The 72,089-nt window shown below is 44.7% G+C and overlaps 1 protein-coding gene and 1 pseudogene across 2 annotated transcripts; both read right to left on the bottom strand.

Moving 5' to 3' along the window:
* Window positions 1-18,898: 18,898 nt before the first annotated feature.
* Window positions 18,899-41,580, bottom strand: epc1a (enhancer of polycomb 1a). Of its 2 annotated transcripts, XM_076158037.1 has the most exons (15): window positions 41,282-41,580; window positions 40,458-40,590; window positions 31,479-31,638; window positions 29,940-30,085; window positions 29,207-29,413; window positions 28,946-29,094; window positions 27,504-27,657; window positions 26,513-26,680; window positions 26,330-26,419; window positions 25,956-26,104; window positions 24,575-24,990; window positions 22,042-22,163; window positions 21,606-21,747; window positions 21,085-21,505; window positions 18,899-20,511 (listed from the first exon to the last, which is right to left on the bottom strand). In XM_076158037.1, exons 3-15 carry the CDS (start codon window positions 31,576-31,578, stop codon window positions 20,439-20,441), a joined length of 2,337 nt encoding a protein of 778 aa, XP_076014152.1. In that variant the 5' UTR covers window positions 31,579-31,638; window positions 40,458-40,590; window positions 41,282-41,580; the 3' UTR covers window positions 18,899-20,438. The 2 variants fall into 2 exon arrangements, with proteins under 2 accessions (XP_076014152.1, XP_076014151.1); XM_076158036.1 differs by lacking the exons at window positions 40,458-40,590; window positions 41,282-41,580 and adding an exon at window positions 36,917-37,383.
* Window positions 41,581-43,139: 1,559 nt separating this feature from the next.
* Window positions 43,140-51,657, bottom strand: LOC143006989 (integrin beta-1-like; annotated as a pseudogene).
* Window positions 51,658-72,089: the final 20,432 nt, after the last annotated feature.

Raw genomic sequence — 72,089 nt, 5'->3', positions numbered from 1 at the left:
ACGGAGGGCTGCATAGGTGGCCTTAAACACGAGCCACTAAAGCATTATCCTAGCAATTTACCAAGTGCACCGATCCCTTAGAGGAGAGCTGCCATTAACAGACACATCCAGTCGAGGTCACAGGCCCTAGGGTTATTCGGCCAGGGGACCAGCTGGGGGAAGCGGGGTAGAAGTCTGGAGGTAAGGGAGTCAGTGGCTAGGTGAGTCTCCTCGCCTCTAGCTTAATTTAATCACAAGTTAATAAAATACTACCAAGGTAATACCCAGTAGAGCTGATGATTCGGACCCTTTAAACTGAGAGCTGGACCTCCTGTTTCTAGGAGAAATGCGATTCGAACACACCTTAATTTTGAGGCATATATTAGTAATCGAATCATTCTTCAACTTGAGGTTTTTGACTTTGATGAGCTGCATGACTTTGACTTGTGGCTTCTCACAGGATGGATCAGTTCAGTGCTTAATTCTTTGCGTACTACCTTGGGGTTTGAAGAGGAGGAGGTGGTTTGGTTTTGAGTAATAAAGCACAGGCTCTGCCTCTGGCTCGTCTCTACATTCATCCTAGAGTACAGCGACCTTCCCCTCAGCCTCAGCAGCCTTCATCCTCAAATCCTTTGCATTCCAAAACAACAATACGGCGCCGACAGATTCAGGAGTGAACGGACATTGTTTGTTTATTCGATTCTGAGTGAGCGGCAATCAGACGAGTCCAAACGAGGCACATTAACCTGCCAGCGACCTCAAGCTGAGTCGATTACAACCGTGAGAGGAGAGAAAGTGATGCACCTGATTAACGACACAGTGACACGGCTTGTCTCTACAGCTGTGGTGCATGTGGTGCTGGTTTGATCAGTAGATTAGCAGAGACTGTACGTGGTCAGCACACTGTAACAGTAAATAAGAGCTGTGACAACATCAGAAAGGGTCAAAGATAATAAGCACTGTGACAGCGATGAATGATGCAAGACTAAACAATTCCAGGCTGAAGTGGGAGCTTGATTAGATTACAGAAAGAGAGTTACATCAAAGCTTCATCCTGACATTCCGGCTTTCATTCTCCCCTTTACTTATAAACCACTGGTATATAATTTACATCCTGGTATCGGACCCACGTACTGACAAACATGAATCAACATCTGCAATCTTGCCAGAGGGAGAAGATCGTTTTCACACCTAAACAGACTTTCCAGAAGCATTGGGATGAGTGTGGATGTGGCCTCGCGCTGTTCTTCCACTGCAGGCTCCATCTTGCAGGGTAGCGTGTCTGTGTGTGTGTGTCTGTGTGTGTCTTCTGCATGGGGCTCGACCTCATGATCTCTTCCTGTGTTTACTTAACTTAACTGGCCAGATAAAAATCACAATGTCACGGTAAATATTCAGCGAAATAAGTTCAAATAAGCACTTCATCCCTTCACCCTTCATAAGCGCTTTAACCAAATATTCACACTGTCACAGACAATAAAGCCTCACAAGTCTTTCCACCTCATTGCCAACGCGTCTCCTCCTCATTTCAAACACTCTCCCTGCGTCCTCATCAAGCCAAAATCTGACCACCGCTGTCATAACATAAACCAGCACATTCTGACCCCAAACTGGCTCTTGAGTTGGAGCGTTTCCAAACACTGGCCTGGGGGCTGACTGAGTGTTCGTGTGACTCATCATGTCTCGGGTCAGACCTTGTCAGAGTCAGCTGGAGGGGATTGCCGGTGTGAGAACAATGCTGGTCAGAATGTCCTCGCATGCACTGTACAATGAGAATGTTCCTTCCTGTTGAGGGTTGCCACGGCAACACACGCGACAACACAAACGTGCCAGTAAAGGTCATACAAAAAGTTTTGTCCCACATCAAGCATTGTTCATGGAGCATCATGTGAGCAACAAGAAGAGTAGAAAGAATGAGCCTGAACTTCTCGCTGAGCTTGAACACACAAGAAGAGCTCAGAGAAGAGATGCCTTCAAACTCATCCAACATGGGAGGAGACCTAGAACATTGTACAGTCTTGGGATCCCTCAAGAAGACCAGGAGGACGTGATCAGGGAGAGGAACATTTGGGCTACATCCCTTAGGATGCTTGTGGAAAATCTGCTATAACTTCCTGCAGTAGATGGTTCTTTGGGTTCCTTGTATAGTTTCTCTAGTTAAGTGTGGGTGTGGCCTAGTTTAGAGTCGTATATCACCCAGCGTTGGGGGTCTGGTATCACATACAACTCCATTGTGTAATACTGTTAGTCCTTACAGTTCCTCTTCGGGGTGGAGCATCAAAACAAGCAGGAAAACAGGAACAGCTGTGTCAGATGAGGTCAGTGGAAGATAACAGTCAACTCCATGTTGATGGAAAATGGCGTCTCTGATGGAGTTTTCCACCAGAGGAGTAAAGCAGGATATCCACTACCTGTTGCTATGGGGGCTTTCCACTGTTGCTACGACACAAACGGCCAAATATGTTTTCAACCCTGAAGTTAGTGAGCGAGCGAGCGAGCGAGTGTGTGAGCGATGTATTTATGTGTGTGTGTGTGACAGTGGTGGTGGGTTAGTATTCCAATCATGATATAATTATACAGTAAGTAAAGATAATATGGGTACACACTCGATTACAAGTAGAGAAAAACAAATTGGGAAAACTCAACTGCAGGGATCAAACAGTTGAACATTTAAAAGGAGTTTGTGAAAAGGGTCGTGGGAAAGCTGTAAACATTTAAAACCAGAAGAGGCTCGACCCAGAACAAAGACTAAACATGTCAAAGTGCCTCCCACCGACTGAACATTCGTCAGCCAGTTCCCGCTCTCCCACACACACACACACACACACACACACACACGTCTGACCCATTGTTTCAAGATTAAGTTTCATTACTGTCCATAGGAGCGCACAACCAAGTTGGTGATGTCACTACCTGAAAGCAAACCTGAAGTCTAAACCCCTCAGTGGAAGTAGTTTAATACAGAGATTGCAATATCTGTTAAAGTGATGCAAGTCTTAAAATTCAAACCACAGAGAAAAGAGACGAGACGATAAAACTGCAAGGTTCGGTCTTTCACAATATCAGCGTGTACGAATAAGTGAGTCCATATGCATCCACTTATTAATCCAGGCCATCATGTCATGCTGAGTCAGCTCGTTGCACGTGTTACAGCAACTGCGCAAGGGGAATACAACTTTCAGCGGAAGCAAGAAGCCTCAAGATCACCAGCTCGGAAAGATGCTGAGTAAGCGATACAGCGGGAAATGAAAGATAATTCTTTAACTGAAAATGTGGAGACACGGACAAAATATACTATCGTCTCTGAAGACCTGCACGGGCGAGGACCTCACAGCATGCCGACACAATGATGTGGAGTCTCTGCGCGACTTTGTCTGGCTTACATATTTGTGGAAAGTGTGAGCTGCCACGGAGCGAGCAGCAGCGCCGCGCCAAGCCACATGATAAGAGCCTCCCGCCAGAGGACAGAGACGCCAGCCAAACGCAGCCCGTCCACGCTGGAACCAAGATTATACACTTGTGCCACCGGCTCAATGTGTCCAACGTGTCCTCTAGTGGGATTGTTTAATCGTTAATGACAACACATATGTATAAGCTAAGGCTACTTCACTGCCCAAACAGAGATTCAATTCAATTCTGCTGAGCGAGAGACAAAGTATATCAAGAACAACATGCTGACCTGTTTCAAAATAGAAGAGAAGCCAGTGTGGAAAGTGGGCTGAACTGCACGTTCAAAAAGTTAAACTTTAATAAATAGGTGATAAACTCCAAATAAAAAACACCTTGTCTCAGGAATACTCAAAAAACGATTGTCAGTGCCACGAGTGTGGACAGAAAGAAGCACCTCACTGCATTAGAATCAGGGAAAGGAGAAGACTCTTGTGGGTGCTGTCTGAAACTGAGCCCAAAAACTGCAGGGTGACAGGAATCGCAAATCATTAAGAGCAAATTGGCAATGTCCGTCTGTCCATCCCTTATCCCAGATGCTTTCTAGCCTTCCTTGGCCTGATAGGATATATAATCCCTCCAGGATATATACTGGGTCCACTCCTTGGCTTCCCTCCCAGCTGTACATGCCAAGAATACCTCGCCAAGAAGGTGCTGTGGATGCATCGTGATCAGATAACCCAAACACCGTTCTACTCCAAGTTCCTCACCCTTAAATGTGTTTGTCCTTATATCCTGAAAATGCGACATAGTGGAGATTTCATAGGACACTAACGAGGCATGAGTTTGATCCTTATGGTGTTATAGATGTTACGCAGAGAGAGAAAAACCCTAAGTGGTGTGAAATTGTGCTTAAAGTACCGAGCTGTGAGCGGCACAGAGACGTCCAAACAAACACTGGGGTGAAGCCTGGTGAGCCTCATTAGGTTCCCACTCTAACGTGCCACCACAGACAAGAAGCTGTTGAAACGACTCATATGTGTGTCAACAACGACGAAGCGGTGCAATTCAGGCAGGAGGATTAAATGGAATCAGACGAAGAGTGTGTTGGCCAAGAGACTAGCGAGGGGGTTAGGGGGGGTCCCGATACTCCTGGGTGGCTCTCAACACGCTCTCTGCAGACAGCACAACACAACAGGAAAGCGCTTCCAAATGGGGCAGAGGCGATAGAGCTGTAAACACACACTGGACACATGACGACTTAAAGTGGTACAGCTGTAACTATTGAGGGCACGGCAACAGAGCAGAATGATCAATGCGTCTCTAATCATGCATTTCACAGCACACTGGCTCTGATTCATCTTTAATCGTTTGTTAAGGTTATGATTTTTTGGTAACCTGGCTACTTCTGTTCACACCGCCCGGGGGAGATGGAGCATCTGGACCATCTTAGCGTCGCTATCGGCGATTCCCACGTCCTGCAGATGTGCTAATAAATTTCTCCCCACATTAGCAGCGACGCTCGCCGAGAGAGAATAACGCAGGAAATTTGAGTGTGAGTCACAGCCCGGAGGGACGGAGATGCAGATGAATGAGGGGAGGAAGATGGGCAATGAGGAGAGAGGGAAATGATCGGTAGCGTTTGTAAGAGCTATAAAAATATATCTAAAGGGAACAAGAGAGGAAGTGGAGGAAGGGAAAGAGGTCAGCAGCAAAGGTGAAGAGGACGCAGAGTACTGGGACTGATGAGATACATGCATGAGTTGATGAGGAAGGGAGGAGGGGAGGGGTGAGAGAGGGAGAGTCCCGACAGTCGCAGGAGACAAAACAGGGGAAATAGGGATTATGAGTCACTGGCGGAGGAATGAGGGACAAGAGGAGGCCAAGAGCTGAAACACAAAACATAATCACACAGGTCACGAAGAAGAAGACAAGGAAGAGGAGCTGAGGAGGAAAATGTAACACAAGATACATGATATAAAGTGGTGGCAGCTTCGAAATAGACGGGAAGAGAACGAGGGTGAGACATGAAGAAGTGGCACTGGAAGGACACGTCGAGAGATTCTCGAGTGTAAACATGCCAGGAAAAGTTGATACTCCTGAGGTTTAAACTTTACTGACACAGCAACGGCAACAACATTAATGAAGTGATCTGTACTGTCGACTTTATGAGTAAAAGTACCAGCGGCTCCTCTCTGTGTCCTTGGTCAGACAGAGACATAATGGTTTTGGTTTATGTGAAAAGCCATTAATTAGTATTCATCATTGATTATTTAATAAGTTGTTGAACAAAATAGTTCATCAAATGTTTTACAGTTTTAGTCATTCTACGTGTGAATCATTGTCTCCCTCTAGTGGTTCAGAAAACACACACACACACACACACAGACACACACACACTGCATGGACCCACTACAGAGATGAATCAGGGTGTGTGTGTGTGTGTATAAGGACTTTTTTTTAATTAGGCACCCTGACACCAACAGTGATGGTGCATTCAGGTGTCCATCCTTAATCTGTTCGGTTCAATATTTCAAAGTTTATCCTCTGAACAGCCCGACAGACCAGTTCCTGAATTGTCACGCTGAGAAAAAATCAACACATGAATCATTTAGATGCAGACTGCAACTGTACTCATGAAAATGTTGTGATACAGAGTGAAAGATATGTCAGAGGTTTACAGACGGGACTTAAAATCTAACAATATGAAGCAAATTTCAGGGAAAAAAGGATGTACAGTGAAATATATACTGTATGTACACGGGAAGAAAAGAAGAAAAGCTTGGACATTGAGGTCTTTATATGGAGTTTGAAATAGATAAAATGTATATGAATATTTACAAGGTGATAAAATGCAACATGTTGTGCAGTTACATGTAAGATAAATATGATACAGTACATAGAAGTATGTGTATTGCAGAGTTTATTACTTGCTTTAAATTTGGTTTGTGAATCATGCAGTTATTATTAATGTGAGTGTGTGTTCTCCTTCATTTTACCCACAATATGCTATCGTAATGAGCACAACAGTCCGTCTGAGTGAGCCTGGAGGATTACATTGAAGTGTAATGCCAAAATTGCCCATTCGGTGGCGCTCCAAAACCGTGATATCACAGGATAATGTTAGAGACAAACCCCAGAGGACGTGTGAAATTTATCTCCTGGCCAAATCATAAAAGTGTGAATATTTTGGGGGTTTAGTCTCAGAAACTGGAGTAAAAATGAAGTTGGATTATAATTCTACTGTCAATGGCCCATAAATGACACAGGAACATTCATGTCCTAGTTGGAAATGTATAGTGGCATGATATGAAGGTGTCACCAGAGGTCATTCTCAAGCCGAGCGATTAGTCTTTAGGCCGAGACTGCAGTGGGCATAAGGTGGCTCAAGATTAGTCACGTTAAGTAGTTTGTTACAGATTCCCAGGGGCAGAACTGCTCCGTTGGCAGAAATAATCTCCTTGGCTGATGAGGTAAACATGGGGGCGGTGCAGCTACACGAGACGGGACGGCCAAGTGAAGAAGACCAGGAGTAATGTCAGCTATCTATGCCTGATCTGCAGGTCAATTAATGTGATTGAACTGTAAAATAAAAGCAGTCGACAGGGTTAAAGGTCATAGGTGAACATATTTGTATCTATCTTAACTTCTAAGTTCATGTAGAGGAGCTTTAAGAGGCTTTAACACGTGTTCATGGCTTCATAAGGGTCCGTTCAAAGACCAACAGACCCGGAAGAGAACTGCAAACACCTACTCGGTGAAAACATACAAACAACTACAGTGAGGACCTTTTCCAGCTACATTTTGAGACTGCTTTTGATGTTGAAACGCATTCAGCTGTGTTGGGCCGAAGATGTTTAGACGAGAGAACAAAGATGAGGAGCTGACGGAGCTCCACCGCAGAGCCTCCTCGGGCCATGAATAGGAAGTTAGATGAATGGGATTTGGAGGGACAACAAGCTGAAGGAGGGGGATTAGGTGCATGAGAGCTACACCAGCTGGCTGAGTCCTCCTCCCCATTAACCGAGGTGTGTGGGTGTGTGTGTGTGTGTACAAGGTATGTTCTTCCGTTTATACTGGGAACTCATAACCATTGGACGAAATTAAGCAGGTTTCTGGTTTCACGATTATCTCTTTCATTTGCGTTAATATGGGTGAAATCCTCTCAACCTCCTGATGGATTTCCATGTTTTGCTCTAAAACGTGTGAGATTAAATCCCGTTAGAATGCGTGCAGAGCATCTATTCCTAGAAGGAGCCTAAAATCGGCGTGGGTGGTGTCGTGGCTGCGGGGGGATCGAAACTCGCCAAGTGAGGTGGGCGTAAAAGCGAGCGAGGCACACTTTCTGTCTCCGCAAATAGATTTACACCTCTAAACTCCCAAGGCGATGTACAATTTAGGCTGTACTACACCAATGGATTTCCGAGGCCGACGCCAATTTCGATATTTGACAGTGCAGAAAATTTGATAATGGCACGTCAGCTGATATTAGTGGCAATATTTGTGAAGGAAGATTGGATTGTTTTGAAGAGAATAAACTTAATTTGACCTTAATGATGATAAAGTGAAAGCCAGTGAAACGTTTAGGTCTATGGAGGTGACTGCATATCTGCCAGTGTTAGAGCACAAATGTGAGTAAATTGTATAAATGAAGTAAATAGGATCTCAACACTCACACTGTAATCAGATTATGATATAAATATATATAATTATGACCGGAATCTGGCTTGCATCAATTTATTGCGATTTCATCAAACGCATTCATTTTGAAAGAAGGGAGAGGAAACAACGATTTATTAGATTAATCAGAGTTAAGTTCTATGCACTGAATGCTTCCTCCATTGGTCCTGTACTATATGGACACATTTGCAGTAACCATAGTAACACAATGCTTTATAGATTATTGCTTATCCGGAATGAGCTGTGTGTTTTTGTGGGTTATTTTGTATTTTGGACCTCTTTGCTAACCTCTGTTTCCTTGTAATACTTATGGTGATACAGCCAAGGTGATGCAATCCTTCTCTCACACTCTCACACACTCTCACACTCTCACACTCACACACACACACACACACACACACACACACACACACACACACACACACACACACACACACACACTTCCCAGAATTGGAACCAGGCTCACACATGCTGCCCACAAGCATTTTTCTGCAAAGTAATTTTCAAACTAAACCATTGTTTCTGTTAGTAAAACACGGCGGCGGGCGGCTGCCAGACTGCCATCGATCTGCCCAGACTAATATTTTGGAACGAGAACTGGACTTGGAAGAAGATTCAGGCTGCTTTGATATCAGAGTCTTCTTCGTCTGCCTCTACCTCAGTTTGGTGATAAAAAACCCAAAGCAGGATTATTGATCGGCCCTTTGTGCTTTAAACAAACAAACAAAAATCAATGGAAAGGAGGTGAAGAAGAAAATGAATTGTCGGCGGCCAATCAGAGGCAAGATCAGCCTCCGCGTGAACACGATTACAGAGCAGATAACGGGCTTGTTTATTTTGGTTAAAAAAAAGCAAATGTTAAAATGTTTAAGTTACTATCTCAGTCGTTTACCCTAATATGTCACATTGCCTGTCCTCCCTCCACCATCCACACCTTTGGAGCCGGGTTGGGCAGGTTGCCCAGGCTCAGGCTGGGGAGTGACGGATTACATGTAATTGGGATTATGTGATCAGATTGTGAAGTAGATTGTGGTTGCAGGTTACATTTCCATGAGGTCTGACTCAATCCTGTTCACATGACTGCATTTCACATCACACACAGTGATTTATTTTTATGTTATCTATATGTATGTGTGTATCTCTGTACGTTTATACATAAATTGTGGTTTCGGTTGAGTGAGGTTTTTGTTGATTATTTGTGGCTAGATTAATGTTTTAGATGAAAGCTAAAATAATGAAATTAATGTTTGAATTACAAAGTCGTTAATATTCTCATTATGTAATAATACTTCCACTTCCAAGTTCCTTCATAAAGATTTTTACTTACAATATTTTTTATCCTGATACTTTGAATATCTGACTTCTTCTCCTACTGCTGCGGTTGTTTTTGTGTTTCCAACCCAGTACTCGTCACATAATGTTAAAGGGTTGATGCGTATAGGTTTCTGGAGGTTGTTGCTGGTGAGGTTTGTTTTATGAATGGAAGTCTGCATCTCAGTGGTCAGAGGAGGAAGAGCTACCTGGCAGAATATGTTGACGGCATCAGTAAAAGACCTTCTTTGTGATGTACCATCACACACGCATTCACGCACACTCACGCACACTCACGCACACTCACGCACACACCAACAGACCCCTCCCTCCCTTTAACATTCCCTGTGAGGAGTCCTGTTGCTGGGTGCTGAGGAGGAAGAGGAGGAGGGGGAGGTGGACAGGCAGGTGCTGCTGCGGAACAGTGGACCACTTGTGGCTCCTTTGAGCATCTCTCTCGCCACTCACCCTTCACCCTTCACGCCTCCCTCTTCCCTTCCCCCAACCTTCCTCACAAACAGGTGTGAGTGTGATTCCACTCCTCCTCATCATCTCTTTTTCTTCCTCACAGTACCAGCAGAATGTATGGCTGCAAATGTCTAAATTCTGATTTTCCTCTCGTATGACATCATGGGGTCTGATTTGTTTGCTTTATTTTCTGGGTGTCAGATCACAAGGTGAGCAGCCTAAGTGTGACTCAGGCTATATTTGAATACAGAAATGAGAATTTGCTAGTGTTGCCATGCCAATTACACAACGCACACAGCCCGGTATTCCTGTGCAGTCTGGCTGGGTTTAAGGGATGAAGACGAGAAACAACAACGCAAAGGAATTACAATATTCTGTAGAAAAAAAGGGGAAAGAAGACGCTGGTCCAAACTTGGTCACTGGTGTTGTTTTTCTTGTACATTGTATCATTCTGGAGATATTTGCCATCCACTTAGCAGGCCTGTAGTCTGGACAATGGACCCTTATGGAGCCTATGAATATGTTGAAAAGCCTACTGATGAAGTTATCTATATTTAATATGGTCACCATTGCCTCAGAAAGTGTTTTCCTCTGACCTTTGACCCTGAAATATCTGTATGTTGTCATTAATATCTATCACGGTTACTGCATAACAGACAATTACTGCTATAACATAAACCTGTAGACAGTATATGTACGTGCAGCATTACTTTAAGCTTTTAGAGTGAGATACCTGCTGTGCAGACGAGTCTCTCAGAGCCGTGACAGCTCCGTCATGCCTAATGAGCTCTGAAAGAGGCCCTGAAACTATTAAAAAGTCATCAAACTCCCATTCAGGTCACAATGGTTGAACAGCTAATTGTTTGGTGCTCTGTCTCATCACAGACGGCTGATGCAGCAAATACAAAACCACTGTAAATGATTTTAGGGAGTGGAGCCTGCGAGCGATAATCAACCTCCAGAGTCTAAAGTCACGTTTTTAATTTGACATGTACTTTAATCTGGCTTCAAAAAAACAGAAGCGCTAATTTTTCAAACCAATTCTCTAAAGTTATTGATTCTAGAAAATCACGGGAACGAAAAAAACCCACCTAACTGATTGTGATTGTTTTTTTCAATGAGCCAAAAAAGTAAACTTACAAAGATGACATTGAACAATCAATACAACTTTTTTTGAAATACTGACCGATGTGAAGAAAGCAGATGATTACATGTTACAATAGATGTTGTAATTGTGTTTCCATGACGAGCATCTCAATAAGCAGGACTACAGTCTGATTGCTCTCGCCTCCTGTATCTTTTCATGCACAAACATGAACTCCCTGACCATCTACAACTGACATACAACAATCGATAAATCAATCCATCATCCAAAATCACTCAATCAATCCGCTTTGGAAAACACCCCAGTAGATGTTACGAGTCAACGGGCTACTGTGACATTACATTCAGGCCATAATGAAGGATAAGTCAGCCAGGATGCTATCTGTCTGCTATCAGTTATCAATCCGCCAATCAGAAGTGACCGGAATTGCATTTCCCCATGGTGAACACTTGTGATGACTCACATATGAAGGCCATGTGTTATTCAAGAGCACAAACGTGGCTCGTGCAGGAATCAAACGCCCTCTCATGTACAGCCGCTGAGCACAATCTATTTCTCATTCCGTTCTCATTGTTGACACTCTGTCATTGCGGGGCCTTCGCTGCCTAGCAACAATATCTGGGCAGACGTTTTTCCAATCTTCTGTTGTGAGAAGCTCCGCCCCTTTCTGTCCCTGGAGGAATGATTGAAAGGTCACTTCACAGCTCCACTCATCAGGCAACCCAGAGTCTTTTCTGTAAACTCTGAAGTGTGTGTGGTGAATGTGTGTGTTATGTGGGGGTGGGGATGGGGATGGGGACTATGGAGCACAAAATGCTGGCTGATGAGTGGGAACACAGGGAGCATTTTGCTCTCTAAAGACTCTGTGATCGACCCGGCAGAGAGGTGGCTGTCTGCTGGATCGATCCGACGTCCCTCATCACAAACTGAGTGTGGCCCTCGATGAACCCAACGATTGTTGTTTCTGCATGAGGTCAGAGGCCGCGCACAATCGTTATTCACAGACTAAAAGGAAAATTCTTTCTTTTGCTAACTGGTCGGTACATACACACATACATACGCAGCTATTTTCTGTATTATTATATACACTGTCTATATTATTAACACTTTGAGCTTGACATCCCTGTTTTTGGTGATTTTTTATAGATGTTACTGATTTGAGCAGGAAAATTATCAAAATTATCATTAAAGGGACTTCCGGGTTCCCTGAAATACTGTAGCAAAGGAAGGGGATGGGAAGGGCAAATGTGTCCTTCTTTACCCAGGGAAAGATAAATCCCCATGTACAGTAGACCATCAAACTCCATTTACCCAGAAAAAGAGCTTCACAGGCCGCATGAACGCTGAGGAAGAGCTGGAGGTCTACCCTACTCTGGACCAGGCTGCTCGAAACCACCAGGTCACATATACACAAACACTGACATCACTGTATTACTGCGTGACTATGCAAAAAAGTTTGTATTATATGCAACGCTGACGGAGCACAATGAGCAACGACAAACTGCAGACAGAGCATAAGGAGCATTTTTCTGTCACTCTCCTACTTGATTGATGAGATACAGGGCGGAGTCCAACAGCTTTACAAAAGGCCTCATTTTTAGACCCCCATAATTAGCCTCTATACTTATACTCAACAAATCTATTTTGCATCCGTAAACATCGTATAAGTCATAAATAAATGGGTGATTAATTCTTAATTAGTGTTTCAGAGAGTAGGGAGAGTTTTATTGAGTTTATGGGGGAAAAACATCCATTATCACACATTTTCATGGTCCTGTTTTAGCTGAGACATTACAATGAACTTTACGGAGTGTGAAGAATGCACAAACAGTCTTCAACCGTTGGCTATATTATATTCATTATAATAACAATTACCCCACTGTTATATTATAAAAACGGGTAACGGAAATTATGCATTTTAATAAATAGGGCTCTTTTAACAGCTTCTGTGTACATACTTTTGCAGCTGTAGCTCTACAAAAATTTATTTTTTTAATATTTCCATTTTTGTTTGCATTTTAGGTTAAAAGAAATCAGGTTAAAATAATTTAATTTGGGGTAATTTTAGCTTTTTCAAAAGTCAAAACAGTTTGAATTTGACACAAAGGGTTAACATGATGGTTGTGAGGACATTACACTTTCATTTCCAAAGAGAAAAGGAACAATATGGGTTGTTTGCACTACGCTACTCAGTTCAGTGAGCTGAAGAGAAGAAATGCATTGGTCAGCTTTGGGCCCATCCAACAGAATTGAGTTAGGTTACAGTCATGTTCAGATTCAGAACTCTATGCTCCGTGTTGGGTCGGTCATGAATTCATCAGTCTACATTCACCGATCTGCATATCATCAAATATAGCACTTGTCCTGTGCATGATGAATATAAATGATTGAATAATGAATATGAAATGGTCCAGCAGTGCATCTTAAACATGATATGACGGCGGTCATTTTAGACTTACACTTACACTCTCGTACATACAAAACATGCATTTTATCCAAAATACCACTTTCATGTTGCCATGGCTCCCTCGTTGATTTCCATGTGGAACTGGTCACTACAAATCAACTCCTACCAGCAATGAGCACAGAGAGGGAGGCTGACCATGAAGGCTCCAGCAGCACTTCTGAAATAGGAACATTATTTTTCAGCCCAAAGTCTTCACCGGGGTCATCAGGGTTTCCATTCAATTAAATGTAACTCAATAAAACTTAATTATCCAGTGTGGGTGATAAATGTGACAGCTAGTGGCGCTTGCACACACAAACAAACACACACACACAAACATGAGTATGTAGAGAATAGAAATACTACAAAAATACAAAAAAGTATGCCAATTTATTAGGGAAAGAGAATACAATCTGAATAAAACACATCATTTCCAAAAGATATGCCATCTCCAAAAACAATTGACACTAAAATTCTAGTAGTACATACAAATTAATTTGAGAAACAATTTTCAACAGTCAATGACCAATGATTGAGATATGAAACTAGAGTAAATAAGTAACCTATCAGTTCTTTCCATGTGCGTGTGTTGTATAAAATTCAGAAAAAATATGATGAACGCTTGTTTGATGACGATGTGTCTGTGTGGTTTGAAAGCGTTTTGGCTGCATTTGAGGCCACTTTAGCCCCTGTTTCTCTCTTCCTGTCAAGAGTCCTCTATTGCTGCCCTGATCAATGCAGTTTCACGTTATTACTGGACCGGGGAGCAAGAACACGGCTACAGGCCAATCTCCAAGGCCAAGTCCCCTGGATGCATAATGAAAGACAACTAAGGAACAGTCTCTCATTTACATTCCTTACACTCACCTTCAATAATACATCTGCGTTAGTGGAGTGGCGGCGCTCAGTGGGGCGATGGGATTTCTCTGATCTCATGTCAGAATATTTTAATGTGTGTCATCAAAGTGGCAGCTCATTTCTGGCACAGCTCAGCACTAAGTACGCCGGGAAAAAAGAAGTAATATTAGCATACTGCCTCCTTGGTTATATGCAAGAACCTATTCAGACAAGACTTTATTGGCTCACAGGCAGGCTGACTACTGCAGTGATTGTGTGCCTTTGTGCGACTGACATGAAATAGAGAGTGCGGCACAGGCTGTGGACGCACACGCTTCTGTGTGAGTGTGTGTGAGGTCCTCTCCTCAAATTCACACACACAACAGTAACTGTGACAACTCTCTTATCGGGTCTATATTTCTCAGGACTTGCCAGAAATAGCCTTAAATAGAATATTGACTGTTCACTTATCCAAAATAAATGGAGAGTGTAAACTCAAAGAACTTTCACCCCACGATGCAGTCAAAAGGTTTAAAGAATAGCCTGACATTTGGGGAGAGAAACACTCGCTTGGCATCTCACTGAGAGTCAGATGAGAGGGTCGATATCAGTTTAACATCTGTGCCATGACGACACACAGACTGTACATGGACCACAGTTTAGCAGTTTACTGGGCAACATCAAAAGCAAACACACACAACATATGACAACTGACTGCTGTTGTCACATTGGTTGGGTCAAGGGTCAGCCAGGGGTCATAGGCCAAACAAACACTTAATTTGATACGCCTGTACAGGCCAATATCATCCATTGACACTGTGGCAAATGCTACTGTAACAGATACCTTTTACCTGGCGGGTTAGTGATGTACTAAGACAGAAAGATAGTTCTTTAAAGCAGTATTTACATTTGGAAAACACGAAAACATACATCAACTGCCGGTAACTTCCTTCGGGATAATAAACTTTCATCTTATCTTATCTTAATGCAAAAGGAAACAAACAAACAACACAGCAGAAACAAACACAACAAACACGAATAAATACGGCAGCAACACTTACCTCTCTTATCTATGACGTAGGTGTGCTTCAGGAGTTAGCAGTTAGCTGACCCGAACATCCAAAAATAGTGTTTCACTGGGCGGTTTTGCTGGTTATAAATAAAAACAAACATTATGTAAAAGATGCTTAAAAGTTTTAATCTAGTGTTAATGTGCTTATTACCGGCAACAATTGTGTGTTTGTTTGTTAGTTCCGCTCCGTGCTAACATTAGCTGCTCCGGAACCAAATTATGATCAAGTCAAATGGTGGCGCTCCATTTGTTACGTTCCATTTAGCAGCGACCGCGTGAGCCTGCACTGTTAATAAAGAGGTCCTGACCCTGACACACCTAAAGGGAATGCGGCCCCTATTGACGTCAGTATAGGCACCTGTGATCGTCGCAAAAGGTTGTCTTGACATTTATTATAACATTGTAAGGATTAAGATGATAAAAATGATCAAGATTCGATAATAAATGAATCAAATAGCTTATCAATTAATTTATACCAATGAGTAACATTTTAAAAAAAAATGAATTGAATACCTTTAAAGCGAGTCAGACACATTTTCCCCATCTGCTAGCCAGGGGGTGCTAAAGAGCTAGTTTTGATCTTAAGAACGATATAAGGGTTGATTGAAGTTCTGACCCTGACCCATACGAAAGAGCAGTGAGGCGGAGTAAGTAACCAGGTAATATAACTAATATTTGTCCAATGAAGACAGATTTAAACCTTATATAAAAATTAGGTCTTGTTCTCTTAGCTTAAATCCACAGAAAATTGACTACTGAGACTAAGATACTGGGACTGTCTGAGAAGAGAACAGAGGGTGACGCCACCTCACCTCTCAGTGAAATAAGAGTTTCTCTCTTTTCTCTTTAACTGTTGTGAGACAAATTGCTCTGTATTTGTGCTTTGGCTCCCCTGCCCCGCTCTTTATTGTGCCCAAGCCTGTGACTCATTCGCTTCAACCGTATTGCACAGCCTGCAGAGAGAAGTATTGATGCCAGTTCTAGAGAAAACAAAAGTTTCAACAGTGACAAAACACAGCAACATGGCAACTCTGTGTAAGCCCCCTTGTTTTTCGGACATGCTGTAGAGTTGCAGGTGAAAGTGTGACAAAACCTTTTGTATCTGACTTTGGAGAGTTTGAATGAAATTATGCAAATACAAACCGGAGAGAACACAAAAACAATATCTCAGATTGAATCATGAATTTCTTACTCCTACTCCTTTCTGAAACTTTTGAGATGTCCAATATGCATTAATATTGTCAGATATTTCCAAGCGTGTAGGAGGAGCTGCGTGCCCTGTATGGTCGGCTGCAAATAGACCCATGGAATGCAGATCAATAAAAGCCAAAACGTGAAAGCGTAAAAGCCATTACAGCGCCACCACCAGGCCGACTGGTACCAAAATTTAATGGGCTCGTTCGTCACGTCCAACCTGCCCACCAAGTTTATTGGAATCCATTAATCGGTTGTTGAGAAATCCTGCTACAGCACAAATAGACTAAATGTAGACCTGTCAGCTTGTTCTGACCTGTGATTCGGCGCACTTTCAATTTCCTGTTGATAAACCTTTCATGAACTGAAAGCGGGTTCTCCTTACACAGAAACACTCATGTCTGTCAGCACCGTCTGACCTGCTCCTCCAGCCTCACACCTGTCGTTTGGGTTTAAGGGGCTTGTCCAATCTGGAGCCCCACGAGGACATCTGATCCAGTGGTGGCCAACAGCTGCGCCTTGTTTTCAACACTGTGACGCCCGAGACACTTTAAGGTTTCCCTTCTTTCCCTATGCAAGACTGTACTGCCTGTGTTTCCATCCAAGTGTTTCACCACATTTCATTTAATTGAGCAATTTAAACAAGATTAAAAACTTTTGTTGCGCCTTCTGTCTTACATTTGTGAAACAGTTTTGATTTGTTATGTCAAAATGTACATAAAAACTAATGGTAATGTATTTTAGAATAGAAATCCATGGAAAAGAAGAGGTTTCAGGGTCAAAGGTCAAAGAAAAACACTTTCTGAGGCAACAGTGAATATACTTGTGTATCTAACTATAGATCGTGTTCTTTTGTTTCAAGTTTGGCAGCATTTGAAGAGCCGAAACGATCAATTCCAGCTCCTTAAACTTTGAACTAGCCCACAATGAAGGCAAAGATTGTGGCATCTTTTGTTTGGGTGTTATTTCTTCTACTTTTAGTTCATATTCTTACTCATAACAAATCCAATGCACAGATTTTCATGCATCTGTGCACCATTATTTGTTTCAACACGAGGTCCAAATATCATTGTTCCCATCTGGTCAAACTAACTCAAGGAGTAAACATTCGAGTCCGAGTACACGTACACTCAGCCAACATGGTGAGAACGTGACCTAAGAGGACAAATTACTCAACAGTGGAAAAAACAAAACCTGGCCTGCCGTCTGGTCTGCAAAAAGAGGAATGCGAACCAGCACGAACACCATGCTTCCATCTGAGGGCGGAGGAGGAAGAAGTGAATTAAATGGAAAAGGTGCAGAATATGAGCTGAGGTTTCCTCCCCCGGATGATTCTATCTCACCGGGACGCAAACAGAATTCTATTTAACAGCCGGAATCGCCGTCTGCACCAACTCTTTGTCACTATAGTAATACGAAGCATGCCACAGGTTTAACACACAGCCCAAAGATTCAGCTTGACCAGATGTCGTCTGCTGAGTGATTTTGTTATATCATGAATAATATTTAGCTGAACAATGGCAACGTGTGTTTGTGTGTTTCATAACAACACAAAACTGTAGTTGGACAATTTCTAAGTAAACACATTTAAAAAATATCTTCTAAAGAATAAAAAAACCTGTTAGACTCTTGTAGACTTTGTAGGAGCCGGATTGAGTTTATGGTTAAAGTGGAGACTGCAGAATAAAAGTCATCTTTGAGGATCTATGACCTCTATAGGATTAATCAAATCGTTTGTGTTCAGGGCTTAATGTGATTTACGGCAATAGTAGTTTTAAGTGTGAAATCAAGAGAAGTTTCATTTGTCTTAAACTTTAACCTTTGGTCAAAATGTCCCGAGTTTGATGTAGACCAAACTTCGAAACCTAAATGAAAATGTGTTTGTTTCCACACATTTATAAATTAATGTCTAAAGCATACAAAACATAAAGCTTACATAACATAAATGTGTCTTCTTCATATAATTGGTAAACCACAAGGACGTTTGAGTCAATATGTGGAACACAGATGACCCGAGACAGCGCTACTATGGTTAACAGGCATCCAAACGAGGGATTGGCCTAACCCAGTGGTTTTCAAACTTCTTCTTTCGCGCCCCCCTTTTATAGATCAGGCGTGTTGTCCATGACGTTCCCGGCGCCCGCGCGCGCAAAACTGGTATAAACGATATAAAACAGTACGGGACTGCTGATCGGTCTGACGGGGGGCGCTCTGGATGCTCATTCTCCTGCAGCGACAGTATCACCGCATCCATTTTCCGCGAACGGTACTTATTCATATTGCTCTTTTTCTGGTCCTGGAGTAGCTCTGCGCCCCCCCCTAAGGGTTGCGCCCCCCACTTCGAGAACCACTGGCCTAACCCCACACAGTCGGCTGAGTAAACACACAAACGCACACAGGAAACACACTTGAAGCGATGCACATTTAATGCCCTGGGCTTTATTGTCTTATTTTAGTGAGAGTTCGGTCACATTTTTTTAGTCTTTTCAGCCTCCAGGTGGGACAAGTAAACCTCAAGGATAAATCCTGCCATTGGACTGGGCATTCAGATTCAGACAAAGAGCAGAAGCACTACTAAGTAATGCTGCCTTTGTGCCTAACTCTTCACAGAAGAGAGTACAAATAATTCCCCAAAGGAAGGCACCCAATACTTGTGGTTTTTGGCCTTGCAGCCGTCTGGAGATTCTTTTTTCAAAGAAAAATGAACGTAAAGAAAAAAAGGGGGCGAGGGAGGAGAAAACTGCAGCCCCCCCCCCCCCCCAACAAACCCCCCAATTAGCATTTTTTGTTATTAAAACTGGAATGATGAAACACGTACAGCGATTACTGCCATTCACCTCCCTTATCACCTATGCATGAACAAGTAACAAATTAACAAATTAATGAAGTCGTCAATAAACGAGAAGCTTACAATCAAGTTCACCACAAGAAAAAATACAAAAATAACTCAACTTTTCTTTTACAAAAAACATTTGTTAAAAAAATAATAAAGGGGCCTCCGTTTTGCATGAAAATGGAGGAGAACCCCATCAAAACAAAAAAATACAAAAGCAGCATCGATATTTATCAAAAACCAACAACAAAACCAAAAACGTCACAAAAACATAGTGCTTTAATCAGAAGCAGCAAAGGCTTCTGGGAAGAGACTTCATCCCTGTTTTGTTACTTGTGTTTGGGACAATGGAAATGGAAGATCGCAGGAACCGCAGCCGCCCCCCTTCCTCATCCTCCTCTTCATCCTCCAGCTCCCCCTGGGTTCTCCTGGTTTCCTCCAATTCTGTCTGCGTGTCACCGCTCATCTCCAAACGATCCACAGAGAGAAGCACAGGGACCCGAGCAAACTAAACACAACCAAAACTTACAAAATAAAATTAAAATAAAAAATAGGGGGGGGAACCTGCTTTGTGTTCACAATATACAAAAATACCCAGGAGTCCATAGTTACCTAACATTTACTACAGCACAGGAACCAACAAAGGTACAGTGTACAAATAAAAACAAACCAAAAACAAAGAAAAACTGTAAACACAGCACAATAAATAGATAAAACCAGCAGGCTCCGCACCATGCACAGGATGTGATAAAACTCTTCTATACAACTCACACATCTCTCACACTCGCCACAAGTTACTCGGCTTATTTTTTTTCCTTTAAGTTTGACTCCCAAGTGCAAAACATCACAAATGGACAGTTCTGTATTCAAGTCATATATACAAGAGGGATATTACAAATATGTAGTTACTGTACAGATAATATTCATAATTTACAGGTGTCCATCTTTACTTTTAACAGTAACAAAAAAGGTTTAAAAAGTATGAGAGATGAGAATTGCAAACTGAGCGCCCGTGGTCGGCGTGGACGCTCGCCCTTCTGTCAGTCTGCATCAGAGTCCTGCTGTCCCTTTGCATTCCCGATGCTACGATGCACAGCACCTGAAGAGCGACTCCAACGCGCCGCTACTACGTCACCTCCATGGCCACCGTGTTGTCTGCTATACTGTTCAGTGCTGGCTTATCTTGGTCGTGATTTTCCCTGGGGAGGAGAGGAAAGGAAACTTGAAACTCGCCGCACACGCTCCCCAGTTTCTCCAGGTTTTTGTAAACACAATTACTTAGGACTCAATTTGTCAAAACATCTTGCACACAAGTTATTTTGTCCCTGACCTCAGTTCCCCACACGGTTCATTCCTGTGATAGCACTTAGAATCTTCCAGCAATTGCTCAACCAGATGAAGCTTCATAAAACAAACAGCCTGACATCACTGTGTTCACGACTCAAAGAAAAGCAAAAAAAAACCCAACACAGCTGCCTAAACCAAGAGCTGAAACACATTAAATCAGACACTGAGATTTGCATCCTGGGGGCACGCAAGCGGCAAAAGCCAACATATGCGTACATGCATACAAATGAAACCTCCAGAGCTCAAAGGAACGAGGATCTGGAGTGTGGTTGGTACGTTTTCAATGCCCACATTCTCTGCTAGAAGCCCCTGAATGAGACATGCAGTGATGTAACTGCAGATGACACGTGTGACACAGAGTAGGGAGGCAGGCAGTTGCTTTCTAGTCACATGTAGTTCAGTGTGTCTTTAGAGGCAAGTCTCACCTTGAGCCCATGTCCATGGATGACGCTCCGGAGACCTTAGGCATCTGAATATTGGTGGCGGCGGACAGCTTTAAGGCAGAGGGTGGCACGTTGCCGAGGGTCCGGGGGATGTGGCGTCCGGCCAGGCTGGCGGCCGACGGCACGCTCAGACAGATGTTGTTCCCGATGAGGACCTGAGTGGTGGCGGGGGCGGCATTGGCGGGGCTGCACCCCAGGAGCCCCAGCGCTGCTGCTGCGTGCGCCGCGGTAGGGGTGGAGGAGAGCGAGGTGGGGGCGGAGTTGGTGGCGGCCGGGGAGGGAGCAGCGGAGTTGGAGGAGGGCTGGAGGAAGGTGGGGGTGGCGGGGGTGGTAGTGTGTGTCGACTGGTTCGTCTGGTGGAGGGTGGAGGCGGTGCTGGAGAGGTGCAAGCCTTTGAACACGCCTGCGGGCAGGAGAAGAATTATGAGTAAATAAAGACACTGCCAACTGGTCTAAACACTTCACATATTCAATCATTTGATCAGTGAAGAGAGCAAACTGACCTGTGCCTGCCAGGAGCCCGTTCACTCCCCCTGCCAGCACCAGCTCCTCCTTGGACTTGAAGGCCAGCAGCTGGTCGGTGGTAACGAGGGCCGAAGCAGCAAACTGGGCGCCGGCCTGGTCCAACGTCTTGGACACCAGCGCCTAACACGGAAACGGCAGAGAGACAAATTGCGTGGGACTGAGCCAAATGCACGACCATCCCGAAGCCGAAGCAGTGAGCTCAGCACTTCTGGAGCCAAACAGTGGCTGAGTGGCATTAATGGCGCACGTGGGAACGAGGATGTGACCCATTTCCCAAGAACAAGTGAACCGACTTTTACTGAACACAACATCCACTTTAGTTATATAAATGATATTTATAGAATCAGACTGACAGCTTTGCAACTTCCCTGCAGTTTAAGCCAAATGCCTGTGTGTGTGTGTGTGTGTACTGACCTGTGCGTTGGTGGAGGATGCAGAGTTGTTGGCTTGTTGCTGCTGTTGGATTTGCTCCAGCTGCTGCTTCTGCATGAGGACCAGCTGCTCCTGGTGCTGCTGGTACTGTTCTGCGGTGAACACTGTGGACAGACGGGGGGACACACCAGTCAGACACGGGACGCTGCACATTTCTGCTATGGAGGTTTCCTTGTTTGGCCAGAGACATAATTGATCAGACGGGCTTCAGAAATTCACTCTGCCCTGTTTTGAGTCTTTGCAGGCTAATAGCTGTGCTCGCTCTACTAATGTGACCCACATTTTGTACAGTTCTCGTCTTATAATTTGACCTTTATCTGTGTGTTTCCTGCAGCCAATTTTCTGCCACCAGAAGTGAGAAGCTTTTAAAACACATTTCAGACCATCACAGAACATTAAAAGTCTCAACTCAAATCATTAAAAAACGTTTTAAAGTTGCCAGCCAGTTAAAAACGTTGACCGTAAGTGAAACACGGGGATCCATTAAGCCTCTAATAGCAGATTCTAGTAGCTACAAAAAGTTACTCTTGGACCAAACGCTCCCAGAATGCTGCTTCACCTGCAGTTGAGCCATTCCGACGTTGTGAAAGGTTCAATTGTTGGTCTCAAACTGTGCTGACATCTGTGACGTCAAAGCTTCGGGTCTATTTTTAAAAACAACCCTGTACCTGGACGCACATGCTTGAAAGCGAGTTATGTTACCCTGACAACCAGAGAGGTCGGCCATCAACCCCCCCCCCCCATTGTCTTTAGTGACTCATTGAATGTCAGCAATACTTTAAAGTTTAAATGTAGTTTGGCTTTGAATAAATGGATCAGAACACAACTGCTTCCTGAGAAAAGTGAACTACAGTGTAGCTCACAGCCTCTGACAGATTCTGCATGACGCTCATCTACACTGACAACACTATCCTCAATAGATCAACTCTTCCTCCTAGTTAGCTCTGAATGAAGACTCACGCTATGTCAGAAAGTGGAGAGGACTCAAAGTGCTGCCTTTAGTTTTGTCTGAAGACTTAAAATCGGTTAAGTAAACAAAAACAGAAAAGCAAACCGGTCGTAGCGGTGGAGAAGCTGAAACTGTGTCTGCGTCACCCAGACAGTCAAGTGTTAGGAAAACTCTGCACGTCCCGCTTTCTTTCTCCACCCATCATTAAGGACGGAACACCAACACAAACGCAGCGCCTCGTCCTCCTCCAGACTTCATGATGCAAGTATACATTAAATTATATTTTCCTCCTCATTCACTTTAATTACTCCATCAACCTGCAGGGCAGCAACTACTTATTATTTTCCAAGTTATAAAAACATACGGACCAACACAAATCCCCCCGTATACATATTCCGCTGACTTATTTTTAGACTTTATACCGTCCTCCGGGCCTTTCTTTGATGACCGTTTGGAACATTTTCATTAGTGTCACTTTAAAGAAGATCATAAACGTGGCTGCCAGGAGCCATTTGCCCCCAAAACTCTGACCAGGGTGTTAAACTATAGGATTACAACATAAAATAAATGAAACTCCGACAATATCGGCTCGTGTCCTGCCGGAATATTCTGTGTATCTACAGATGAGGTTGTTAGAGGCAGAAGCTGGTGTCAGTTGAGATTCTATTTTTTTTCCTCCTGAACCAGCCCGGTGCGGCTTTAATATGCAACAGGTCTCTCTCTCTACAGCTACCTGGACTCATGAATCTATTTATACAAGACCACGTCTAATTAACTCCCCCAAGCCAAAGGGAGCGAGAATCAATGTGTTATCAAATGGAGAGCAGGGTTCACATTCAGATGAGCCCGGGCCGAGGCCGAGTGATCCCGCATTCAGATGTCTCATCATCCTCGCTAAACAAAGAGGCCCTTATTCGCGCCAATCAAAATGTTCACATGGAGGAAAAATCAATAAAACAACGGCACCTCACATAATTTCATGCATGGCGAGCTTTTTCTATTACACACCTCCCTGTGTACGCCACATAAAGCCAACTGTCCAATTCATCTCTGCACAGAGAGCTGAGGAGAGAGAGAGAGAGAGAGAATCCTCTGATGGGGTCAAAGCCAGCAGCCGACCCCGCCAGGGCTCCTGGCAGCTGGCTGAGCTGTGGAGAAACTATACGCTCAAATTTATGATGCCGTCACGCAACGTAGCCTAGGGATGAAGAAAGCTACCCGGCGAGAAAAAAAGTTTCCAGGTTCCAGATGGATGTCGACAACTTCCTGCAGCAGCTATATTTGTTCTGTTTCTGCCAGACGTTTGCCTTCATTCAGCCTGTGTTCTGTGCTAGTTCATCTCCTTACAATCTCCAGAGAGGAGGACCAGATCATGATCCATCAAATTTACCCCCACAGCAACAACTGACAAACTTAAAGAACAACTTCTTAAAAGCGACGCCTCTGTTTACAAACCAGTGCATGAAGGTGTGACCCTAAATGAACTACATAAATATCTAACAACACAAACTGGTGTTAAGATCAAAGTAAAGCTCTAAAGTACAGTGAAGGAGGCTGCTGACTTACAATTGACGGGGGCGGGGGGCGGGCCAGTTCGGTTCTGGGTACTGGCTCCTCCGGCCGGGTTCCGGGATAGTCCTGACACGCTCCGGCTAAATACCCTAAATCCTCTGCGAGACAAGTCCCCTCCCCCCAAGGGGTGACTGGATAGCGTCCGTGGTCTGAAATGCCTCCAGCGGCAAGTTTTAATGTTCAAAAGAATCCGATTGAGGTCCACGGATGTTGGCGATGGAGACGGGGCCGAGGAGGAGGAGGGCGGAGGACGGGAGGAGCTGGTGGGATCCGAGGTATTGGTTTCTGAGGTACTGGTGTTGGAGTTGCGGAGTGGAGAGCTTGGAAGCGGCGAGGTGAGTGGTTGGGGCTCGGAGTCCAGGCTCTGAAAGACGTTGTCTATGTCCGTGTGCGCTCTGTCCAACAAAACCCTGAGACCAGACCAAAGACATGATGATTAAAAGCCTGATTATCTAAAAGAACAAATACATTTTATTACAATCTTTTGGCACACAGGGCACGTCATCATCAGACACACACGGGTTTATCGCTCGAGCATCGTACAAGCTCACACACCAGCTATGTAATTACTACATCCAGTGAGCCAGGACCAAATATAGTTGGGTGCCTTGCCCACACTCAGAACCGTACACTTATGTAATGGAAAACCCAGCCTGAACTCCACATTTCTAACATCTCCCGAAAATGAAATCATGTTGTGGAGAAGCACTGAGATTAAAGCTTTTATCTCTGTCGGGCCGGCTGATAAGGTTGATTTTGGGAGAACGTACGGAGAACGTTGCTAATCTCTTCTGCATCTGTGGAGTAGAAACTGTCTGCTGACCCAGTTTGTCTCCTCCACAGCACTTCTTCCCTGTTGTTACATCAGTTAGAGCCCAGTTTTCTTACTTGAGAACTGGCGCTCTCGTGTTAAAAACATTTTGACGGCTCCACTGCGAGAGCGCCAAACGATAGCTGGTTGCACGCCAACAGCGCTACTATGGTAACCACCCTTCAGCAGCTCCAGCCGTCTCTTTGGCTGACTCTCCTGTTCTCAGTCCTGGCTGCTGGCTGCGTTCCTACACACATTTAATTACCAAGTTCTACTTTTCCCCTCAGACTATAACTGTTTTCCAAGCCAGTCTGTAGAACTGGATGCTTCCTCACTGCGATTGTAGCTGGACAATAATCTTATCAACCACAGAAATGAAATAGGACTGAAGAACTAACAACAGCATAATGAGAATTTTATGATCCTGGTCAACCACTGAGACAGCTGATGTACGGTTCTCACGAGGTGGATATTTTTCATTTTCTAGACCTAGAAAACCTCCACCTCCACTTTGCCCGTGTGCCTGCTGTTGAATCCTGAAATCACAGATGAGCGTGAACTCACCTGCCCCCTCTGCCGACGCGGCGGCGAGCCAAGCCGACGCAGCGTCTGGGCACGTTCAGCGAGGTCAGACAGTAGCGGAAGCGTGGGTCGCCCCGTCCGCCCTCTGACGGGCTCATCCAGGGCCAGTTGCCGCTCTGATCTGGGCGATTCTGGAGGACACGGGGACAAAAACAAATAAATGGACGAAGCTAAAAATAGAGGCAAGATTACTGTATATCAGATACAGAAATGGAGTGCGCAGGGAGGGATAAGGGAGGCTTCTTTATTGCATCGATCTGTCCTGTGAAATGTGGGAGACGGCGAGGGCAGCCAGACGGGCAAACCTGCTGCGAGGGCTATAAACAGAAGCGAGGGAGGCACAGGAGGGCACTCACAGCGTAGTACTGACAGCCGGCCTTCCTCCTGAACGCATAGCAGCCATCTGGGTCATTCTCCTCCTCTGCCTCGGAGGAACCTGAATGGATCTACACAAAACAAACAGCCTCAGTGAGGGACCCTGATGTGCCACAGTCGCCGTTTTTCAATCATAGCGGCCATCTTGGTCAGAGCCGACGTACCTGTGAGAACGGTTCTTCGTCTGAGCTGGGGAAATCGTACTGGTTGAGGTCCTTTGGATTGAACACCGAGGGCCCTGAATGTTGCGGCCCCGACACAGGGGGGGCCTTTGGCTTCTTCTCATATTTCCTTTTGGAAATTTTGGTTCGGACCGCCTCCGTCTTCTCCGGCTGTGGGGGAGGAAAAGCGAGGGAGTGTTACGTTTCCGTCATCAGAAATGTCTGAGGATGCGCAGCGAGCGCCACATTGTTTGGTTGGTGTTGAGAGTATGTTTAGAAACAAGCCCGAGTAAAAGGGCATTGATATGCAGATGGAGGCACGTGCCAGATGCCGCCGCCGAGCCAGATGGCTCCCCTCCCCCCGGCTCAATCCACCCCGCACTACTACAGCCCAGTGGGACCAGACTGAACACACTCCAACTCCACTGGGATTAGTCAACTCCCATTCAGACCTTAGCTGAAGGGGACAAAGCCGTAGAGGAGCAGGGAGCCTACAGTGGAGACGTGTGCGTTACATCAATGGGGAGAATGGAGGTTGTAGCAAGAAGGGGGGGGGGGGGGGGGACAGGGTGAGCGCCACAAATACGGATCCATAAACAAAGGGGAGGAATCAACCAGCTGGTAGAGGGAAAGAGGGGGGGGGGGGAGGACAGGAAGGGAAGAGGAGAGGGGGAAGGAGCTAATGAAGAGGTAATGAGTAGAGGTGACACCGAGGTCACGACGGTGCTGCGTAATGAAGTGCTACATCATTGAAACATACGGCCGCTCTAGCCAATATTGCATTATTTTCAGTTTGAAGGAGTCAGCACATAAATTGTCAAGTCAACCACCTCGGTGACGTAAGAACCGGCATGAGCGGGAGAGACACGGCGAGTGCTTCTGTAACTTTACTGGTGGATTATGACAAATGTGTGACCAACTACATTGCCAACTACTACTGCTATCTGTGTTCTTTGGTACTTCTGTCTCATCCATGTGCAGAATGGGGCCTTACTTTCTTGTAGTCCTTCATGTCCAAGTGGTCCTGGTGTCTGTACTGGTTACTGCTGGACAGGGGAATGATGGGGATGGTGTAGACGGGCTTCACCAGAGCTCGCTGAGCCAACGCCTCGGCCATCACCTCGCTGCCGTAATCTGGCATCACATTCCTGGTGGACGGAGGGAGAGAGAGAGAGAGAGAGAGAGAGGTTTGTTTTGAGAAAGTGCAATAAATTCCCAGCGATACATCTTTACAGCACAGTTACAACTACATTAGCCTGTAATGGTGGGCCTGCAGAAATCCAAACCCAATGAACATCACTCAGTACGCTCCTTTAATATCAGAAACACTCGATCAAAGGCAATATTTCATTTTCGCATAATTATGATGATTTCTGATTGGTGCTGGGTTTTCATTACCGACGTATTCATTACATGGACACGGGCCGACACATGTGACAGCAGATTAGATACGCCGAGCGGCACACCTGGGCCTTCTGCTATGGAATAATATCATGAAGTGGAGCATGGAGGCCATCGACTGAGAATGAAGTGGTCCACTGTGGGAGTGAGCGGCGGCGGCGGCGGCGATGCGCGGGCAGAAAGCAGGCCGGGATAACAAGAGGAAATTGAAATGTCACTACAAATCAAAAGCACTTCAAGGAGAAGCGTCCAATTTAAGCTCACACTGACAGCTACTTTCAGAGGAAATTCATTCCGGGCAGATGTCATGTTTAGATGGATTGCAAAGGCGCCGCTGGGGAAAATAACAACTCAAAAGTGGAGTTGGGAAAGAGACAAATTTTTAAAACGCAAAATAACACAAACCTATGGCCCAGTGTTCAAGATGAACTCCAGCCTGAGGAAGAGACCTCGGATGAGTCACTTTAGCCGATTGGTTCACAGCACTACTGAACATAATGTGTGTCGCGTATTGTACACAACCGTGACCCCAATTAACACAAGCAATCCACCCTGAGGTCACCGAAGCTCTCTTTCCTTCTACTTTGGATGCCAGTATGACGACAGAAACGTACGTGGTTACACAAGAACTGAGTAAGTGCTGACAGAAGGATGACACGTTCAATGTAAATCAGAGGGAAATCACTTTACAGAAATCAACGGAGCAAATGCAAAACTTGCTGTAAACATGTACTTTCAAAACATAACGTGCTACTGGATCGAGTCCAGTCCCTCCAGACTTTGGAGCTCGATACTGCAGGAAGAGAAAAGCCAGACTTATTTATTTATTTAACATTTTAAAACGCCTATGTTTTGCATGAAACTGCTGATGTCAACTGCAAAACAAAAACACTCCGTGTCATCCCATCAGCCAGACGGGGCATTTCATCACCGCTATATCTAGATCCCCAGAGCTGCCTAACGAGTGGCTGGTTGGTAGTGCTTTCCTGCACTTCATGGCCTCTAACGCGACTTTCACATGCTTGAGTTTCTCACCTCTTCTCCACGATCTCCAGCGTGAGGTGCAGCAACTCCCTCTTGCTTTTCTCCCTCCTCTTGATCATCTCCAGGATGGTGACGGCTCGGCTCAGGTCCCTGCGCAGCTTCAGCATCTTCTCGTATGAGGCCTCGTCATTCTTTCGATTCTGCAAATGGATTGAAGATGTTGTGAAAATGCACCAGACCCTACATACATTCCATTCTACAAGATTGCCAGATTTCAGTTGATTCAACTCTTAGATTGACTTAACAACCGACCTTCCGGGTCTGCATCTTCTCTGTCCGCCGTCGAAAGGCCACATAGGGGTCGCTGGTGCTGGAGCCGTCCCTCTTCTCCTGCTTGACGTTGGCGAGGAGGCATCCGCCCTTGCTGACTTTCCTCTTCCGGCTCCAGTAGTCAAAGACCTCCCGGATCAGCTCGTCGTCCTCCTTCAACAGCAGTTTGGCCTCCTGAAGACTGACGAGCTACGGAGCAATGTGTGGAGACGATGTCAGTGCAAAGCCTGGGCTTTTAGGTGATAAACTTGTTTCAAAGATGATGAAATCGCATCGAATTAATGGATTTCACCGCTGTCTAACCTAAAACACACTTTACCGCAGTGTGTTTGCTTCACACAGCCTCATGTTTTTTTTGAGGTTCTGCTGCGAGATGCATCTTAAAATCTCTTTGGGCAGAACACGCTGTGTTTTAGAGCGATTGGCTTCCTAATGAGCTCCTGTAGGATCTCCGTAATTACATCAGCACCCTGCAGGCTGAGCACCACTGCCATCATTTGGAGCTCTGCACACCATTGCATATCTAAATACAGTGCAGCTTCACATGTAGCCACATTGCTATTTCCATTGGAATTGGACTACTTATACAGGGAAATGATCCAAGTCACTTACGGGCACTACATAATTAAACTGACCAGACAGCACCGACTGATTTGTTTGTCATGCTTTACATAAACAAATATGTGCCTCTTCTCCCACGCATGGTGACACATACCTGCTGTCCACTGCCTTTCTCCAGCCGGTCGATCATCTCTTCAAACTGCAGGGCAGTGATTTCCATTTTCTTCTTCAGCTTATTCACAAACGTGTCGTCCTCCGAATCCAGGTCGTAGTCTGGCTGCTCCGTGTCCAAACTGAAAGCTGCGGGATGAGACGGGGCCCAGCATGCGTAAGTTGCACGGGGAGCGGGAGTTTCTTAACAGAGCATCATTTCAAACACGGCGAGGGGGGAATCTGAATGATCAATTATCAGGGTTCTCCTACAGACGTGCAGCAGAATAGCTTTGGCTTTTATTGCAGGAACAAACTCGCTGAATTCATATGAGGAGTTTCAGCTGCAGAGCCTTTCTGCATGTCGGAGCTAAAAAAGCCCAAAGAGAAGCATTAAAGCTGACTTTAGGACCCGGTGTCCTGCCAAACTATTCCACTCCGGTCCCAATTTTCCACAAAATAAACACACCTTATCATGATAAATTGCTGTGCTTGCGCTTGGTATGCCACCAAAACAAAATAGCTCTCTAACTGCTATATTGAAAATAACAATTTCCAGATACTTGCTCAAACTCAGTTTGCAAAGTAACTACTTCCAGTGTGTAAATACTCCAGACAACTCATTCCTTTGGTCCAGTGGTAAAGAAGCTCTACTATGTGATCCCTTAATTGTCGTGATTTGTTGATACTCCACTGTTACAATCTACACCTCACACACCTCGACACTTGAACCTGTCGCAGCCAACATTGTGTATTTGGTGTAAAACCTCTCCTGCTGCTGCTGAGTTGTGTTGGAAAAATCTAAAAACACGACACCTTTGCTCATCCAAACACGGCACAACACAATCCAAACAAACGGAATTTGCTCTGTGCCCGACGACGGCTGGAAAACACAGTGAACCCAGCGTGACACCAGCTGTTTGTTTAGCAGGAATCGCACGATATGAAGACGTGAGCGATCTAACACAGACGCAAACAGAATACACACCAGTGCCTCTCAAACAGGATGCGGGTAGGGGTGTGTTGAAGGGGGGGGAATGAACAACAAAGCTGTGTGAAGAATCAACCAAAGCCAAATGCAGTGTTAGATCTCGGTTCTAATCCCGTGCATACAGTAACGCACTACATTTCTTTCTGCCTTCTCTGCTCTGATAACCTCCACTAACCCCCCCGGAATCTGAATCTGTGTCACGTAGCGAGTTTAAAGCAACACTTGCAGACGCAGAGACAGGTTCCACATCACACATCTGCTGTCAGACCCCCCGGGGACACACAACAATCGCACTCTGACACACTGCTCGTGTCGAGGCAGGCGAGCACAAGTCTCCTTCATGCATGAAATCTGTAATATTACTGAGTAAAAACGACTCAATACAGACGGTGCTTTACATCATTCAGACGCTGGTCTCACTGATCTACAAGGGAAATGCATTTCTTTACTCGTTCCATTTGAACTCATTTGACGCCACATCATCAACATCATCATCATCATCATCACAGAGCCGAAGGAGATGAAGGCAGTGAGGGCGGCGCTGCTACTCACGCTGTATGTGAATAAGCTGCTTTGGCATCTTGAACTCCCCGGGGTAGAGGGACTCGTAGTGCGTGATGTTGCACTCCCCCTCGGGAACGGGAATGACCATGTTGTCCCGCTTCTCGCCGTACACCTGCTGTGCTGAGATGGCCCTCTGGAGATGGTGCTCCTGCAGGAAGACAAGGAAAAGTGATCAGGACACGTTCAGGGGACTCGAGCAGCCAGTCGAGTCGTTTCCTTAAAAGCTAAAACCAGGTTAACCACCCACAAATGAAAAGGCACTTTCATAGAAACGTACGCAGGGGCAAACAGAACAGTTTCCATGACATTTCAATGCTGGAAAAGACAATCTGTCTCACGTTTCCAGGATTTCCATGTCTACAGGAATGTTATAAATGTATGAACGCCACAGTGGACGTCCTCCAAACTCTACTGCAATACTTTATCCCAAATGTTTTCTCTGAATTACTTCTCATTTATTTGTCACTACTGGCAAAACGCACACTATGCTGTGACTGTACACATCACATCCGTTCTCGATGACTGAGGGAACATGTTTCATTTCCTAGCCGCCACTCTGGGGGCCTTAACTCATTCAGCTCCCTGTGCTGCACATCCACTGTCCCGCTGCCGTGTTGTGATCGCACGCATCGCCCGCCGCACTCCCAAAGCCGGGGATTAGGACGCTGACGAGCCCTATTATGGGCCGGCCTGGAGCACAGCCAGACGTGACGGCGCGCTGATAAGCTCCACATGTGGTAGATAGAAAGTGAATTTGGAAAGGAAACGCTCCGCTCAGATCCCTGCGGTTTCACAGCGCAGTGATACAGACTCATACTTGAGTTTTCACTTCCTCCTAACAGGAACCCGACAGGCTGATCTGCTTTGTCTGACGGTAACTTTACTGCAGCTCCGATAGCGCAACAAACACTTTATGCTATGTCATCACACTAATAACTTTTCCATGAGCCGATCGCTGAGAGGGGGTGTGTGCTCGTCAAAATGGCTGCCAACAAAAAGTACCAAAAGACGCCTCTAAGTGCATTCACAGGAGTGTATTGGAACTCTTTAAATACTACAGAGGGAGAAAAGATAAAAGCAGAAGCTAGCACAGTGAAGGGGTTCAAGTGAAGAGCTGCAGGAAGTAACAGGGGCCAAAAATCAAGCTCATATTCTACAGAAGAACATCCTCATATCATGGCGTCGCCCATGCAACTCAAAACAACAAAACATTCGCCACGGAGTTATTCGAGAGAGGATTTTTGTCCCACACCAACATCAATATTTGACTCTTATAACACTGAGATCACAGACTACTACTGAGGGAGTACCAATGTGGGCTGGACCGGGTGTAGCATGATGTAATGTGATGCGACTGGTGTTGCTTTATACACAGTTTGTTCTCGCTCTGTGGTGCTCGCTGCCTGGAGGCTCCATTCGTGATGCAACAGATGGCAAATCCAGGATAACTGACTGGGGCCCATCCCGCCGCTTAACAAGTCTTTCATCGGGGCTCCTACATGTTTTCCCCCAGACCTCGTATGCCCGGCTGGATCATTTACACCTACTTCTGTAAAGTTTGAATGTCTAAACCCTCTAACATTGCAGTACAGTGGAGTGGGACTTCCCGGTGTAACCCGGCGCAGTTGACGGGGAGTAGCAGGATAATCACGAGAGCTGTTCGCTGGCATGCGAGGGCACAGCATGTGTCCAGAGCTGAACCATCTGCCTCTGGTAAGCTTATCAACAAGCCGAGCCATTGTATATGTTCTCCACAGGGCCCCGTCTCCACCAGACCGGTGGAGGAAGAAACGTGAGAGGAGAGCAGCAGGACGGGCCAATATGCAAAATGTCAGCCACTGAACATGTAGCTGTTTGTATTTGCATTCATTATTTACTCACCGACACAGGTACCATGAACAAACACAAAGACCTTTCCCCAAGTCACTGACTTGAGGCGGCAATTTGAGTCTACACTGGATTGAAGGGCCAAAAACAAGGTGCAGTTGGTTTGACTGACTGACTGCCACAGCAACAAGGGCGACCAATCAGAAATCAAGCCATTCAATCAGGTGCCACACACTTCACAGGAGTGTAATGGAGACGCAGCCAAGCACAGCCTGTGATCACCCACATGATCCAGAGTGAGGAGGCAACTGGATTAGTGTGGCTCAGTTTCTCAAACCCAACATTATAATTGCAATTTGGGTACATTCAAACACCGAATCGTTACGGTAGTTCTATGAGGAAGTTAGTCGCTCGAAACCGCAGCGTGTTTAGTCAGTGTTGCAACAACAAACAGCCCAACCAATGATGGTGAATAGCATTTCAGGTTTGACAGTTGAGTGTAAGTTCCTCAGTTCTATGAACCCGAGCATGGGATGTGTGCTTTCATCTAACTTGTCGTGCATTTCCTCAAAATCACCACCCAGGGACCCCGGCAGGAAACCACACACTCTCTTGACATGGCTATGAACCCTGAGCACCGTCAGCAAAGAACCCTGCGTACAGAGCGCACACGAGGAACCAATTAGACCTGAGCTTGAGCCAGACCTGCCTTTGCGTGCTTCTCTGGTGGATTTCACCTCAGCAGACTGCAGCCAGCTACACTGAGCCGCCTCTGACCTAAAGATTTCCTGATCTTTCACAGTGGTGACACGCAAAACCACAGCTCACTGCCAGGGATTTCCTCTGCTGAGGAATATGGGGAGCGGGGATAAAGGGCCATTGTGTGTAGCAAGGTTATTCTAGGATCTCTTGCAACTGTCGTTTTAATCGCTATCTAAGATGACGCGTCTCTGACATAACTGCATTGCTGTTAATTCCGACTGCAAACAATTGCAATCGTCTAAATGTTGGTCTCTTCAAACTGATTGACACTTCAAATTAATAAGAATGAGATGATAAATGATCAACTCTCTAGTTCGTCACACTGAATGCTTTGGGATTGTAGAGAATCCACAGAGCTGCAGATGCAGACTGTGCAGTGACAAACAGAAATCTATTCCTCACAGCGCCACACGTTCCCTCTATTAAATGTTCCCTAGAAAAATATGACTCCAATAAAAGTTGCCATGGCAACATAAGTGTGGCCTCCAGCAGGTGTTTCCAGCTCACGCCGACCGGGGGAAGGCGACGGAGTCTTCAGGAAGGCGATCTGCTCAGTGAGATAAGACGCACACGCCTACCGAAAATCCACAGAGCATATCTCTGCATACAGCGAAATAACAAAACAAACAGTGAGTGCGAGTTCTTTACATGACAGCAGCTGCATATTGACGTTTTAAACCATCTACAACATGAGAAAGCGGAGTAGTTAATAGTAGCTTAATTTAGAGTGTAATCAATACTGGGGCAAACCACAGTGCAGGATCACTCAGGCCTTTATTGACGTTACTCTAGAGGCCAGCATGTGGTCACTCAGTCGGGTCATTGTTTCTGGTCAGGATGTAGGTCAGGGAGCTAAGCCGCGCACACACACAACCTTGTAGTAAAACTGCCCTCTTTATCTCTTCTGTCACTTTGTTATGTAATGCTGCTGGGCGCGAGTATGTGTGTGTGAGTGTGTGTGTATACACAGTAGGTCGGGGAAGGCTGATACGGGGGCAGGGTTTCTGCTGACTCTGCGGCCCCATCTGTGCCTTCCTTGTGTTGGTGTCTGCCGAGGCTTCTCCACAACACAGAGGGGCTCGGCTGCTGATGAGGTGACTGATGAGAATTCAGGTCAGGAGGGGACGTTAAGACGAGCCGATACATTAGCCGCTGCCTGATTGACTGTCCGCCTGACAAATGTGACATTCACATCACATCACGTCAATCTAGCAAATGTGATATACGCCTGAGGTAACGATAAAAGGTAAACATGGGAGGTGAGTTTGTATATCCATTAACAAGTGTTGGCAAGGTTATAGATGAATCTGAAGCAAAGAAACACTGATTTGCATGTGTTGATATTTGAAAAGCAAACTGCAACTTGGTTAGTTACTTGGATTTAACAAATCTGTTGACAGGCAATGAACTATATTTATTACTGTGCCATATAAGGCCGGGAATAGGAAGAATCATTCCAATTTGATACTACAGTGACATTAATCTACTGGTTCAATGTGTGATGCATTTTAGTGTCGTGATATATCTCGCTCTTCAGGTTTTTTCATCTCAGATCTTTCAGATCATCTAAAACAGGCGAGTCTTGCTTGGCATTGTTGATTTATGGACATGATAACTCTGCAGTATAACCAGTTTAACCTTTCAATGTCTGCATCCATGTGTTTGATGTAACGACTTTTCCTCTGGTCTAGGACTAAATTCACCACTGAACGGATTTTGTTGAGTAATAGTAACCTAACATCTACAGCAAAACTTAAACCATAAAAATCCAAATAGAACAGGCAAAGTCCTTTGTACCAACAGGCCTGGTCCCACTAAAATCCACCTCACTTGTCACCCTGTTGAATCAATGCAACACTCAGTGGATATCATTACTTGTGTCTATAGTAGATGGCAGCTTCCCAGATTACTACATCGCTACTTCACGATAATGGCGGTGAAGCTACAACCAAACATAGCACGACAGTTGAGAATTGAGTGGCAGAATTCTCTGCACCGGCATCTGTAGATGGTACAAAGTAAATTCACACCCACCCAACTTCCGTTTACAAACCACATGCTCAAAGAACCATGACTGTGCTACAACGTGTACCATTTGTGCACTATGACATGTTGTAATTCGATGCACGTACTGGCACTAAAACCATACAATAAATTAAATAAATGCTGTCACAGAAAACAGATTCTTGCCTAAAGAGTCCAATAAACTCACACCACAAAGCCAAGGACTGCTGTGATGCTAGACACAATGGAGCAACTTCTGGTTTAACAATATGCCAAAACACAACACAACAAGCTGCAACTTCGGGCGATTGTACAACCCTGGAGTGTGAATAAACAAAACAGATCTGGGAAAAATATTTCAGACGTCCTTGCCAAACAGGCTAAGCCAAACGCGGCCAGTGTGCAGCACACATGGCCGTGCAGGAGCTGTCAACACCGAACACCCAGCTGTCAAACAAGCGGGACTCACTGTCTCCTCCCGGCGTTCACTCAGAGCAACTGCGCCGTGTCCAATGCCCATCCTTTACCAAAGAGAAAGTCAACAAAATGGAGGAAGAGATACGAGTCACGTGACTTCTTTGTGCTTGGAGGTGCAATTTCAAGCGAAACGTATTGTCACAACACGGCTTATGTAACGAATATTAAATCGCTACACTCTTACAAAACCACCCATGGAACCACGAAGCCGTAATATTGAGTATTCGTCGAGCTCCGTCGTGTGCACGACAAAGTAATATGGCGGCCATTTTGCACAAGCTTGCGCAGGCAGCAGAGCGGCGCCCCTTCGCATGAAAACACAGCCCGAATGATCAGTGCAAAATCACAAAACATACCGATTCCTCCTCTTTTTCCATCCCGGTTGGCATCTGCGGCACTGCGCGGTTGATGGAGGCATATTCGTGCAGATCAGGCAAATCCTCGCAGCGGAAGACGGGTAGAGGCTTACTAGCATCCAGCGCCCGCGCCCGAAACGACAATTTACTCATTTTTATATTCTAAGATGCAGCATAAATCTACTCGATCTGCTCGGAATAACAGCAGTTCTGCCTCGAGTTCTCATGGAGGAATCTGTGACGGTCTCTGCGAGTCAATCTGTCGATAAAGAGCGGGTGTAGGTCCGTAGCAGCGCGAGCAGAGCCGGGCAGGCCCGGGTCTCGGTCGCTCTCGGTCGGTCTCTTTTTTTCCTGGGCTCCGCTGTTCCTCCCGGCTCAATACGCCATGGCCAACATGGCGGACATTACAAACTCATGCAGCTCTCCGCTCGCTCCTCGCGGCCCAGCCCCCCATCACACGAACAGCCATTCCCACGCAGCTCCGCACGCGTGCGCGCTCCGGAGGCCCGTGGGGTCCCGGGGAGGAGGGGGGAGAGAAGCTGGATGCTGATGGGAGGATGTGAACTTCATATTTGGGATGTTCTCCCCCCGTCAGACGCCAAAATCACGCCGATGAACCAAAACATCCCTAATCTAAATGCTCTATATGCAAACGCTTAATAACATATTCAACAAGGTAACGCCATTTTAATCACACTTCAAAAAATAGTTTATATCGTATAACCCGCTTCCAAGTGCAGGCGACGAGATTAACAGGTTTTCCTCATTTTACAATGTAAAATGTGAATCTTAAGTACAGAGTTCCAAACTTATCATTTGGATTCAAATAAATAACACATTTTTATTTTATTTTCCGTGTTAAAATGAATTCTTTTGTAAATAACGCCACCACGTGGAACAAAAACGACACAACAATGCTCCACCTTGATCACTACATTGTTTTTTTGTTCACATTAAAAGCCTAAATAATCAAATCAGGTTTTCTGCTCAGATCCCAACTTTTAGTCCTGACGGTTCACATTATCTGCCATAAAAAGTTATTTGACAAAAAAGTGATTGATATGCATTCACAAACAACAAGTGAAAATGGAGCCCAGTTCAGACATCGGGTCACAACTTCTTGGGACAACTGCTGGGTGGTGATGTTCCTTCCAGCTTAGTTTAGATTGAAGCTTCTCCATATACATTATTAAAAATCATCTATCAATTTTCTGGTTTCCTTAATAAACAATTTTACAATTTCACACACCAAATCTGAGTGTCTTAGTCACAGGGAGCGCTATTATAGAGGCAGAGAGGACACAATTTTAAGGAAATGTTTTTTTCAAGATGATTCACACGAATATTACACTTTGCTTTCCATTTCTGTCAGACCTTGGCTGAACAGCAAAGTGGCGTGCTGATGAATACACTTCTGCTCTTCTTCCATTGCTGAAGGATAATTCCAGCAAGGATTAGGCTGTGGCTGCAATATCTGCTGATCTTTGGAAAAAGGCTGTTTTCTTCAGATTTTGATCAATTGATATACTTGAGAGGGATAGCCACCATTTTGCATGTGGAATTCACTGCATTGAGCCTTTTGTGGCTGTGTGCAAAGTCAGCCAAAATGATCATTAAGCCCTCATTGGAAGTTTGTTTATTTATGTATGCTTATAGATTGGGTTTGCTGAGATTACAATCAATTAGGGTCCTATAAGGTGAGAGTTGGTAATATTAGTGTTGTCGTTAACAAAGGTTTCCTACATTTGGCATAATCCCATGTTGTCCTCTTTTTGACATTACTCATACCACATTACAGTTAATGCAAAACAAAGAGTAAATGACACGAATGGTTCCTTACCTACAAATTCATAGTTTTTGCCAAATCCAGAAAAACTGCATTGTTCTCATGACATTGAACACGGTCTCAAAAATGACTTTTACTGACTTGTCAGTTAAGGGGAAACTGACATGGCCTCCAAACCACCACAAATGTAACCATTAATACACCAAACTTAAAATTAGCTTCTACTTTATTGGGTTGTCTATCTACCCGATAAAGTAGATCCAAATGTCTCCTTACCTCCAGGCAGGTTTTACTCCTTACATGAAGGAATACAAATAGTATACTTGCCCATGCTGACTCCATTTTCATTCATGCAAACATCCCACTCTGCCACTTCCCAAAGGGGCTTTATTAGGCTGAGACAGCATGAGGGCCAGCACTAATTAATGTTTGGAAGCCCCACAGTCAGTTTATTTGCAACTTGGGCATTATTTGCACATTTTCTGCAATCAAGCCAACTGACGCGAACCAAATTTTGACAAACACTTCAGAGTGGAGCTGTTTATACCGCTCAGTGTGCCGGGAGTGCTGCTCTCCGGCACAATCAGGCGGGGTCAAGAGTAAACAATCCATCCCATAAGCACCCTAACATTTTCTACATGATAACCATTCCCGCTGCAGATATACATTTTAAGCGGAAGAGATCTAACACTCTCTCATCCAGTTCTCAAATTATAATAATACATAATATCCGGCACCACTCACACACTTTGTTTACTCCGCTGGCTGCCAATCTGCATACGTACACCCAAGGGCCCATGGCTGTGTTGTTGTCTACCGCCTATACCAACTCTCCATAATTTCACTTTGTTTTTTCATGATGGCAACGGATGTATTGTTTTCCAGGGTTTATAAAGCTTAAGAGAAAATGATTGTGGTGCACATCTATCTAAAAAATCTACATATTTTGGATGCTTTCCTGTACTTACATGTAATTACCCTTCACGCTGATCCCTAACAGCTCTACTGGGGATCCAGTCAATCACTACAATGCTTGTAATGTAGTGGTTTTAACAATGTCTCACTGGATGTACACACAAATCTTCAATTCTGCTATCAATACCCTGCCGACTAAGAAAATACAGGCAATATTTTTTGCTTATTTGGTCCAAGATGTCAAATACTGAAATCAGAAGTCTCCCAAGTCTTACATGGAACATGTTCTGACACTTTTGTTGCTCACGGTGCTGCAGCTGCCTTAAACCTGTTATTTCCAGACATAGTTGTTGCAAATACGAGCAAAGTTGATTACTGAGAGTTTGTCAATGATGATACCATATTCCAAATCAACAATATTGCTTTGGAGTAAAAAGATTAAAGCTTAACAGTACATGCTCAGGAAGAATCAACATGATTAGGATATTTGAATTAAGATTGCAAAGCAATTGTTTACCACCACACAAAAAGTGAAATTACCTGTTTCTGTCTTGTGGAATATTGAGACATTTGTTGTTAGGTGACCTGACATTATAATGTTTACTTCCAAATTGTATATCAATTTGCAAATTAGGACTGAGTCTCTCCATGCGCATAATATTGACATATCTTTGAGTGAATTGGGTGACAATATCATCAACATATAAGTGTTTGTATACTTCTACCTTACCTGCCAGCATGATACACAGATGTACACGCTCAGCCACAAAGTGTATGCATACAGAAACATGTGAACAATGTCTAAATAAAGGCAAATAAAAGGTAAGACATGTAAATAACCTGTATGGGTGGATGAGACAGAAGATTCTCTTGTTGTGCATGACTGAATGATCCAGACGCTGCAGGATGCTGACCCGGTAATCATCATCCATTTGGGAGTAACTGGCTTACTAATGTGTGGCACAGCAGAGGCCTGGAAAAAAAGAATTGAAAGACAAAAACAACATAATACAGACCAGATAATATCATTATATGAAGCCAGGAAAATCACGAGCCATGTCTCAGTATTTTTGTCTGTTCACTAATGTGCACCAATTATGCCCTGAAAATTAAATCATCAAATGTACGATCCCAGGGGAGAACAAACGAGGCAAGATTGATGACAATTGTACACAAAAGGCACATTTTAGGCAGAGATGCGTTCAGGCACTGTTTTGTAATATAGGACAAGTTTAGTTGCTGCATCACGGAGTGCACACAAGTGCAAACACAAACTGGAGAGGTGGAAAGATAAACAGAGCAGGACGCGGCGTGGAAACAGCACAAGCGGAAATAATGTGGAGAAATGTTGACGACGAGAAAGTACAGGCGTGGATCGTGAGTCTACGACGGGTTTTTAACGTGTTTATCCATCGTGTGTTGTTGTTATATCAGACAGGGAACAGCGACGCCGAAGCTAAGCAGCTGTCAGGCTGCTAACGTTAGCCATTAGCTCACTTACCCTGACTCTGCGCCATTTAGCAGCCGGCTAACAGTTTGCGGACAGCCTGCCAACAGTTTGAAATTAACTCGTCACCAACTTAGCCTCAACGAAAACGAACCAAATACGTCTGATACTGCAGTGCCGCGAAGGGAAAACTTACTCGAGTGAATATACAACTTACCTGCTGCGAGCGAAGCCACAAGGGAGGAGGATGATGATGATGGTGGTGGCAGTTCTTCTTCTGGTTGTCATGCTAGCCTGGTGCTAACGCTGCCTAGCTCCCTTCAGGACGCCTCGAAGGAAAGCGACAGTCAGTTTTAACGCGGTCAAAGTGCGTCTGACTCACTTGTTTGCGGGCAAATTGCGGCGGATTGTTCACGCTTTCGTCTCTGTCGCGTTAAACATGAGCGAAGTTTATCGTTACGAAAAAAAACAATCTCCAAACTGACCAGCGAGACACTTTGAGGGCGGTTTCTGATTGGAGGATAGATTCCACCAATCAGCTGCAGGGAACACACACACGTCCCCGCCTACCCTCAGTAACAACAATACTGGAGATCATTTACTTTACTAGCAGCTACTGACTGCTCCATGATACTTCACTTATTAATAGACAAAATAACAATATGTGTATTTAAAAAGAAAAGATCTACATAGACAGAAATGCAGCCATCTCACTGGACAACACACAGAGAGACACAGCAGCTTTTCCAGCATGATTGCAGTGCTTGTTATATAACTGAATGTCTCCAGGGCTGATCTTCTCCTCCCAACCCACTGTCCCTGCGCACTCTCTCTCTCTCTCTCTCTCTCTCTCTCTCTCTCTCTCTCTCTCTCTCTCTCTCTCTCTCTCTCTCTCTCTCTCTCACACACACACACACACACACACACACACACACACACACTTGTCACGGGCAGGGCTGCCTCATCTGCTTCATCTGCCTCAGCCTCATCTGCTTCATCTGCCTCTGCGGGGATCGGCTGATGCGGTGATATTTGCAGCCCACATCTTTTCTTATTATGAGACACCGATGAAAGGGAATGCTGCATCGTGGAAGCATATGGAGTCGTTTTCTATGATGCTCCACCACGCCCCAACACCCACTGGCTGTTAGAGCTGCACGCATGCCTTCCTAGAGACTCTGGGAGTGGAGGAGTCATGGCCATGATTAATACTGCCTTAATCAACTCTCCTAGCAAGGTCATCAGCAGCCATCTGTAGCAAGTGGGAAAAGAAACCTAATATCAATCTAGATTCGAACATCCTGTTGTTACTCTGTGCTTACTTCAGCCCAATGCACTGGCAAACAACTTACTCAAGCACTTTCTACTCTCTATTCTTGTACAGCGTATTGCAAAGTGTGAAGTCTGCAGTGCTCTGTTCAGTTTCAGTGAATTCACAGGCGCCTATTGGGCTGTGAAAGCACCGGGGAACGCCAGAGTCTGGGCTTTGTGTTTGTGTCAAAAATAGCATCTTCTATGACTAGGTACTAAGATGAACTGTAGATGAATGGGAAGCTGCCTCATCATTTCCAGCGGACAAACACTTCCTTCTTCCCACTCTAGAGGGCAGTGGTGACCCATCTATAGCCTTGTATATCATTGGTATTATAATGAATAATGCAGGGCGCTCACCTCACTATCTCTTGCCTTCTGAGACCCAAGTTACACATCCAAGCTTACTGTCAGCATATATATGAGATTCCCCTTGCATTTGACTTAACAAAATATTACACTCTATGTATTTAGCTTTTGAGCAGTTTAATATTGTGAGGGCATTCATTTTGTATGTATCCCACAAACAGTTTCTTGTAAAAGAAGCAGGTTATGTGTGGAGATGCTGTTTGGATTGCTAGTGTGGAGCATGCAGGAAAGAGGAAAGGGAAGGATTGCAGACTAACAGTCCAGGGTTGCATATTGAGATGAAAGCAGCATGCGTAAGAAGACAACATCCGTTCCCCCCTCCTCGCCAAACAAGTTAGACCAACTGCTGACAACAATTCTGATGGAGGACGATGTTTCATTGTGTTGCACTACAGGAATCCCGGTTGAAAAAATGGATCTCTTTCTTGCTGTTATGGCTGCTCTTTATACTTTGGGCTGACGGCTGTTATGATTGCGCTCTTGAAAATTGGGTTCTGCAACAGAAGAGAAAGAAGCATCCTCCTATGAGGCACTCTGTAGATATTCATGTATTGATACTGTACAATTCAAGAGCTCCCTTGATATGTATTGCACACATTAGTTGCAGCAATTGTAAACATATTTTCACTGTTTCCTATGTGTAATGTTTTAATGATTTACTACAATTTCTGGACATTTGGAGATAAATACATCCATAACAGCCCTGTTCAATTTCCTTGCCACACATTTCAATGTACAATAACAGGATAATTGCATAGTACTTGTATAGATAAATAATGTATTCATATGTGAATAGACAACCTAAATGGAAATATCAAAGAAGATCAAAAAAGCGATACAATTGCAAATATTAAATATGTACCACCCGTTTTGACGCCAAAGTTCAGTTGTAATTACAGGCGCATGGGTAATTAGCATATATTGTAAACATTTAGAGAGCACATTTACATTTACATTAACATTTCACATAATTTACATTTACAATTATGCAATTCTGCAGTAATTCTACGTGGTGAAATACTTTGAGGAAACTGAATCCTGTTGTTTGATATGAATTTATCTCTGAATGTATGGTAATTGTGCTGAACGATGAAAAAAGGAAAAGGTTATAAGACATTTACAGTCTCGCTGCACACATACATGCAAACACACAGCCCTCCTTGTCTATCCCTCTTGCCTCTGTATCATTGTAACAGCATTCTCTTGTGTTCCTGTGTTTAGATGTCAAAATGTCCCCACACCAATGTCAGAGACAAATTCCTGCAGTCACAGTGGTGCCTGTGACTGACAGGCAGTGACAGAAGGCTTTGTTTGGACAGGGCTTACCCTGTTCCTGCGCCTCTGCTCCCGCTCGATCTGGAAGCGGCCAATCTCCCTGCGGTCATGGATCCTGGCGAGTAGTTTCCATAGCAGCAAAAGAGCCACACCCAGCGCCACAACAGAGGCTGATAGTACTGCGGTAATCAGGATCACGAAAGGACCTGGTGGGCATTTTGGAGAGAACACAGGCTGCAGAGTTGAGCTAGATTGACTCGACAATGTCTCGCTGCAAAAGGCAACTGAATTCACACAAAGACAACATAAAGTGATACTCGAGTGATCTTACACCAATTGAATTATGTAGATATGCAGCATTCATTTGTGATGTCCGTAGCATTTGAACTGTAGATCCCTGTGCCAAACATGTGTTATAGCCTCTAAAAGAGTAAACATGCTCACAGTCACCTCACCAAATGTTTCCGTCTGACCTTTGACCCTAAAACTTCTGTATGTCTTCAAGGATTTCTATCCTATTTCTATCCCACAGTGCCTTCTCACATCAGTTGGAAACGTGTGTATTCTGTGTTGCCCCATAATAACGTCAGGCAGCAGAGAATATACAGCACACACACACACACACACACACATACTGTACGTTGAGAGGAAACATTGTAAGCATGACTCATTGTGTCTCCATGTCAGTGGTTTGCACACAAACTGAATCTTTGCTTGGTGTTGTTTAGGGGATAGTTTGTATTTTCCTCTTGACTTCCTGTGGTTGTATAAGGGACCTTAACTGACAGTGCAGGTTCACTTGGGCAAACAGTTAAATCTATGGGGTCTTCATTAGGCAGGATCACATTTCTCTATTGCAACCCAAACTCTGAGATGAAGCATTATAAGATGATGTATGTTTACATAGCATAAATGCAGAGTAGCTAAATAGGTCTTATCATTAGAGCTGCATGAATGCGGGCAGTCATCTACTGTCTCCTGTATGCGGTAAGAAATGCTCACTGCAGCCCTCTGTGTCCAGCTCAATACACCTGCAAAGACCTGGCAAGAGGGGTACTGTTGCTAGGACACTAGCCTGCCCTTCCACTGTGAAGTTCAGGTGGGCACACCTCATCTCACACTCCCTTGGACTCCAGCCCAGTGTGAAGGCCCTACACAGAATACATTTCCCTGTGGAAAGAAGTGGAAAAACGTGCAAAACTGCAAATGTATTCAGAAAAAAAGGGGTAAGGACAGTAGGAGGAGATTACAAAACACAGTTCACCTGTATTCCATCACAGTCAAATGACAGGGCTGTGTTTATCAGCAGCTCAACTCTCTCCACAGAAAGAGAACACAATAGTTGATTGATATGTTATGAGCTAGACGCACAAAGAAGTAAGCAAGGGCTATAATTTAGTGGCCGGGGTATGAGTCATTAGATGTTAACACTGATCTGAACTAAACAAGTTCAAAAAGATGGACAAACTATGCCAACATGCAGCGATTTAAACAAAACTTGTCATGTTGTGTTAAATGGGCTTTCAAAGTCAGGGAACTCTTATTTCTTGTTTGACACATGAAGCCATTATTGGAGAAGTGTTATGCCTTGATAGAGGAACACAGTCTAGTTCTATTTCTGGAGTGGCTGTCCATGTCTTACCTATACCTTCAGACTGTAGTCCTTGGTATTGATTGCAGCCCGTAAAACGTATAGGTGGGCGATTACAAACGCACTTCCCCCAAATACTCCATTTCCTGCTCTCGTCTCTGCACATCTGCAGTAGAAATTAAATCTTGACTAAGGTGGAATGAGGCTTCGAATCAAAATTAATGTGATCAAGCTACTTCACTTACCTGCGTGCTCCGCACTCCAGAGTGCCGTTACCATGGCTACAAGAAGGACTGTGTGGGATCGTGTCTTTTTGACACCAGCACTCACATATAGGGCTCTGCAGGACCTCAACCTCTTCACTGCAGCCTTGGGGTTTAATAATAACATGTGGAGGAGTGTGTAAAGTAGTCACACACAGAGATGCTGTAAAGCTGACATTAAAGCTAACCTGTAAGTGGTGGTGGTGGTGTGTGTGTGTGCGTGTGTGTGTGTGGGGGGGGGGGGGGGGGGGGGGGGTTGACAGGGGTCCATAAGCACAAATGCACGACTAATGATGTAATCATAATCAACATCACGGCCAATTCAACTTTCAACTGCATATAGCCACATGATAGCAAGAATGTCACGAAGAATGAAAGTCATGCACACACACACACACGCACACATGCGCGCACGCACACAACCACACACACACACACACACACACACACACACACACACACACACACGCACACACACCTCGTCACCGATGGAGACGTGAACTCCTCCGGGTGTGTGGTCCTTACAGTATCAAGTGTGGGAGATGTGAACGCCTGCAGGCTGCTCTCTGTTTTCCATAACTCCAGAGGTTAGAGGATGGAGTCGATAGCACAGTTAACCTCTTAAGATGAAGAGGTGTCAGCAGGCTACAGGCATGGTGCTGATAACCTTTGTAGGAAGGCGCCTTCTGCCTCGCTTTCATCATAGGCTTCATCTAATATCAGCGGGATGCTGTGGGAGTCGATGGAGAGAGTTCTGACAGCACATTCAGGGAGGATACTTCCAGAAAAAACATACATGTAGGAAAACCTTTCACCTTAACATCATCAGTATCCCCAAAGGGATAGTGTGTGTCTGTAGGTTGTTGCCTTTGTAATCAACAAGATTAATCATAGAAACGGGGGATAAGACTCTCAGTTCAGGGGAGGGGAGGGGTTGCTCACAGTAACTCTGTCTTCTGTGTGTTTTTTTGCTCTCCGCACGATCATAAGCTGGGAAATAAAGGGGGATAATGGCGCAGTTTCACTGTCATTTGTCTCTGCACACAGAGTGTTGGAAGGAAAACAAAGATCTCAGGAGAGAAAAGTAGCCCTTCCTAACTTTCACACCAGCAAATCTCCTCACAGGGGGGTGGAGTTCGGAAGTTGGCAAATTACGTGCATAGACAACCCTGAACTGGACGGTGGGGTCTTCATCTCCAATGTGTCATATGAAGCATACTGAGCCAACAAAGGAAAACCTTGAAAACCTGCTTCTCCCAGGTGCTCAGAACCGACACCTGCCTTCACCTGCAGCATAGATACTGTGCATCAGTGCTACCATGCGTTTGAACGACTCTCCATTCCCTTCTCCCATGTAGTTGCTGTTCTACAGAATTCCTAAAATACATAATGCATGAAGCAAGTTCTCCACTGTGCCACTTTTCTATCATTTGGCAGGCAAAACCTTAAGTGCAGCCCCTTTGTAAAGCTTAGTAGTTCGCTTGGTTTGTATTCTGAGACCAGGCATCTCTGTCATGACATTTGGGTTTTCATTTACAATTTGCAAAAAAAGTTTATATTTTCATAATTTGGAGAAGGTACTTTCAAGTCAAAAGCTATTTTTCTTTTAATTAAATCAAGTCTTTCAGCTTATTTGTCCAAATCTTTGTGTGCTTGTGGCCTCCTGAGCGACACAGGATCTGATCCGCACCTTTGTCCGTCTCAACGTTGCTGCATTGTGAGTCAGTGAAGGAGGAGAGAGACGGAGAGAGTCGAGACGGATGCAAACTGCAATGCACAACACTCAATATATATGTAATCAGTATTTAAGCACGTTCTCCCCTCCACGCTATCACTCTCCCCATCCTCCCTCCCATCTAACAACTCCATCGCTCCTTCATTCACTCTCTCTGACACACTTTCCATTTCCTCCAAATAGATAAATAAGTACCACGGAGCGACATATCACATCCATCCATTTTCAGCCTTGGGTGGCCATTTATCCAGACAGAAATAGATTAATAATGTATCTATATTCACTTCACTTGTCAACTGCCTGGGCTGCACAGAAGTCAACAACACTCTCATGAGGATAATGAGACGGCTATATGGATGTTTAACACTGGGACAATAACAAACGCACACGTCTGTACACAAACACAGGCAGATTAAGAGATGAAAGCTTCGGTTTGGTTTACTCCACAAACGCTCCAGCTGTTTCCCATCAGGCTGTACCTGTCAGAGACTTTTCTACCCTGGGAAGGGTGTTGTTCAGTCTGACCTTTAAATCACTGTCTTTGACTTCTGTGTGCAGCACCATGGACGTCCAATTCACTACTAAGATTGCAGAAGGGAACAATTCAGCACGCGCCACAATGCCAGCTCCATAGGATAAATATGCTGACGTGCTTAAAACCAGTGTGATAGCTTGTTCAGCTGAGCTGGAGTGGAGCTTTGGTGTTTCTCTGTGAATACAAGCAAACGATATCAAACTTTCATCTAACAGTTCAAGCATAATTATAAAAACATCTGAATATCCTCTGGTGTCTTGTTTGACAGTACGATGACACCCAGTTTGCCATCTCCAGCAAAGCGGAAACCACCACCGTCATATTCCTCCAGCTCATCAGCCTGTCTGCTCCTGGAAATAAAGAAAGAGGACATTTAATGGCCAATGATCTAATGTGACACATGTCTGCTTTCACGTGATTATCACACCGCGTGGCGGAAATGCTGAAATGAGGATGATTTCAATGAAGATGGAGTAGTAATACATCATGCCTTTGTTCAGTTCAGGGGTCAAATATTAACATTGTTATCATTATATTATAACCGTCTTATCTGAGCATTTTCATAATGACTTCAAAGCACCCACATCACATTAGCGCAGTTTCCCGCAGTGTGCTTTGTATTCTGCACTTTCCTCTCTCCACTTCCTCCACTTTACGCCCACTGGAACAAAAACAACAATCTCTGTATTGCGGTCTTGCTCCCCAATGTGTGTCCTTACACTGCCTCCTGCACAGAAGCCCTAAACAAGGCCATCCAGCCCTCCTTCTGGTGAGTCCAGGTGAGTGGAGGTCCACCCTCGACGAATTCAGCGAAGAGGATTCTGTTGGCGATCACGTTCAGAGTACGGCTCTCTTTTCAGGGAGGCCATGAGCATACTGCCTGCTGTGCTGATGTACGCCATCACAGCCTCATCCACAAATGCACCAAAGCCTTTCAGAGTGAGAATGAGAGGCACCGGGGTTGATAAGGAGGGCAGCAGAGGAAGTGTAAAGTTTAGAAAGGTGATTGTATGTCTGAATGGTGGAAAATAAATGAATACCGATGAGTTGTCCTTGAGCAAACCTCTCAATCCCCAGTCGGTGCAGTTTAATGGCCACAAGTAAGATTATTACTGTACTGGGCAGCTCCCAGGTGTGTATGTGTATTTGAGTGTGTGAATGTGTTGCAGGGCTGCAATTAATGATTCACTGCAGATTAATGTATCAATGCAATAAATCAGTTTTACTATTTGTTTATGTTGTTGTGTATGGATAAGATGCAGTGTGGAGCTGGGTGACATATTGGTGATGTTGTTGTTTGGTTGTTGTTGTCCTTTAGGGTGGAAGGTGATCTTCAGAAGGACGGTGGAACCTCAGGGGTCCCCCAGGCGATCAAAGGACAACCCCGCCTCAGCAGTGTCCTGGCTGTGTCACTGCGTTCCCACATGTGCTGACCCACTTCTGGAAAATTCTTGACACAGAGTTCGAGCCCCGAGGAAAGCATTTCACGCTGACAAGAAAAATGAGTCGCTGTCGAGGAAAACCACGAGACAAACACACACGAAGATGCCGAAGTCAGGTAAAATATTGAAAAACTGTAATTTGCATTTATTAGGGAAATGAATTAAAGTGATGCAGGTTATGAGTGACACAGAGGGAGCGCAGCACTGAAAATAAGTGCGTTGTGTGTGTGAGTTAGTGTATCTCTGCACACAGCAGCTGTATCAGTTAGTATGCAAATAATGTAATTAAAATAGACGCGTACATTCAACACATCACTTTTATTTATGCTGAGATGACACATACATCTGTTACTTCTAACAGGACTGTTAAATACGGAAGTATAATCAGTGTCTGCTCCCTTATTACGTATCACACGTCAGATGTCATATGTTACAGGAAGTGACAAGATTTTCTCTTTTCACAACATAACAAAATGTGTTACTACACCAGTAACGACTCGAGTCTATAGTGGGCAGAAAACCACCATCATATCCTCTGGGTGATGTTCACACCCTGGGGGACTTGTTTGGTTGATGGAGTAGCTTGAAATCACATTTACGGAAATTGGTGACAATATTAGTGTGACAAAGACCAAAATGTTGGCTGACCATGTTAACTCAGTCACCACTTCAATCTGTCAGAGATTTAACGAAGCCGTCCATGTTGATATCGACTATATTATTGACGGCGCAAAAAATAAATCAATAACTAATCGCACTCTGTCTGATAGCTTCTGATACCCTCTGATAAGTTCTGTGGTGAATAAGAAACATTAACATCGACCGTTGCATGATTATTATGCGTAACGTTATATTGTAGCCAGCTAAGTGAGGTGTCAGATGAACTTGTCAGATAGGAGTGAACTTTAGGAAAAAAGGAAGGAAAAGTGAAAAAGACCTTAGAAGAGATTGAAATCATGAATTATTTAAACGTCTGAAACCGCCGAAACGCAAACAATGCAGGCCGAGGGCTGTGAGCATTTCGAGAGCTGACTACATGCATAAGGAAGAGGGTCTGCTGGAGAAGCCTGCATGTAAACAGGCATACACGAGCTGTGTTCATAAGCACTCCCCACCTTGGTTCAGTCTGGTGTGTCAGACTGCAGAGCTTAGCCGAGCGTCTGTGTAACTATAGCCATTCGGCGGATGCTCATCCGTTGACTCCCAAGTCAACTGACATTGGAAATTCATACAACTTAATTGCGTCAAATCAAAAAGGTCCCCCTCTTACATAGACACACTTCACCCAAATGATGTTTACTGCTGTTCTACTGCTGCTAACTGGACTGCAAAGGAAACCTGACCTGACAAAGAAAGCTGGAACCGTTTCTGCAGCTGCTCAGCTCAGCAGAGCATCGAGCACAGCGTGGGGGGCGCTACTGTAACCTCTCCACAGCCTTCGACCCCCCTGACATTGGAACTCCTGATGCGAATGATCTGGAGCTCGAACAGAAACAACCAAATAAGTGTGAGTTTCTACCTCTAGAGTTTAAGGCAATTTTGCTGTTATACTCATGATTCATCACCAAAAAGCTGCGTTGTAAATTTCTGAGGCAACTGTGAACAATTTTGTATCCAACTTACCTCATACCTTCATGAAGAGGAGCTTTTAGAGGCTATAACATGTCAAAGACCCACAGAGCTGGTAAGAAAATGCCAAAAATCTCAAAAATGCTTCATCTTCCCGATAAACCAGTGTTAGTGAACACCCTACTACGATCTGCATCCTGCCTGTGTAGTGCCTGACAGAAGCAAATACATGTTTACCTGAAGCCGAAGTGACTCATCATGTCTGAATCCACAAACAACAACAAAGCCGGTGAGCACAGATGAGACGAGAAGTGCAAATTGTGAGCGACGAAAAAACAGCTCGAACGCAGGCTACGATCTAAATAGAATTTCTGAGTAGGAAGAATAATGAGACAGTTTACTTTTATTGCATCCTCAATGAGAAAACTATCGACCCCCGCTTCAGCTCCTGTGGCGTTGGATCTTCAGCACAATAACAGGACAGCGGCAGAGAGCGGGCTCATCTGAGGAAAAAAAAAGGACAGAAAGCAATTTACTGCCTAAAAACACGGAGCGTTCCTTCCTTTCAAATCATTAAAGGTGGAGTGCGCTTGTAATTGCTGTTTAAGGAAAATAATCTCCGAGTGTGCAGCCCACAGAAGCACCCAATATTTAATCCACTGGGTGTTTGGATGATTCAATGAAAAGAAGAGAGGCACTTTCAGGCCCGTACCTGGAGGGTGAGAGTGGCTGTGATGGAGATGCAACCATGTGGAGACAGAAACAGGAAGATGAATGGAAGGTGTATCCTCTCCTCTTTGGGGGAGGGATCACACCTTTACTCTATAAGTCCTCTGTCGCCTCTAAAGTACACGATTTCCTCACACACACCCACTGTGAACAGGACACAGGCTGGGGCACGCCAGCAGCTCCCCCGCCTGCCTTATCCTCCTTCTTAGAGCCGCGAGTGGATCTGCCGGCTTACGCTTCAGGGTCTCGAGAGCCAAATGATCACTTCAATTGAGTTGGAAGATAAAGAGAATAAGTCTGCTGAGAGAAGCCGGCGTTAGAAAGTAAAAGCTATCGCCAACAATCGCTGCTCTGCTGTTTGCCCTCACTGACCACTGCACGTAGCTAAAGCCACTAGAGAAAGACAAGATTGACCCGTAAGCCTAGCAGTCAAAAGGAATTCTGAGGATGTTTTGTGTTTGAAGTGAACTTAATAGAAAGATTTCTGTGGCTTTATTCCGAGTTTTTTTGTGAAAGCTCTTACGATGCTTAAATGTACACAAACCCACTGCTCTAATTTCTGCAAAAGGCTAATGGAAAGAGTCAAATTTAGAGAAAACACACGTACAACAGGTAAAAGCTCATGTCTGGAAAAGGGCAGCAGCGAACAGATGGAGCAAACACTAGGGATGGCGGCCTGCAGTTACCTCACTCATCTCAGTTCAGGTAATGTCGAGCTAATTCATTTAGGCCTGCAGCAACCTACACAATAACGACGTCCGCACTTTCACCAGCGGTTTGCCCGTGCAACAAAAGGCTTCGACCTCTGCTGGAGAGCTGAACCGCTGTGGTCACCTTCACCGCCGTGCTGGATGAGGTGCACGAGTAAAAACAAACAGGTAACATACGAAAGCTTGAACGATGATCTCTGCAGCTATTGGAGGATTTATTTGCATCCCGCTGGTGGGATTGCATTTCCATCCCACAGAGAAGCTGTTTCCTAAGGCTGCGTAGGAAAATGCTGTTGAATGATCACACAGGATCACAGGCAGAAATAATAGAAGGATTATCTGCCGCACTATTAAAGACTGGAAGAAATATGCCGCAGCTTTCACAGCGGCGCTCTGAATTCACTTTAACTGCAAAAGACAATAGCATTAGTTAGCGCGCTGCAATGATATGGACCATACATTAGAGCGACAGCTGGTTTGTGTCTTTGGTTTTGAAAGATAACGGCGCTGAGAGTGGAATACTAATAGTAATAACAGACGAAAACAGAGAGCATTCTATTATTGTAAACTTCAATTTAGTTTAATTCATTTCGGTTTTGTTATCAGTCCAGGGGTGGAATTTTGTTCACAGATGAGTTTAAAATAAAAAATGCATAATGAAATTGCTTTTTATTTTATACCACAGAGTCACACAGCAGCTAATGATTCTGCATAAGGAGAGAACGTCCCAGGAGAAAACAAAATTCTCCTACAGGCGCATAAAGTTGCATCATTTGTCGTGCTTAAAAATATATGTGCAGCAGGTAAACAATGAAGTCCACACACTGTCATCTTCATCATCAAAATCATCATTAGCTGGTTTTAAAGCCATAACAGGTCAACGTCACATAGCTGTGAACTTTGAGGAGATATTTTGGTTGATTAATTCATGAAAATTTAATAAGGAGGCCCATCATCAGTTCTCATTATCCACATGATGGTGTCCAGGTGCTGAACTCTCGTTTTGATGCAAAGCGTGAAAGGTTCCTACAACGTGCCTTTTGTTGCAGTGAACCTTTTCCCCTATGTCCTCCTGTGCCCTGCTCAGACCTGAGCCAGCTGCACCGCACCATTTATTCTACAAGTCTGATCAGTGTGAGTCTGACAAGCAGCCATCTGCAACCATTAATCACAAATGATTAATCAAACCGGAAGAAAAACCCAAAACATATAGTTTGTTATTTTACTAGAAATTGGTCTGACGTTCAATCCTATTTGCAATCTACTGCACTCAGAGAACTTTGGTTATTTTCTTTTCCATCTGGTCGCAAACTCTTATTACCATTTCAATTTAAAAGTCCTTGCTGGGATTGCAGATTCAGCTTCTGAAAACCAGGCTTGTTTTGAAAATGTTTGTTTACGGCTAACAAAATAACAGAGAGTCCCGTTATACCTAAAACTCATTTCAACTTGATAGATGTCAACAAATCTCTGGAGCGACGCGTCAACAACAGGACATGACAGAGGAGAGACAATGCATTTCATCATTTCAAAATGTCATCTCCTGCTTGCCATTAATTGACAGAGGATTCCAATTCAATTTTACAGAGCAGAACATAAGACAGGAAGAAAGCTTGAGTCTCAAAGCAAAAGCACATCAGTCCAGTTAAGGTACTTGATAAGCCCCAATAGTCCCAAGATCACCATTCTAAAATTAGCCCTGATATCTCAAATGACAATTGTCTAATTTTGGAATACAACTCGTCGCAGGCAGGTAATGTATTGCCTCATTATGACTTAGATGAGACCTTCCACCCATATGTCTGAGCTGTGGGAATAACGCGGGGCTACAGACCCTGTGGAGGTGGACAGCTCCGTCTGGATATACTGTAGGCCTCGATTGAAAACTGCCAAGTCTATTCACTAACGGCTTAACCGGTTCTAGAAAAACTAATGGAAGGTGGAACTCAGCCGTGAGGGTCATCCTGGGTTATTAAAAGTCAAATCGAGAAGCTTAATTGAAGTCCAGAGAGGGGGAAAGAGTTTTTGTCACAACACCTGTCCCAGGCACTTTGGCTCACTGTGATTGCATTACAGAGTGAGTTGGGGCAGCTGGTTCCATCCCTTCATCAACCTTTCCATGAATCTGATATTTGAGCTGGATGGCATCAAAGCTACTGGAGCCCCTCTGAAACTAACTGAATGGCTCTCTGAGGCTGGGGAGCATCCAGATGATGTGCCAGGCCCTGCTGCTGCTGGTCTTTGAGAGGCCCACGCTGCATGTATATCCAGAGCCTGTGGGTGCTGATCCTCCTTGATGATGACCGCTGCCAGTGGTTTTGGAGAGATGGATGGAAGCAGGTTCCTTATAGGGGAGCTGGCTGCTGTGGTCACCACACAGGGCTGAAGGATGGCTCGCTCTGCAGTCAAGAGTGTGGCTGGGTCCGACTCCAGTAGGCTATTTTCATCTTCACAATAAAGACTTTGATGCTTTACTTACCAGTTGTCATTGGTGTATTATCTGTGAACGCCATCTAAAGGTTTCCTGGTTTTATTTCAGCTCAGCAGCTAGGGATCTAGACGCGGTGGCTGCACAGATGCAAAGCCCCTCAAAGCAGAATCCAACATTTCATTCCAACAAAGCAACAAACCAATGATCCCTGTGCTCTGCAGGCCTAACAAGCTGAACTAAACTCAAAGCACAGCGAAATGTCACCCGGCGACAGCAAGCAGTGTTGGCTGAATGAAAACGAAGTCTGTAAGGCAGGAGGACCGTGCTGCATGTGTGGGACTGGGATGCATGTTTATTCTTAGCTTCTATGAGCTTCGCTATAAGGGAACCAGAGATGGGCTTTCTATTACTTAGCCGTCTATTCAAACAGCAAATCATTCTGCTTGTCATGATCTGAACAGAAGGTTTTGAAATCCTGTTCAACATACAGGTATTTTCCGATGAGAGGGTAGACATCATAGTCATTAACACGTTTTGAATTGTTAAATTATTTATCACATGCGTTTGGATCTTTCTCATAGACATGACAGCGAGTCGAGCTGCCTCAGGAAAATGATGACCTTTGTGCTGACGTCTTTACCTGAAATGGAGAGCTGCAGATGCTGGAAATGAATTTATGTGTTATGGCATCAAGATTGAAAAAAGACTAGATGATGTAATGCATGTAAACAAAACAGACTCGGCAATTATGGAAAGATACCATCATATGTCAGCATCTAAATAGAGGAAAATGACTCAAACTGGTTTACTAATGAGTGACATATGTTAAGATGAACGCTGGCTGGAATAGTAATTTGTATTGAAGTACCAATGTAAGCGAGTATTTGTGTCTCTTAATGTCACCTAATGAGTATCATCTTTATGCATACAGACAAAGATTGTTCACAGACTCAACATGTTTGGCTAATGAGCACAAAAGCTAAATACAGAAAATTGTGTTGGTGAGACATTCTGTCATTGTTAACTTGACCTCTCACAGGGTAAATCTTTGTCTTTCGGGAGGTCTCACAGTCCATTTTAATCCCAAAATGCATTTCTCTGTCCTCTTTTTTTGTCTCTCGCAAAGTAATGACAATTAATCAAGCATGAAATTGACAATCGTGAGACTGTTGGCGGTGAGGGGAATTCAAAGGAGCGCGGCTCGCTCCTTCTCACGGCGCACCTACTGGAGGGAAGAAGCTTTTGAGCCTAAAACTTTCTGTCATCGTGTTGTTATTTCACACCTGAGAGGCAGGCGCACTCAGCTTCCATGGAAATGAGAGAATGTGTTTGATTGAGCTCTCACAAGCACGAACAAGTCGGACTTCCCTCTACATCTGAGCCTGGAGGCAATTCTGTGAGTCTCCTTATTACCTCTGCTGAAACACATGCGACACAGCGGCACCTCTAACTGACGCCTTCATCTGAAAATGATGGAGATACACAAGTTGGAGCTCTCAGCACATGCTGGCTGCAGCCTGCACAAGCTGGGAGTGATGAAGGGAAAACAGGGATGCACTTTGAAGACACAGAAAGGGAGACAGGGATGAGCTGAGAGCTTCCTGTGGTAAACTTTCTGTCTCCCTCATGCTATCAATGTTTTATTCCTGCAGAAGAAGAAGAAGGAGAGACGTAACACTGTTGTCCTCTTGGATCCGGGCCACCTGCAGAAGTTTATCTCTCCCTCTTATTTCTTACATTTTTCACGTCAACATACACAAAGGCTTTATTGCGTTTGGAGGAAGGGGGCGAGAGCCAGTGCCATACATCACTGTTGAGTGGAGGAGGAGGGGGAGGAGGAGGAGGAGCGGGTAGGGGAAACCTTCAGGGCCTCACTGCTTATTGAGCAACATCTTGTTAGAGTGAACGAGAAGCTCCACTGACTGTGTTTGCAGAGAACTACATCCTGAGCTGACAAAACCATAATTACAACAAATGAAGAAAACGCTAGAAGGTTCTGTAATGCTAATGTGATCAGGATGGTAATGCAACTTCACCGTTTCGCTCCACTGTATTCCTGAGCAATGGAGCCAAGACGGGGAAATTCCTCATCGTAATGAGTCCGAACGAGAAGGACCGGCCTGTTGTTACTGCAGGTGAGAGTCGCAGCTAAACGACGGTAATCAAAATATCGATACCAGGATGCAGGAGAGATTGGAGTGTCATGTACAATACACAGTGGCCAAGTGGAGGCAGTGGGAGAGCGGGAGTCATTCACAACATGCTCACTAGGGGGCAGACTGGGCTAAACATTACCCAGGCTCCCTTGCTGCTGAGAGATGCAGATGTTGGGGTTGGATCAATTACCCCTGGCAGAATGCAGAGGAGGTACTGGGCGGAGATCACACACACAGGAAGGTTAACATTCATTTAAACACACAGCACACAGGAGGACAGCAGCTCAGCACATTTACACATGTGTGAGAATGTTGTGACTTAGCCTCATCAAGTCCTTTAGAAGGAGAAGAGAAGTGTTTGTGCAGCCCCAGAATGTGAGATCTGACTCAACATTTGAGTGTATATTGCCTGAGTTTGAGGGGGTTTGTTGTACTAAAATTGCATTGTTTCAGTCCCACATTTAGTAATTACAGTAAAGTACAACACACATACAAAGATGCCACACTGCATATCTTCACTTTGGGGGGGTTTTCAAAGTCATTTGATGTCATTCCAGTCTCTTTAAAACTAAACTAGAGTCTGTGGGCACTGATGGATGGAAGATTTATACCTCCAGGTCTGGGGATTTTCATCATCACTGCTTTGGATACTCGCATCACAAGCTCATCGTCAGCTGGCATCAAATGAGACCATCAGATTACATGCGAGAGGAACATTCTGTCCTGCGCGTGGCCATCAGATTGAGTGATAGGTGTGAAATTCTGCATGTGTGTGGGTCCTACAAGTGTAGATGGGGGAGGAGGGTTGTCTGGGAGACAGAGGATCCTGGTTCTTTGAGTCAGGCTGTTGAGCAATTCTGAGTCTGATCTCAGTGCTGGGCCAACACTTGAAATCAGGCCATCAATCAGCTAGTTCACACGCACACACGCGCACACGCACACACGCACACACGCACACACACACACACACACACACACACACACACACACACACACACACACACACCTCCCTAGACAGCTTCAATAATTACAGAACTTTAAGCCGATTTCAGAAGCGTGTGTATAACAGCACCCCTGTGACTTAATTTGCAGCGAGGATATGCGGAGTAACTTTCCAAACTTCATGCATCCATCTAGAGAATGTGTCAATAACTGAAGTCACAATGCATTATGGAATAGGGAGATATGAAATAAAATATCCTTCGCTCTATCGAAATAACAAACTGATCTTTTCAAATATTGATCAAACTTTACAAATGTAAATGAATCCAGCAAATCAGAATTCAATGCATTATTTCGACTGTAGTAAAATACGTTTTGTGCAATGATTGATGGATTTAAGTGAGTTTGTTCAGCTGCTTTACAGCTCAATTGAACTTGGAGCTGTGAAGAGAATAAGTCAGGCTTTGGAGATTCTTCTTGTGTCACAGTGAAGAGCCCCTGTGAGTGACGAGGACCCTCAGGAGTTCATACTGGTGCTACCTGTGATGCACGTGATGATCCAGCAGTGACAGATGTGTCATCAGATTTCAAACATCACGTAGGTGGCGAGTGTGTGTGTGAGTGTGTTTGTCAGTGTGTGGGAGAAGGCGGGTGTGTGCACATGACAGTGAGCGAGTGTCATCTACCTTCTTGTCAACACGTAAATGTGATTGATGGCTAATCAATCAACAGCAGGGACCTCAACCATGTGTGACGTCTTCATATTGCAGCGTTTCCCCGAGCATGTTGTCAGGCTGGGTAGTAAACACCACAACACCTAAAGAAGAAAGAAGAGACTTTCAGGTATCACAACGATGGTGGTCAGGAGACGATGATTCATTCATTGCAATCAACTTCTTTGCAGTACATTTAACTTACAAACAATTACAAGCAGTGTGTACAAATCCTCAAATATCAACAACATCGATTCGCCCTTCTGAATGTCCATTTCCTGCAGTTGTTGTTCTGCTTCTGTACAGTGCAAACAAGTCCAGCCTGACATCTGTGTTTGCTGAGCCATAGGTGGGATGTCAGGTGTATTTTGTGTCATCCAGTCCCACAGATTTTCCTCCACTAGTGTGTCCTACACATGAGCTGAGACCAACCTAAATACATTAAATAAACTCCAGAAGGATTTTGCTGTATTGTTCAGTCGGTGGTCAGCTTTGTGATAAACGTGGCAATAATGGAAGGGGGCCTAAGTAAGGCAGCCCTTTGTATGCCAGAATAAAATGTCGGACTGGGTCCCAGATTTAAAGCCGGGCGAATAATCCAGTCTTGGGGTGTAATGAGCGTGAAAGAGCAACACTGAACTCGACAGAATAGGCTGTTAAAAATACCCACATCAGCTAGACGACAGAGGCAAAGAGGGGGAATAACACACAGAGCCATGTTTCCTCCCTGTCCTCAGATCTGAACCAAGCGGAAAGTTGAGCCAAACTTTCCCACATCCATTTATGTGCATCACAGCGCTGCAGAGGGAAGAATAAAAAGGAGAAAATTCACCTTGTTACAACACCAGCCTTGCCACACACCCAGAGGAATTCTTTCCATTTCTACTGAAATAATGCTGCTATATATAGTAATGAAGAGAGGTGTGAATCACTCCTGTGCAAGGAGGCTGATTTGACAGCTGTATGTTGAACGTGTGTGCTTCTCGGGTTGGATAATTACAATGTGTGAACATCAGACGCGGCGAACAGATTGTGCTGTGTGGAAAGGGCGTGTAAGCCAAAATGACAGAGGAGAATTTGAGTCAGCACTGTTACTCTGAGGCAAAGATACAGCGGAAGCAGAAATAAGCTTTTATCCAGTGAATTTAACCTCAAAAAGCCAACACAAAAATAAGAAATATATATAGAGGGAGCTTAGTGTCACTGAGTTGCTGCACAAGAGGCGTTGCTGGTGCCGCTCACACTGCAAAAACAGGAAGTTTGCCCAGTTTCGTCTCGTTTTTCACATCCATGGAAAATAAGCCTGTGGCCATTACATTTGCAGAATCTCCCAAATGTAATGGCCCCCTCCATGTTTGACCCATCCGTTCCTTCGCCGTGAGCTCCGGTGCCGTCTTCACTCCCCTGCCGCCTGCATGACCGAAGGCCAATGAATGCGTCGCAGTTCAGCCAACAGAAAGGTAGTTCTGCCATTTATGGAGATGAAGGTGAAATATTCCTTCCATTGCCTGTGGTGGGGAAATCTTCTTGTATTTTCACCCTTTCAAGTCAGTCGGAGGATTTGTAATTTCCTTCTGAAGAGAAGATGAGATAATAGCCTGAATTCAGTTTACTACTGTGCTGAAATGAGGCTGAGATACAAGGTTACGATTTTATGTCACTGTGAATTTAAAGGCGTAATCTGCAGAGCACAGACGCACATTACAACAGCATTCAGATAAATGTAGTACAGAAAAAAAGGACAATATGCATTTACTCTTACTGATGCTGGTAATCTTTGCCTTGCTGCGAAGGACAAACCTTGTGTTCATATCTGACCACTTCAGACTGTTAACAACAGAGGAAAACGAGGGTCTCTTTTTTCTTCTCCTCACTCTGGTTCTGCTCACCACCATCATCACGTGCTTTGCTCTGAAGGCCACGATTGATTATGCTACCCCTCCGTAGCCTGTCTAAGGGGCCCCCAGGCAGCACCTCGCCGCTCCCACAGCCCATCGCTAACACGCAACCGGCCTTCACCACTGAGGAGACGGATCCGTATCAGTGATGAATTAGTGTAAACTTAGCCGAGTGTGTAAATGAGGAATCGTGCAGCGGAGTGCGGTGGCGTGTGAGAACCGTCGCTCTACCCACGCAGCAGGTGTGCGAACTCTTTCTCACGCTCGCTCCTGTGATTATACTGCCACGTTTGAAGCTACTGTGGCTCCTCATGATGTGGATTAGCACCAGGAGCGCGGCGGCTCACGGGAGCAACGGCTTGAAAAAATGTAACAGAAGGAGGAGATGAAGCCATTCCTGCATCTACAGCGTTAACATTGCCCTTAAATTCTTTTGGTGTGGTTTAACTCTTGTCTACCAACTTGTCAACATAATTTTCCAGTAACTAGTGTCAGAATCTTGAAATCGGGAAAGGATGGGACCACCAGGGGGCGCATGTGGCACAGGGATGAAACACTCGCCCACTGCCTGAGTTACGGCATTTATTTCTGGGAACCTGGAAGTCCCATCAATGATCCAGTTTTTAGGTGGTGGAGCCAACCACTGACTTCCTGCTAAAAATACAAGTCACCACATCATCACACACTACTTACAAATGCACACAAGATCAAGGGGGAGCAGGAAGAGGAAACTAATTCTTTCCATCACATAAAGGCGAGCTCCTTTCTCCCGCCGAGGTAAGTAAAGACTCGGGCCAAGCAGCTGCAGCGTGACAGAAAAAGGAGCCAGAGGATTATTTTAACAAAACGCCTGCAGACGGCGAGTGTTTAGAGCAGCAAATGGAAAAGCTTTCATGAAATTTAATCACTATTGTGTTATATCCATTGGCAACGGAGAGGAGCAAAACATTTGATTTATATGAAAATCTCACATCTGTTATTACATCGCCGCGTCCTCTCGGAGGTGTAAATTGTGTCATCATTGCACGGGGAAGCGGGCGGTGCATCATCAGCTGCTTGTCTGGAGGAACGGTTTTATTCTGAAGGAGCCGAGGGGGGAATGGCGGCCATATCAGTTTGTTTTGCTGTCACACACACTGTCTGGCACTTCACGAAGAAGTGTGCACAGGGAAAAGGACAAACACACCCACATACACACACACACACAGAGTGAGAGTGAGAGAGTGAGAGAGAGAGATAACCCCCCCTCCCCTCTATGTCCCTGCCATACACACACACACACACACACACAAGCCAACAGAGGATAGACATCACATCAGCACTGAGGTGGTAAATCGCCCTTCAGAAGCCTTCCTCCAGGGAGTCAGCAGTTCAGCGTTTATCGAACCGCTATCTGATTACTAAAATGCTGTCCCGGGTTATAAATGAACCCGCGACATGTGTGTGGTGTTGGTAACGCCGGGGCCTTGGGAGTAAAAGCCATTATGGGCCTCTGTGAATCAGATTAGGCCAGAGGAGCGGTCAGGGCGCAGCTGCCACTTGCCAGTCAGTTCATTACTGGTGTTATTGTTGTTGGAGGATGTGATACCTGTTAGCGTGGAGGCGAGGAGTGGAGCTGAAAGCTGTGGGGAGTTTGGGGAGTTTGGTTTCGGGGTATAACATGTACTAATGTGAGAATTTGGATGACAGTAGGTAGTGTAGTGTAGCGCCAAAGCTGAAGCAAGAGTACAAAGGAGCAGCTTGCTTTAAATCGAAGACCAGACAGCAAAAACAGAATTCAAGAGGAGAGAGACAGAGAGAGAGAGAGAGAGAGAGAGAGAGAGAGAGAGAGAGAGAGAGAGAGAGAGAGAGAGAGAGAGAGAGAGGGAGTGAGACAGGCAGACAGAAGCAGAGAGAGAGACTAAGGCACAGGCAGACAGGCAGCCAGCCTCTGGTTTTGCTTGATGATGTGGTCCAAACCCCCTTATGACGTCTTTTGTCCACATGCAGCATTAGAGAGCTGATTAATTAAATTCCTCCACGATTCATCAGTGGAACAGCGGCTTGTAATTGTTGCCGTGCCGACAGATACAAACAGAAGAAGTATGTTTGCTTATTATGAACCGTGGAGAGCAGCAGAAATCAATGCCAGGGGGGGAGGGCGGGGGTGGGGGGAGCACTTGTCTCTACCTCGGTTTAACACAACGGCGTGCAATGAGCGCGTGCCCACGGGCGGCGAGCACAATGGCCGAGAAACAAAACTAATTACAGTGACAAGTGAGGCAGGCGCCAGGTCTGTCAACAGAGGGGAGGACGCTACATCTCCCCAAGGCTGGGACCCTTAGGGACGCCTGACGGATACTCTAATTTTCTTTTCGGCGGAGGAGCTCGGAGGTGGCCGAGGGACGAGGGGAACACCGGACAAATTGTCTCTGACGTCTTGATTGAGCAACTCATGAATGTTGCGCAGGTCGGCGAAATTGGATTCAGCGGACACTCGGTCAGCCTGCCCTCAAAACCCCGACTGCAGACCCACACGTGTAATTAATGAACAGCTCGGTTAATTACTCTTTATCCGTCAAAGGGATGAAGAAAACAACCGAGGCAGAAGAGTTACGCCTCATAAATCTTAAATGGAATTTGAGTCTCGGAACACAGCCGCGGTGGAAATGTGGCACAGGAATGACGCATGTATAAGTATAGACATTAATACAAACTAAACAAAAGGCCTTCACCTCTGCTTGTTAAACTGGCCCAAGGCTCATTTGCAGACGCGTAGTTAGTCATTATTCATGTGAGCGACATCGTTCAGACGCGATTTAAAGCCGTTTACAGCACAAGCAGGTATAAAGTATGGTGTCATCGGCATAGCAGTGGAACTTAACAATATGTCTTGAGATGATTTGACCGAATGGAGTCTGGACCCTTGAGGGACATCATGGAGAACATCACGTCTGTTAGACAGGTCAATATGGAGATAGCCAAAAAAGTAGTTGTGCGTCCTTCAAACTATTTTGTAGTTTAGTGCTGTGGCTTAAATGAGGTTTTGGGGGAATAGATGATTTTGGGGGCTGCTGCATGTTCAGCCCTTAAAAATGAGGGGATTGATTAAGATGCAGCAAATATAATTTCAAACATGCAACATCTACAACAACGTTTGTCTCTACTCTTGCGTTCTTTTTGCGTCATGAGTAATCTCGGCCTAAGAATAGAAAGGAATCAGAGTTTTGACCAGGAATGCTACCAGGAATTCCACGAGAGGCTGAAAGCGTTCTCATTATCGCCTGTCTCGTTTAAATTCAAGGAGGGCGAGAATTACTGCCAAGTTGTTCTTCATCGCCTCTTCGTTAAAATCTTTCGAGGGCAACCTGCGACCTCCCTTCATTATCGCTCTCGCCCTCGGGCCCGCGGCTGTGATATGCAAGCTGGCGTATCAGTCAACATCTCGACATTTTGACGGAAAACTTCTGCTGTTGGGGGTCAAACCGTCTTCAAGATGTATCGACTGATACATTAGAGGAAGCAACATTTTTCGAAAACATATATATTGCATTTTATGGGCAAAATCTCTCAATTATTTAGTTAGCCAGTGGCAGAAACGTCAGAGTGTGAATTGATGGAAATCTAATATCTGTATCACATCCTCCAGGCCTTAAGGTGAGCTACTCACAGGGAGGATTTACTAAAAAGAGAACACACACACACAGCTACACACACACTGGCCAAAATGTAATTTGGAAATGTGCAAAGGATTATTCCCTTTATCCTCACAGACACTCAGTTTAAATGACACACAGAAAAATTGTGAGTGGCTGTAATTATGTTGCAAACATAGAAAGGTTTTTCCTCTTTGTCCTTTGGGTGTAATGATGCTGGTTTTTGGATGTTTTTCCGCTTGTTATTGGGCACCGCAGGGGAGTTTAATCAGCCAACCATTAATTTTCATATTAACACCTCAGAAAACACAAATACTCTACTGCAAGCACATCATTCTCTTTCTATTTATTTTTCATGTGTGTAAGTGTGCATGCGGCCTGAGTCTGTGTTTGAGTGTGTGTGTGTGTGTGTGGATACGTGCCTTTCGTATACAGAAGATGTGTTATGTGGATGGAATCAGGGAGAAGATGTGCGTTAGAAATGTTCTGTTACCATTGCATATACGATTTTAAAACTGTCTCTTTCATATTCAATGATGACGGACACTAATGTATACAATCTATGTTTTGTGTCACAAAGCAGTTTCAGCTTGTGTCATGCCTTCGTTGGACGTACCCAAACACACATATCCTAAAAATGTATGGGGTGTTGTCATAAGTATTATAGGTTTTGTTCACTCCAGGGATGATTTTGTATGTTTTAGATATTCAAACTCCAGTAAAAGTACTTATGAGAGCATTAATGCATAAAACCTGCATTATTCATAGTTTGGGGCATTAACACTGAGTCAAACGCCGCTGCGTGTTATTAAAAGGTCACTCAGAATGTCATTAGCGTTAAAGCAAAAGAAACTATTACACAAGAGGCAGAAATAGCCGGATGCTGCTGCTGCTGCTGCTGCTGGTGTTGTTGTTCTTGCCGTATAACCTTGAAAACGTGATTGGGCAGATTATACACTTGATGTATGGAGCAATGAAGCAACAGGAAACTTTCAGTCTGGAGGGTTGAACACGCTCCCTGAACAGCTGGAAGGCTTTTTACTGTGATGTGGCAGAGAATGCTGAGGAAGCGCTCGCTGTCCAACACGGCACAGAGAGCACGAAATGACAGCCGCAGGTGTGTAACAAACCCAGAGCGACAACGCGTCCCAGACCCGCAAATGCAGATTAATGCCGACGCCATTTGGTGGAAACTAATTGTGGTGAGCAGTCGACGTAGAGGCACTGTGGTCAGTCGCAGCATTCAAGAGAGGCAAGACAAATTCCCGATTTTCATGGAAATTCAAGACTGAATGTGTTTACTGATTATTTCCTAAGAGGAAGTATTCTGGAGATATTTGGTGTTAACTCACACCGTCCAAATCTGCAGGTTTGGAGCCGAGCCAGAATGGAGCCGAGTGATGAAACATATTTATATCTAACTGAAATTATAGCTTCATTTAGAGGAACGGAGTGTTCATCGATCACATTCAGTGGGTCAATTATTGTCCTTAGGTCCTTCCAGAGAACCAAACCTCTGGATCTCCGATGCAACACATGTATCAACTATTGCAGAAATGCACAAAACTGCACTTTCACCACGGTCCCTTGTGTGAGGGACAGACATGTGTAAATACATGGATATTCACGATCATTAAGGATCAAGAAAAGGCGTAAAAGTGTGGCTGTGGTTGGCCGATGTGTCCTTTGAAGTACAATACACCTCAGCATACCGTTTCAGCATACACCCACAGTAACAAACAGCCTCTCAGGTATTGCTGCTATAACCGTCTATACCATAAGCCCTTATCTCCCCTCTGTCTTATCATCGCCCAGCAGCTGCCTCGGGGAAAAAAAAAAATGGACCCATGCAGTCGTGCAACTTATTATCGAGAAATCACTGCCACTCAGCGAGCGCCAGGTGTCAATATGGCATCGAGAGGAATCATCCGTCATGTGTAAATTATGCAAATAGGGAAACAAGCGGGGGGCGATGCCGTGTGGGAGCTGCATAGGCATGTCAGTGGATTTGTGTGTGTGTGTGTGTGTGTGGGAGGGGGGGGGGGGGGGGGGGGTAAGGTAATGCAAGTGTAAGCGTATTTCCAGGAAATATTAGAATTCATCACCCAGTGTTAAGCAGTGATTGTAATGGTGCAGCCAGTGTGCTCCACCAGGGAATGAGATCACAGTCAAGAGGGGATTCTGCAATCAAGGCCTTCTTTTTTTAGACCTTGTGAAGACTGAAGGGTGAAGGACGATGCTGAAATTTCGCCTGGTGCTCAGAGTGTCATTCTATGTACCATTAAACAAGGAGCTAAACAGAACTTTAAAGGACCATTTTCAGTTTATTGGTCTGTGTGATGATGCGGGCTTCATTCTTCCTCTTTTTTCCCAGACTCCTTCAGGGCCACGTTCACAGGGGACATGCAGCCATGTTTTCAGATGTAAATGAGTGAGGGGGTGGGGGGTGTCCTTATGTATGACCTCAGAAATATCGGAGGAGGGAATGGAGATTTGTTCAAATGTAAAGTGCTTGATGGTTCCCTGCTCTAAGAGAGGAAACGGAGAGGTGGTGGTAATGTAAAAGTACTGACTGAATTTTACCTGTAATGTTCCTTTAATGCCTCCAAAACGATCCTTCAGTTACGAGCAAAACAGATTAAACTGTCTGAAATCACGACGCCTTTCATTAAATCGGTAATTGCAGCTCACTGATTGATAATTGTTTGGATTGATGCGTAAAATTGAAAGCTTCTTGAGTTAGTTAAAGCAAAATGAGCGGGGCCCTTTGTTCGCTCATTGGCTCACATTTTCATCATTGTGACAGCTGATGAGCGGCTGACAGGCAAATGAATGGAGTCTGCTGATCAGTGAGCAGAAAACACACACAAAGACGTGCACGTGTGTGTGTACGGTTTCTTCTGTATAGACATACTTGAACGTAATAGTTAAATATTAAGAGAAAAAGTAATTAAGAGAAATGGAAGTAGGATTCTCACACACACACACACACACACACACACACACACACACACACACACACACACACACACACACACACACACACACACACACACACACACACACACACACACACACACACACACACACACACACACACACTTTGTCAGGGCGATTGCTCACCTTGACAAACCTGACGCCACACACACACACACACCGCTGACATTGTCTCACAGTCAGTCAGACATATCAGGCGTTGTTGTGTCGCTGCTCGTTGATCCTGTAACTCTTATAGTCCAAGTCTCCCTTCGTCAGATTACAAAAGAGTAAGAACATGGGGGAACAGTCTCCACAGTTACGTGACGCACAGAGATGATTACAACTCGTTTCCAAGATGTCATCTCACTGTTGACTAGTGAGGTGACACGATCACCATGTTACATTCCATCCATCCATCTATCCATCCTTCCAACATGCCTTCCATTCATCCATCCATCCATCCATCCACCTAGTCTACCCATCCATTCCTCTATCTCTCCATTTTTCTTCTTTCCATCCATCCATCAATGAGTTTCCTCGCTCTTCTGGTTCCCTGGGACAAAGTTAGTTATTTACTTGTACCGTCACGTTCTTCACTGCCATCACGCCACTTAATGCGACGTTAAGCTCACATACCTGGCGGCGTCCGTGTAGGAACACAAAATGGTGACGCTGATAAAAATACCATCTTCCATGTTTGCTCCATCTAAGCAAATCAATCACACATTTTCCAATTACAGCCTTGCAGTCAGCAGCCTATTCACAATCACCAGAGCAGAGACAAACAAGAAGATTAAGAATAAATGATATGGGGCACGTTCACATATGTAACCGGAGCATGACAGAACCCGACTCTCCGTAATGAAAGGAAAAATAGAAATCTTTCCAAATGCTGTGGGCAAAACAGGAAATAAAAGCAGAAAAGATCCATGATGACGATAGAAGTTGTTGTGATTGATTACATGTGATGTAGTGCAATTAAAAGAAATTAACAATTTGCATTTTAATAACATTATTATCATCAGTTAAATGAATTCATTAGTCTTGATTAGTTTGGTATCAGTATGACAAGTGCAGCTCGATGGAGCGTGATGACACTAATAGAAGAACTGGGACGAAGAGATGGGGGGGGGGGGGGAGGGCAGCGTTAACCCTTCAATGGGACAGGTACGGTGGTCACCAACAAAAACGACATCCAAACTCGCTCACTGTCGTTAGAATAAACGTCAAAATTACGAAACACGAAATGTTGATGTCAAAGGTCAAAGCTTTGCCTTTTCTATCTTACAATTTGGATTTCAGAAATGAGAGGGGATGCAAATGTGAAAATGATTTTTAATCGATCGACTTTTTTGACCATTGACAGCTTCAACTCAAATGGTATGCTGCCCAGCACAGATCGTGTTTCGGCGCTCTTTGCCAAATAAAGTCTGTGAAGAAACCTACATTCACAGCTTGTAGATTGGAGCGACGCCAACGCTCCCACCTCCAGCTTTAGCAGCAGTGCTTAACACTTAGCACGGTTATTTATCGCCGGATTCTGTTTTTCAGGTCATAAGTTCCAACCTGATTCGTTGATTATTTCTTCCACCTGCTCGCTGCCGCTTCCTCCCTGCTCTTCTTCTTCTCTCCATCATCAGCTTCAAATTAAAGAGACTTTCACAACCAGACGCACTCTCGATAAAACCGCTGCTAGCTCAGGATAAACATTTATTTTCCCCAAGTGTCTGAGCTCCGGTAATTAATTATGTGCAGAGGAAGACCATGCTGATTCTCTTTACCGATTATCATCAATTAATTAATGAGTACATGTGTGCTAAAACAACAGCAGCTTCTGTAAGGAGTCAGGAACCAAATTACGCTTTCTACTCACGGGAGTCCAATCTGTCTGTGCAGAACATTAACCCGAGCAGGTTTGCCGCCGTCCTCTCATGCCGATAACCTGTAAACGCGAGAGCAATGACAATAAATCATAGGCTATAAAAAATTGATTTCAGTAAGTTATACGAGTCTTATAGATAAATAAACTATCTTGAGTACTTCATTCGGTAATCAAGTGCAGCCGGAATTCAGTGCAAGGACTGATCAAAACAAACTCATGAGATAAAAATTCTTCTAAAAATTTCAAATTTGGAAAGTCAAGCTATTTGACATTATTTTGTATTTCGTCATGTCTCCACATCTATAGTTTTCACCCCACGACTCATCGGGTCCATACAGATCTGGGAGGAAAGAGCGTTTGAAAGCACTGAAGCATCGCGAGCAACTTCATGAATTAGCAGTAGAATGACATCTTGCGAGGGGAGATAACATTGGACCGTTTGATGCATCGTGTGCCGTCATCTACAAAGTGCATCTTCGCTCTGTCGTGGCCCGTATGGATTTCTGCGTTGGTCTTCCTGACATTTCCTTTGCGCTACACGTGGGCTGATGTGAAAAGTCACTGCGCAGGCCTGCTTCAGTGCACCGGACATGAAATACCACTCGGTTACTGCTTGGAGATACATCAGCGATTCTATGTATCGGAACAAACCATGGGAATGTGAAATGCGTGGGGTGGACACTATAAAAATAGGAACTCAAGAACGCCCGGGTTCTGGTTTTAAGAGGGTTCAGACCCAAACGTGATTGGATTTGTCTCTCTGAGGTATTCACTGGCATTTTCAGCTCCAAGTGAGCAGAAAAGTGGATTGGCTCTTTGCCCAATGGAATAAGAGGCATTTGATCGGAACAATCTAAAGAATTCTTAACACCTAGCAGTACTTTGATTTTCCGTCTGAATTGAAGTCCGAATACTGACATCCTTTCTACTGGATTCCAATAATAATACAATCTATGAGTTTGTTTCAGGTATTTCGCCGAAATGTGACTCAGTTTCTTGAAGCAGAATGGAATAAAGCAGATTGCTGCACTGGAATGAAGGAAATTACACTTTGGTTCAGTATTCTAGACATTATCTGACACTCCCTGAACCTCCCATCTGGGGATCAATAAAGTGCTATTTTACAATCTTATCTCTGAATATTTTAGGGTAAGATGGTGTTGCTTGCATCTTATATATACACACACCTTGTGAACTTGTAAAGCAAGATGCCCAAAGAAAAATAAAGCAATGTGAGGACACAGGAGACCACAAAACATCAGCATATGAAATGATAATGAATGTAAAAATATCAGGCTTGTGTAAAAGGATCAAATGTTCACATCAGAGGAACTGGAACCCTGAGAAAACATTTTATACTGTGATAAATTAGTCATCGGGAATATCTGGAAAATTTCCAAATATTACAGAATATTTGACTTGGTCCCAGTATGGATTATTTTGCAGTGCAACTCCATGTTAGAATGTGTGTGTCTGTATGCTTGTGTGTGGACTGTGTACACATGGCTGCCTGGTTGCTTGTGCGGGTGAATGGACATGTGATGCGTATCTGTAGTGACGGCCTGCGCTGCGAGGTCCTTCTCTAAAAGGCACCGCTGCACGGGAGGAAGCTCGGGCCAGGGGAATACCTCTCCACTAAGATCAATAAACACCTTAACCGAGTATTTCAGACGCTGCTCTCACGGGGCGGATTGGGGCAGGGGGAGGCAGGCGTGCGCATGCTTAAAACAATCCACCTCGGCTCAAATCCCAAACTTCCTCTGAAACAGCAGCATTGATATACCGCACAGGGGCCTCCATTCATTTATATCATTATCGCCTGGGTGGTGCTGGGGAGGGCCGGGCAGCAGCTCCGGAGACCGTCGGAAAAAAGGCAATGTAAATGGATTCAGCCATGCTCGAGGAAATTGAGCGGATATATTTGGTGAAATGTTTGCGACAGGAGGAAATATCAGGGAGAATAGAGACGTAATTTCCTCCGGGCCCCCGGTGTTTGGATTTGTTGTGCCAGGCAGGCGGTTTTATGGCACACAATGAAAATAGCTCAGCGAGAGTGGAGTGGCCCACAGAAGTGTTTAGCGTATCGCGTTTTTACGTCAGATATTCACACTAATTCAGCGCAAGTCAGCATTTAAACACACAGGGCAGGAAAAACAAGATTTTCACAGGTTTGTTTTTACTGTGCAGGTGAAAATGTGGTCAAAGATCATTCAGATTCTTTAAATGGTTCGATCAGAAAAAAACAACTGGATGATTAAGGGGACTTCCAGGTTTTGTGAAATAAAGACCACCAACTGGAATGCCCACTGGGTGGCTCTGTAGCACTGGGCAAATGCACGGGATAGGAAGGAGGATAAACTTTATTGGACTATCAAGCTCACCCTTACCCAAAAATAGAGCAGAGCTGAGGGTCTGCTCTGCTTTGGACCAGGCACCGAGAAACCACCAGAACTTCACCTACAAAGACTACATTTACACAAGAAAGCACAAAACACCTCAACAATCTTTACTGCGAGTGTTCCACATTTATTCCTGCGGGTCTCCTGAAAAACACAAGATGCATCGTACACACTGCTGAGTGCCAGAATGCGCTCCGTAAAACAACAACTATACTCAGAGTGTGAAACCAGGCTGACATTTTTGGAAAATATGAGTTATTGGCAATATTTATTAACAAACCTGTGCAGAAGAGGAGGGCTGAGCTTGTGTCATGACATCCTCCATTTTCTAAATGCATCTTTAATGAGTTCCGGTCCTCTTCCTCGCCTTGTCAAGCCACCAGTAATCAGGTTATTACAAACTTATACCCAACCCCCGCTTGGTGGAAATGAAAGACCTTTTCTTCTCACCACTCTGCTAT

Source organism: Genypterus blacodes, unplaced genomic scaffold (assembly GCF_046128005.1).
Source record: "Genypterus blacodes isolate CSIRO-AG114 ecotype Tasmania unplaced genomic scaffold, CSIRO-AGI_Gbla_v1 ptg000076l_1, whole genome shotgun sequence".
Taxonomy (NCBI): domain Eukaryota; kingdom Metazoa; phylum Chordata; class Actinopteri; order Ophidiiformes; family Ophidiidae; genus Genypterus; species Genypterus blacodes.
Note: the sequence above shows the minus strand (reverse complement) of the source record. Positions and strands in the feature narration are given on the sequence as shown.

What these genes read in the sequence shown, in the direction of transcription:
- epc1a (XM_076158036.1), bottom strand. Translation starts at nt 37,069, where the DNA reads ATGAGTAAATTGTCGTTTCGGGCGCGGGCGCTGGATGCTAGTAAGCCT. An exon ending in CTGGAGATCGTGGAGAAGAG is followed by an intron (nt 27,658 to 28,945) that starts GTGAGAAACTCA and finishes TCCGTCCACCAG; the next exon opens with GAATGTGATGCCAGATTACG. An exon ending in GCCCCCCGCCCCCGTCAATT is followed by an intron (nt 22,164 to 24,574) that starts GTAAGTCAGCAG and finishes GTCTGTCCACAG; the next exon opens with TGTTCACCGCAGAACAGTAC.